Source organism: Propithecus coquereli, unplaced genomic scaffold, assembly GCF_000956105.1.
Source record: "Propithecus coquereli isolate 6110/MARCELLA unplaced genomic scaffold, Pcoq_1.0 Scaffold147, whole genome shotgun sequence".
Lineage (NCBI taxonomy): Eukaryota > Metazoa > Chordata > Mammalia > Primates > Indriidae > Propithecus > Propithecus coquereli.
Window position 1 is genome coordinate 6,754,442 of NW_012139080.1, and position 71,023 is coordinate 6,825,464.

The following is a 71,023-nucleotide window of genomic DNA, read 5'->3' on the forward strand; positions in this document are numbered from 1 at the left end:
AAAAATATATAGAAAAAGGTAGCCGGGCATGGTGGCACATGCCTATAGTCCCAGCTACTCGGGAGGCTGAGGCAGGAGGATTGCTTGAGCCCAGGAGTTTGAGGTTGCTGTGAGCTAGGCTGACGCCATGGCACTCTAGCCTGGACAACACAGCGAGACTCTGTCTCAAAAAAAAAAAAAAAAATACAGATGATTCTTAGGAGAAAGGTATAGTATACAAAATGTTATTCCAATTATTGGTTTCTCTTTTATAAATGGTTAATATTTGGGGAGAGTTAAAGTTTTAAGAAATTGTAAAATAGCCACTTTCTCAGAGAGCCTGTCTGATCCTGATTACTGAGAAGACAGTGAATCACATAGCACCATGACATTGATCTCATCTTCAGAACTTGATGGCAAGTATATTGTCTGTGCTAAAATGAATATAACTTGAGCCATGCCGCCTGTCCTTCTGTGTACTGATCATTTCTTCTAGATTTGTTCATGTTAAATGAAACATGAAGAGTAGAGTTGCATACCGATGGGAATAAGGTAAAAATGGAGACATAATTAGCCTGGAAAAATCCCTAAAGTCTCCCTTAATAGTGCAGTAGAAATGGGAGTATGTTTCAGCAATGGAAAATAATTCTTAGGCCATGAGCTAGTAAAGAGAAGCAAATAAAAATCTGTAATGCAGACACCTGGACATTCAGGCCATTCTGCCTTTAGGATAACAGTTGATTCAGTAACTGAAATGAAGGGTGGGATGCACAGGAAGGTTTTGTAGTGTTCCTAGGCCATTTATTCTATTCCATTTAAATATTAAGCCCCTGTAATCTTAATATTAGTAGATTTGGTATTTTTGTGGGAAGCTGGTGTGAGTATAACTTGTAGGATGAGGTTAGATTTTATCTCGAGTCTGCCCTTTTCCCACTGTATTGGGTGCCTGGCACATAGCTCTTAATTATGTTGATGATGAGGTCAACAATAAAAATGACGTAGTAAGCTAAGTCAGTGCTTGCCACCTTGTACAGTCCACAGAAAATGCTCAGTGGAGCCTTTCGTATTGGGTCACAGATGTACCCAGTTGACCATTTGGAAGTGCAGTAGTTGGAAGGAGTTACCACCCTTCCCAGTGTGAGGAGATTTCCTCCCTTCTGTGCTAGAACCCAGGCCCGTGGATTAGGAAACACCAAGCTGAAAGCCAAACTTGTATTGCTTGAGGGAAATGAATGAGGAAAACAACTGAGGAAAAATGCATAGTATGAGTACATAAGTGAAACTTTGCCCCTTTTGTGTTGCCTGGGGTTGGGTGTGTCACGTGCGCAATGCTTTAGGAATTTAGTTACAACTCCACTGAAATGTGATCACTTATGCTGTGCTATGTTCGTTTATAATTTTTATAATTGTGCCTCCTGTTATCTTGTTAATTAGTCTATGGCTTTTTTTTTTCTTTTGGTTGTTTGGATTTGCTTCCTTTTTACCTGTGGTTTGGTTTAGTTTTTTGTATGTGCATATCTTGTGCTTTTTGAAGAATTTCAATCATAGTCTATGACCCATTTCAGTATCATAAATTTAAATTAACATGGGGCAGTTACCTAGCTAGAGATTGAGGCCAACCTTTTATCCCAAATTATCAAACCTGTTTAAACTAAAGGCAGCATTTTTTGCCCCCAACACAAAATGGCAAAACTCCACCCTTGTTTCCCACCCCTGTGCATCCCAGTCGCTGTACTGGGCCTTCAGGTGTCTAAGATTCACATGTAGCTTTATTTGTTTATTTTGTATTGTGTTATTTATTTTGGCTTCCCAATTTGAACATCTGTTCTTTCCCCTTCACCCCTTTCCAGATGTCCCCTAGCTGTGCTGACCTCTGCACTGTGTAGTGTTGTCATCTGGTGGATTGTTTGTGACTACATTCTTCCCATCCTGCTATTCTGTTTCGATGGTTTCAGAGCACAGTAGCCGTCAGGACCCTTTGGCAGATAGCTGCTGTGTAAGTGTCCCACTCCACGTCTCCGCTGTCGCCTGCTTCCGGTGCCCAGCGCGATTCTCACCATGCATGCTTTTCTCCTTGTCAGCTCCTAGCTTTGTTGGTTTGCCTGTTTTCAAAGGTTCTTTTTCTGAATCTTGTCAATGAATGGATGGTGGTGGGGAGGGAGGGCTTCACCGCTTCTTTCGCAAGAGGGATGTTAAAAATAACATACCTTGTTTTTAAGTTGCTCTTGCTCTTAACAGATATTTTGAAATAGCATTTTATAAATAAAGACACTGAAATAGTTTCTCTTTCCTATCAATAGTATTTAGTTAGCTTGGGATAGTTGGGGTGGTTTTCTTTCACTTAATTGGCTCTACAGCCTCCCTCTGATTTTCTGTATCTTGAGAATGTCCTTTCTAATCTAGCAAAGAAGAATTTTTCCCACTGGTCTACGTTTAGTAAAGATTTGATGTTGTAGCCTTGAGGTCTAATGAAGATCACTTCCTGGGTTTCCCCTCCAATTCTGCCACTGTATAACAGCTTTCTCTTAAGTCTTCTATCTTTAGTATGCAGGATTTTCTACTCTATCTCATTTCATTTCCTCCCCTTTAGGGAACACAGTAAGTACAGTTTTCAAAACTTGATGTTCAGTGAAGGCAGAACAGAGGCTGCCTGTTTTGGTGTGTGTTTCCATGTGACAGTCACTGCTCCCACTTTTCTCTTTTTCCCCAAAATAACCAGAATGTCTTTATTCGATTAATATAGGCAAATTCGTATTCTCTTGAGATCTTTCCTCCTTGAAATGAAGACCTTAACAGTGAAGAGGCTACCCCCCCACCCCCACTCCCGGTGGAGCAGCATAGTGAAGACCCCAGGCACAGAGGGTGGGCATGTCCTTCCTGTGTGCTAGGTGTACCACCACCCTCTTACCTGGGCTGCATTCTTCCCTCTCTGAAACTTTTTCTTTAACTCATATTTTAAGAATTTTCTCTTATCTCCATTTGGACTTAGAAGTCATAAAAGAATGTTATAACTGTTCCTTCCAAGATTTCTTCCAAAGTGAAATTTCATTGCAGCCAACTCTGGTACTTTGTCTTTTCATTGAGTGTTTTCATATGGCTAAGAAAGATTTAAAAATCAAGCAGCTTTCACTCTTTTCAAAATTAAGGAAAACCTGCTTACCATCTTCCTGTTTGGCATTTTCTTGAATATCTTATTAAAACAAGCTTATTATCGCACATTCAGATGTGCTGTATTTCTGATATAGATTAACCTTCTCGGTGATTTTTCTTAGTAAGCTTCAGTTTCCATGTATTCTGTGTCAAGAGCATCTTGTGCTACATAGACGTTATTCTTCTCAAACTATTCCAAGTAACAAAGATGTTCTGAGTGGGTGGAGTTCTTATTGGGTGGAGTTGTCACTAATAATACTCCGGCACTTTGTGGTTGTATTATCATTCCCAGGGTAAGTTTGAAAATGGTCTCTATCAGGCTCTTTTTAATATTCTATGTAAGCTGTAACCTTTTGTTGTTGTTGTGACTGATGTGTGCCATTGCATTTCTAGAACCAAGCAGAGTATTCAATTTAGCCTGCCTAATTAATTTGGAATTTACAGAAGCAGAAAGCTTTTAACAGTTACAATAATGTTAATAAGTACTTGCTCTCTAAAGGACGTTATTTGTAAGGTGACTACTCATGGACACTGTCGTTGTCATTCGCCTCTGTTGGCAGATGATGTGGATGATGTAGCATCTCCTGATAGGTTGTTACTAGTGAAAAGCACCTGTTCCCTGCCATCCCTAGAGAAGCAGGCCACTTCAGGTTGCTGTATCAGACTCTGAGACAGTGGGAAAGACACAAACGGAGGGCCCAGGACCATCATTTTGCAGCTCTGTGTGTATTAGTGGTAGACAACTAGCATACATAGTGCATAGTTCCCCTGATGGAGTCTTCTCTTGGAATTGGATTTTCTTGTTCAAGCATTTTGTGACTTGATAGGTGAGAAACCTGGCTTTTCAGGTTTTTTGCTTTGTCGTGTGCCTTGAGTTGCAGATATGACTATATCCAAAAATCTGAGAGTACTGAGGCTCCAAAGATACTGCATAGAAGAAAGTGAACTGCAGTATAGGCACGAGGTAAGTAAGACAGAGGATTTTTTCAGGAGAGAGGGGAAGGAGAGTATCTGCTGAATATTGCTCTGAAACAGCCAGGTGATTGGCTTGGTTTGGAAGGTGGAAGGCCGTGAGCACCCAGGTTCCCTGTGGCAGAGGGAACACTTCACTCCCTTTTGCTAGGTTGGCCCACCTTATCAAGGTTCTTCTTGTAGGACATCACTGATAATATCTCAGTGGAGTTGTTGGGTTTTTCCCCCCCACTTTACTGATATATAACCTACAGATATGATAACTGCTTTGTCGTCAGTGCAAATAACTGGACTTGAGTCTTCCCTGGCGTAATTAATGCATTCTAAATTTCTATCATTTTCTTAAAGTTCCACAAAAATTATTAGCTATTAAATATTATTATATTAGTTCACATTAATTTACACTAATTTTATAGAGAAATAAATACTTTTTAAAATATGTTTCCTATCAGCCTCAGAATTACCAATTGATTTAGCAGTAATTTTTTGTTTTGAATAGTATTTAAACATTTCAATAATAGTTCATTTGTGAAATCAGGACTCAAATTTCCTAAGCAGGCAATGCATTGGCTCTTATTTTTTTCCTCATATGAATGATTTTGCAGTGCGGTAGTTGTCTATACTGTTGGCCATCCGTGGCCTCAAATAATTTGAGAAGTAGATGTTATATTTCCGAAAAAGCCAAAAGGGGTCTCATTTTCTCCACGTGTAAAGGAGCAGATGAGGGAGATTGATGAGAACACAGGTGGCACCAGCACCAGGCCTGGGTTTCAGAAGTACCAGTGAGTGAAGCACCAGCAGTTTGTCTCGTTTTGGTTTTATTAATACAGATTTCTAGATCCAGATCCTTAACAGGGATGAGTAAATATTTCCCCCTCACTTAATATAATCAGAAAGAATTTCTAAATTATTTCTTGTTTTCAGGGTAGAATTCATAAGCCAGAGTACTGGGCACCTTTGATGCTACAACTAAATCTGCATATACTTTTTCTGTTTTGTTAGAATAGTCAACATTTCAGATGACAAAACTCTAGTAGAAATGCTGAACCAAGCATTGGCCAATTTATCTAGGATTTGTGTTCCTCCGTGAGATTGAAGGCTGGTTTTGTAGGGCTTTCAGAGATCCTCCATGGACGAAGTGAAACAGCCGTGATAGCTGCCCCTCCTTTCTCCTCCCCAAACAGCTTGAAACCACTGGCCCAGGCAAGCTCCACACTGTGCTCTGGCACAAGAAAACCCATGGGCTTTTTTCGTGATGAGAAGTTTAGCATTTCACTACATGTTGAATATGCTTTGCTTTGGGTCATACTAAGATTATAGGAATTTACTGATCTTTACTACATTTTAAGGCCCTGGCTTTGGTTATTAACCAACATGCTGCAACACAGGCATGTGAGGCAGGATGCTCATTAGTTGTAACGGTTTCTTTTTACTCTTGTGAGCTAGGTTCTTAGAAGTGTTTATTGGCTACTTCATCTTTATGATTGATTACGAAAGAAGAAAGCTTTGTAAGTCAGTGTAAGTCAGTTTTCTCTTTCAGATAAATACAAGTTGATATATTTAAATGTGTATATATGTGGTTTGGTTTTTCAGTGATTATCTCTTGAAGAAAAGAATTACATATAAAATCTTTTGATGTTTTCTGCTGGTTTCCCTGTGCCGGTTTAAGGAGGAAAAAAGAGAATGACTGTCTACTTATGAACAGGCTATTGTGGGCGGCCTTTATCTGAGGGTGTTCTTTTCTGATTCATGTATTTGCCTCCTGGGCAATGCCTACTCGTAGGCAGCAATTCTCTAAGATTTTTAGAGTTTAATGAAGGAAAGTTTCACAAAATTTAAGTGGTTTCACTTTCATTTTAATGGTTCTTGGAGATTTAGTAAGTAGTTATAATCCAGACAAAACTCATATTTTGCTTGAACATATTTTCAAATTTTGAAATGTTATATAAAATTAGTATTGATTTAGTGTTTATTACCCATATTTTCAGCTCCGAAGAGTGAATATTTTGTAGCTGTTTCCTAAATTCATATTTATATTCTTTAGAATTTTGGGTTTCCTTAATGATGTCTCGTTTTTATGACTAGAAATCTGAGAATCTATTTTTACCTTTGGGCACAAAAATTTGTTTGGCTGATGGATTTCTTTGGTATGGGAATTGCTTAAAATGCCAGGTCATTCATTTTCCAAAAGCAAAGCACTCTGATTATCTTTATGTAACCTTCAAAGGGAAATGAGATGCTTCATTTCAAAAGGCTTTGATGTAAAAATGTGTTTCAGGTTTTTTTGGCAGATGTGTTTATAGAAAATCCTATCAATTCTCAATAAAATAATTTGCTGCTCTAAAGTACAAAAATGCCTTCCTCTGTCACATATTTGAAAATTGTTTCAGTGAATATAATCTTATTTTTTTCCAACTATTTTCAGAGTAATTCTTCAGTCCAGTGTTCAGAGCTGTAAAACATCTGAACCTAACATTTCTGGCAGTGCAGGCATTTCTAAAAGAACCACCAGATCTGCTTCAAGGAAAGGCAGTTTTAAAAGGTGAGAAAAGAATCCTACTTTTCTGAAAAGTTGTAAGCATTGGTTTTCCAGTTTAATCTTGTGGATCCTACTTCTGGAGAGTGACATGAAGTTAGGAGAAAATAGAGTTCCTGTGATGGGAAAGTCATCAAAAGTGTTTTACTTGTTCATCAACACTGGAAGTGTGGTCTATGGGTCATGATATGGGAAACCTTTTAAATTAAGAATATTCAAAGCTGTCAGAACTTGGAGGAAATCTTTCTATGAGTATATCAGATCCAGCATGATGTTGGAAAATTAGCTGCAAATTAACATGAGGGTAGAAACATGATAACTCTAGTGGGTTTGGGGACCCCCCTCTCCCTAAAGACTCTCTGTCCTCTTGGCTACAGTCCACACCAAAGGGTGCTGGTTCTTCCATGTTTATCCCAGCTTTCTTCACTGCCTTCATGATATTATACAGGCTTTGACAAGAAAACGGACATGTTTTGTCACCAAACCAATGACTCACTGTCGTCTTTGGATACTTCTTACAAAGTGAAGGTGGACATTTCATTCTTAAAGTATTCCAAAGACAAATCCCTAGTGAAGAAAGAGTAGACACCCCACTCACTGCTATCTCGGGAGTGCGAGGTGGGCACCCTTTCCACGTTCTCTGCATCTCTGCCTGCTGTCGGCAACCCGGGCAGTCCTGTTTTTGTGCTCGTGGTAACACAGATCTCTTACAATAGACCATAGCGGCCTGAAGATTATCAGATCCAGACGTTACAATGTCCTCTACAACTTCCCTCGCTTCTTTTTAACTTCCCTACCCCGTATCTTTGAGGCTTCGGGCCCATGTGCCTCATCGTCAGTGTTGGGTTTGTCCCCGCTGTCCTGAGAGGCCCTTGACACACCGAGAGCTCCGTGTGCTTTGCCCTCTGAGGAATCATTCAGCTCTGTCATATTTCCTGTTCGTGGCTCTTTTGTACAACTTGACAACATGCACATAATTATGAGAATGTGATGGTGCCTGGTATGAACATTTGAGAATTGTTTGGGCACTGACTCAATGATGTTAGGATTTTAAATTTTTTCATTAGAAATGTATCAAATATTCATATTCTTTTTACTCTCTGATTCCACTTGAGAATACATACAAAAGGTCAAAGATTTAGATACATATCAGAGTGTTGTTTGTAACAGCGAGAAATAGGAAAATGGGCTAAAGATTGTTAAATTATGCCAAATGAATTGGGAGTCATGTTTTTAAAGAAAATTTAATACCTGAATAAATGCTCATGAAGCCCTGAGTGGAAACAGCCGCACGTAAAATTTCTGCAGCATGAGTCTATTTTTGTAAATGGATAATATATATGTATAGAAATGTGTAGATGTATAAATGTTTATAGGTACAAAAATATATTCTACATATGTACAGAAATAAGATAAAGGAGAAATATGCTATAATACTAACAGTTCTTCTGGTTGGTGGGACAGCTGAGGATTTCTTTTTTTTCTTTTTTTTTATCCTTTTCTTATTTTCTAACTTTCCTACAATCATGAGGGGAAAAGGGAGTATTTGAACTTTAACACTTTGAGTCAGACTATTCAAAATGGAAATAAAAAGCCTGCTGCTGCTCATAGTCAATGTGGACGTGTTCTTTTTAGGTGTGAGTACTCAGGCTTCCCTTACGGTCTAGTATGTCTTGCACATTTAATTCTGCTTTTTGCTTTTTTGGATTGTGCTTTTTAGGTTACAGAGGAATAGAACCCAGGAGCCCTGGGGGAGCTTGCCACGTCACACCATCTTCCTTTGAGGAGGATTGGCCATGGGTCAGTTTTTCCACCTAGGCCTTTGTTTTTTCATGTCACTCTAGTGACCTAAACGTGTACCACTCAGGAGAGATGGTTCTTGATTGCAGTGAGCACCTAGTGAGCATCTGCCTGAGGTCCCTGCAAGGACGCTCTGAAAATTCTAAAGGAGATTTCAGGCTGAATAGTGTGGACTGAATGTTGAAATGATCCGAAGTTTCCGGGAAATTTAGATAGTGCTGAAAACCAAAAAGGCTTCTTTTAAATTCCAAAATGGACTTTTCAGAGATGATTTGGAGAGCCAGAGGAGTAAAGCAGTGAGAGTTAATTGGATTTCACAGTTCATTTAACCACCTTTCTCTACACGGGTGTTTTTGTTTTGCCTCTTTTGGGACTTTGGCCTATGTTCGCATCACCTTAACTGTTACCCACTCATAGTTTACAAAAGAAAGGCAAATAAATTACGTGCAGTTTCTGTACAGTTTCCAGGAATCAGAGGCAGCCAAGCTGTAGCCTGGAGCTTTAGCCTGCTGAATGCTATTTGGTTTTGGTTGGAGGGTAATGAGGGAATTAATATATTGGTGCATAATCTCATTCTGGGCACAATAGTGTGAGCTGACATTGTTGAGTAATTTTATAGTATTGAATTGAAATCTTTTCTTTAAACAGAGGTGCAAGAAAACCAGGACAGCCTTTCAGTGTACTTTCATCCATGCTTTCAAGGTGCCAGGCTGCTGGTCCACTTTGTTATTCCAGTTCCTTCCTGAGCCTTCTTTCTTGCAGGTCGATTTTGTTCTCAGTAATCATCGTCGTCTGTGGTGCACAGGACCTTGGCCTTTCATTTGCACATTCCGTTCTATTCTTAGAGGCTTCCTGGATGAAGACCCCAGCTAAACCCACTTTGCACTGAATGGGCTCCTTTGAGTTTTGGCAGTTTACTGAGAGGCTCTTCAGCTTTGGAGAATTCTTTTTGTTTTTTTTTTTTTAAGAGAAGGGGTCCCGCCACAGGCTGCAGTGCAGTGGTGTCATCATAGCTCACTGCAGCCTCGAGCTCCAGGCCTCAAGCCATCCTCCTGCCTCAGCCTCCCAAGTCACTGGGACTACAGGTGGGCCACCACGCCCGCCTAGAGAACTTTTTCACAAACACGTCAAAAGCGCAATTACTTAGGGGGCTCAAGAAATATGAGTGACGTCCTGAGTATTTGTTGTTGGGAAAAATGCCGCTGTGTTTCTCATAGCAGGTGATCGTTCCCTGGTGTGTCCATTTGAACTAAGCCACGTCGAAACCGCAGTCCGTGGCAGCGGCTGCAGCACAGCGACTGTGTGGCGTGTCTGCACTGCGGCCCTCCGCCCGGGACGGTTGGCCTGGGTGCTGCTGGGCTGTGTGTGGCACTTCTCAGTCCCTGCCTCAGGGCTGATGAGGGACATGAACGGGCTTCTCCACCCACCGCCACCCCCACCCACGCTTCCTGTTAGAGCTACACATCCATTCTAACGTTTCTCCTTCAGGAGTTAATAAATGCGGTGACTAACCGGCTCCATCACACTGGCCTGGTTTTCAGTGTTCTCACATTAACTCTCTGAAGAGCTCTTAGGATGAGTCTCAAAAACTTCATCACGCCTCCAACTGAGAACTCACGGCCACCTCGTTTGCTGACATTCTCTTCACTTCATGTCGTTCCGGGGCTTTTCCACCAAGTGCATGTTTCTGTGAGCTCGTGCTGTTTCTTTTGGGCAGTCTTTTTCTTTTTTAATTATAACTTCATCCATTTTCTATGGAAACTTTCATGTGCAAGTGACTTTTTTATTCTGAGTTGCATCATTGGGAACCATCACTTTCTGCTGCAGTTGCTAAACCAACTTCACCCATGGCTTTGGAGTGTTTTGTCCCTCATTGTTCATATCGTGGGGGGAGATAAATGGTCAGGTTCTTTCCTTAGCCTCTAAAATCGTGAGTGTGTATGTTCATGAGCCCTTCAGCTGGGAGTGGCTGCATTCAGGGCTTCTTTTAAGTCGCCCTCTCATACCTGTCCCTGCTTCTTGACCCTCAGAGTCTCCGATCTCGGTGCCTGTTCCATGGCCTCTGGGCTTTAGGTTTTTGTTACTGCCCTTACCTCCAAAAAGTACATCAGCCTAGGAGTCCCAGAAGGCTGTCTCTCTAACTTAATCTTTATTTAAATGCTCGTTCCCTCTGATCTTTAAAAATATTAATGTCCTTTTGAAATTCCAGATGTTTTCCCACTTGGCTTCACCACCTCACCTAAACCTTTTTACTCAGTACTCTATTGGGGTCTCCGAAAACCGAACCATCAATTCATACACACCTTCTCTGGTAGAGCAGCTACATGATCTGAGCGAGGGTCACTTCTAGATTGGTTTTTCTGACTCTTTTCTTTTGCGTTCGTTTTTCTCTGGGAATTGCTACTGAACTGAAAGTGTCACATAATAAATCGGGGAAGGGAAGAAGAGAGGCAGGGTGAGAACCGTGGTCAGTCATTTACGAGCAGAGCAGGGTCCTGGGGTGCCACGCTGGGGCAGGTGGGGGCGCCTCCTGCACTTGGCCAGACTGGAAACCGCTTAAGGTGCCAGAGCTTTTTCTGTGACCAAATCCTGGCTTTGGAAATAATCCAGTAACACTTGTTTGTCTTCTCGTTCTGTCCGCTTCTCCCACAGCCCGGTTCCTCAGCGGGAAGGAAGGAAAAGGAGTGCTTTGCAGCAAATGCCCTTTGTGGCGTTATGGTACTTTCCTTGCTCTGCTGCTTTTGCCCACCGTCTTTCTTAATTTTTATTTATTTTATTTTTGTTCTTGTTTTTTGCAGAACTGAACTTTTTTCTGCTCTGCCTTTCTCTCCTGTTTGTCTTTACTTTATGGTTGATACTGTGCTGTCTTCTCCAAAGTCTTTGTCATTAAAAAAATTATACCACGTGTATACTCTTCAGCATGTCAGTATTTTTATTCTGTTGCCTTCCTTGTCTTTGATAACTGCCTGTGGGATGCTTTACAACCTTTATGGTAAAATCCTTTTTTTTTTCCCCCCGTAGTCCCTCCATTTCAAGGACTAAAACAGTCTTGCGTTAAAAAAAACCCGTGACCAGAGCTGAAGGAAGACTCTAGGAACAGAAAACTGCGACAGGACTTAGCACAATTTGAGAACAAAACAAAATTGCAAAAGCCTTAGTTGCTTTCCACCTAAGAAGTTGATTCAATGAAGAAAATGTCCACTGGAGTTGAAATAACTAATTGAGTTTGGGTACAAGTGAATGACTCGAAGAAGGACCCAACTCTCCTTTTGTAGAACCGTCTCAAGCTTAACAACAAAAATGCTGTTGTAAATTTAGTCTCAGGTGTAAATACCCAAGCCCTCCGTGACCCGGGGAGCTGGCTAGCCCACGCGGCGTGTGTGTCCCTGTGATGGCAATCATTTTAGCTGCTGGCCTCCAGAACAATTGATTGAGGATCTCATGGAGGTTTTTTATGTATTTATTTTCTGTTCGCCCTGTGACCCTATGTCAAAATTTATATAGATAAAAGAGGCATTACTGAAATGGTACTTTCTATAATTTGATACTATTTGGCTTAATCATCTTCACTTTACTATTTGTAATACTGTTGTAGTGTTAACTCTGGTAAGTACCCAAGCTGCTTGTCTTCCACCAAAGAGTGCTTTACTGACAGGAATCTGTGAAATCCACATTTAAACACTGTTGCATGTTGTAATACTGAAGTGGTACTTTGGTAACCGAAAACTTGCAAGAGAATATTCATGGTAGCTTTAGAAGACTCAGGAGGAGAAACTGGCCTCAGAGTTGGAAGACTGTGGCAAGTCATTCCTTTTTATGTCACTTAGAGACTGAAGAATTGCAACGCTGCCCGTTGTTTGGTTGCCCAGTCACGCAAATTAAAATCATATTTCCTTCCGTGCATGGAAAAAATACACTGTTGGTTTTCCCCTTGGAAACGGCAATCCCAAATAATGGTGGCTTTAAAAATAATGCTGTTGCTCCTTTAGAGTCTTTCTCTGTAAGTTGGATTTTTTCCTTATGTGATTAGCCTAAGGCCATTTGCACATCCTTTGATTTCAGCGACAGTTATTTGCTTCTGGATTTCAGTTGTTTGTGGTAAGAAAACTCACTGTTGCCTTTGGTTAGGGAATACAACCAGTAACTCTTTGCAGAGTGCCTTCTCCCCGCGCCCCTATGAAACACAGCGGAGTCTGTGATATAAAGCAATCACAAAGAATTCATTTGCTGCTAAAAACAACAAAAATGGGACCCCAAATAAAAGAATATTTTGCACTCACCTTGGTTCCTCCCATTGTAAGAAGTGGATGGTTTAGTTATTGTTAAGCAGATTTTGCCTGTGCTGGTTTGGAGAATGGAGGGATGCCATATTTGGCACTGGGGACAAATGCCCTCCCAAGTCAAGAGGAATGTATCAGGTCAGCAGGCAGCTCCGTTTGAAGGAGCTGCCTTTTCCACAGAATTATTAGGGATAAAATGTGGCTGGAATAAGCAGGTTAAAGTCTTTAATGCACAAAGTAACTGAAAGCAGTGACTCCATTTGGTGTTTACTGTCTTGGAGTAAAGTGTAAAACTGACATCCATGGGAGACGAAGATGCCCTTGTCTCAGCCACACAGCTCCTTCCCCCCCAGGCACTCTGGGAGTGCGAGCATGCCGGCTTTGAAACGCTGGCGACCAGATCACAGAAAAAGAGTGGTTTTCTATCCCTGGAAGTGAATGGGCACAAAAACCCACTTCCCTATGGGAAGACCACTCTTCAAGAAGATTCGGGTAGAGGAGAAGCGTTCCATTTGCTGTCTTGTGCTGAGACAATACGAAGTATTCAAACTGTGCCAGTGCACGAAGCATCGAATTCTCAGGGCATCTCTCCTTCCGCTTACACTTCTTAAGGCTCCCTCCTCCATAAATAATCCAGGTAGTTGCAAAAGTCAAACTTCCGTCTGAACCATTGTTGGTTTGGCTTTTTATTGTGTCAGAACAAGTAAATGTGCTGCCTGCCGTGGCTCTCGGTGGGCACTGCTCCCTCACAGTGAATAAGCCACTTGGTATTTTGGCCTAGAGTAAAAAGGGTGTCAGTGCGAACCACTGCTTTTTTGTTTTGTAGATTGCCTCTTCACATTGGCTGCTCAAGTTTCCAGCTAGAATTGTTATCACTGTGGCTCTTTGTAAAAAATCCCTGTATTTAACTGGCTCATTGAAATTAGTCATAGGAAACTTCTGTTTGGTAAAGAAGCATTCCTTGGAATCCCAGATGCCTTGGGATAGTGCTTCACGTGGAGCACATAGCAACAATATTGAAGGCGTAGGGAATCCAGAAAGCCTCTGGGTCTAACTGATGGAAAGTTCTTTCTGCTATGAATGCTAGTGGACTCACCGCACCCCTCCAGCCACCACGACCAACTGAAACCACAAAACACCCAGAATCTCCTGGGGTTCTAACTTAGAGTCCTTGTTATAGAAGACCTTGTTGCTATGGAATATGAAACAGTACATGTCAGATGGAAGAAATTCCTTTAAGAGCCTTAAATAACTCAGAAAATATACCAAGAGAGTTTCCAATAGGATTAAAATTAGAAATGAATATTTTTAGGTGCCCTTGAAGCTTTCTGGGGACTCACATCATAAGAGGCAGGGACAGTCCAAAGGAAGGGTGTCTGCAAAACTAGGTTCTTGGAAGTACAGACTTGTATTTGGCAGCGCTGAAGAGGAACTCAAAGGCGCTTGCCTGTCAGTGCGGAGGGAGCTGTGAGTGGCGCCTCCTGAGAGGTGCGGCGGCTCCTCTGCAGAACTTCCCCGTTCTTGGCTTCATGCCCTTAGCCTGTCACCCACCCACGCCCTCCCCTGCCCTCGTAGCCCTTTCACGGGGTGATCGCTACCTCTTTTGGTGGGCCCAGACAGGTTCTAGAGGAGTTCCTAAGTGCTCTCACGAGGCCAGCGTGTTGGCTGTTGGAGCAGGATGCCTTCTGCATGTGTGTGGCCCGAGGGCTTCCCCTCGCCTGAACCACCGTCCATGACACGCGAGCAGTGCGCTCGGGTGTCCGTTCTTAATGTAGCTTAACTCCTCCTGTGCGCCTGCATTTGCAGATATAATCATTGCATTTGGGGAAGCAGTACTCATCAGAAACAACTTTAAAAACGTACTCCATTATTTCTTTAATAGTTTTCTCCCACTATTAAACAGTCCTGGGGAGGCCAGCTGCTGCTCTTCCAAATCTCCACATCTGAGTGTGCTCCGTGTCACTGAGCGGAAATACGGCAGATGTGCTTAAAAGACTGGACAACTGGCCTATACTGTGTAGGAAATTACCTCCTAATTACCCGGTAGAATTAACTGTCAGCACATTGTTCATCTGATGATAGTACTGAAGTTTTATACTAATAATTTGCAGACTTTTATCCAACCTGCATTCATGTAAAGATTATTAAAAGTTTTAAAATGTAACTGATTAATCAGTATTTGATCATTGTCTTGATTTTTTTATTACAATGTATATTTCTAATCATATTTTTTAAAGCCTAGAGAACTGGTTGAATGAATGTTTATTTTCCTGAAGGTATTTTTAAGGTAAAGCTTCATAACGGCCTGTAAACTTTGCATATATATGTAGTTTGATACGCATTTGTCACATTTGAAAATCTTGTGTATTGTAACTGGTTTTTATACAAAATATTGAATAGTGGAAATTGTATAATTATATTCATGTAATTAAAACTATTAACCAAACAGCCTTTTGGTTTATTGTACTGACTCACTGAGCATCCTCAGTTACGGTGGGCAGTAGTTAAAATATACAGCAGACATAACCCAGAATCTTTTAGTCTGCTAGGGCTGCACACACCCAGTGGCTTAAACAACAGAAATTTATTTTCTCACAGTTCTGGAAGCTGGAAATGCAAGAACAGGGTGTCAGCAGGTTTGGCTTCTCCTGAAGCCTCTCCCCGCGGCTTCCACACAGCCGCCTTCTCGCCGTTCCTTCCTGTGACTTCTCTTCTGCGCCGGCACATCCCTGGAGTCTCTCTGCACGTCCTGATCTCCTCTCATAAGGACACTGGTCAGATGGGACTGGGGCCCACCCTAACAGCCTCCTTTTACCTTAACCACCTCTTTAAAGGCCCTGTCTCCAAATACAGTCATGTCCTGAGGGGCTGGGGTTAGGGCTCCAGCATTTCATTTTGGGGGGATCCGAGTCAGCCCATCCCACCTTCTTTAGTGACAGTGGGGCTCCCGCTGTGAGGTCGTCCCACCCACACCTCACCACCAGCTCACGCCATGCAGGGGTTTTTGACTCTCTGGAGGCCACTGGGATGAGACTCACATTTATCAGGCAGTTGGGGGCCTGGAGGTGGTAGACTGCGGCCCTTTCTCTTCCCCGGCCGTGGCCGGCCAGGACCCGTAGTGAGGCTGTTCACGTCCTGACATCTGTACGGGACGCCAGCCCCAGTGCGCACTTTACTTGCCCTCCCTGCTGACAGTCTCTCTTGCTCGGGCAGGGTCCTTAAGGCACGATGTCCACACCTCACACAGAGCTCATGGCTGGTACTTAGGGCCTTGTTCTGCTGAGGGGTTCATCCAGTTCCCCCAGGGAGCTGGGCCTTGATGCACACTGGGGTAGGAGCTTTCAGAGTAAAAACCAGAGGGACCTGTCTCCTCATCTCTCTCCAAACTCCTCCCACACATGGCCCCCCCAGGTGTGACATTTGCAGGCTCTGCCCTCTGGGAAGCGGCGGCCTCTGCCCGTCCCTCTGTGGTTTCCCTTGAGGACAGGGCCGGGTGCTGTGTTGTCCTCCTGACCTGCAGGAGCTCGAGCGGTTGCCGTGAGCCAAGCAGTTCCATGAAGTCCCTGTGTGCTGGGAGGGGCCGGCTTGGCCGCAAGGCCCCGAAGCTTGCAGGGCTTTAGATGAAACCACAGGCATGCGTACACCTGTGCCCCACTGGAGGGCCGGTGTCTTCCGGGACGTGCAGTGGGAGCGGTGGGCGTGGAGGCCTCTGGCCTGTAGATGTGTCTCCTTCTCTGTGGTCCGCAGCCACACTGCCCCAGTGCCAGTCCACTCCGAAGACGGTTTGCGGAAGCCCTCTGCTTCCGTTTCTTAAATAAAATGGTCATAAGAATTCTTGCCTTAGCAGTATAGAGTTAAATGAGATAATACATACAAAGCGCTTAAAACAGTATTGGACACGTAGCTTTCAATAAATTATTTTGTCATACTTTTTAGGTAATTTTCTCTAGATAACTGGGTAAAGACTGATTATAGTCCCTCACTGATATTTTTGGTACCTGCAGCATAGTTTTATGCACGTGTAATGGTGTGAGCGTTTTAAAAGAGGTCAAATAAACTATTTTGCCGTGAAGGGGGACGCTGAAGGTAAGTCTCTTGAGAGTGGTTTGTTCAGGGCAAGGAATCGCACCGGTAAGTGCATAGTGTTTGGATCAAAAGAATCATGTGTCCCTGCCTTAGCACTGGTTCCGGTGCCACTGCGGTGCAACATCGACTCTGCTTTCTCTCCCTCCTTCCGTGTGGCCAAGTGCACTTGTGGGTGCCCTGGAAAGCAGCATCTTGGGAGGAATTCTCCAAAAACATAATTTTTACTTCCTCTGTAGTACGCCGTGACTTACGTAACCGTCTTCTCCCCACTGTTGGCCCTGTGGGCGGTTTCCAGCTGTTTGCTGTTAGGGCACTGCATGAATGTGCTTGCATGTAAATTCTTCCTGGGCAGTGCTGGTCATTTCCTCAGGATAAATTCTTGCAGAAGGGATTCCTGGGTCAAGAGATAGGCAGATTTTTTAAGCTTTTGCTGCACACTGCATCGGAAAGCGGCCTAATGTGATTGTTCAGAGCGTGGGTTCTGGACCCAGATACAAACCTTCGCTCTGCCACTTACTAGCCGTGTGATTCGGGCCAAGTTACTTAGATTCCCTCAACCTGCTCCTTCTCTAAAATGGGGGTGGCAATATCTATCGTACAGGACTAGGTGTGAGGAGTAAATAAGTTAGTATTTGTTAATCACTTAGAACAAGTGCCTGGCACATACTAAGAGCCACACGTATTGTTTAATAAAATAAAATTGTTCCCTTAATGCTCTGCAAAAGGACTGTGACAATGTACAATCCCCCACACCCCCTTCCTCCCCCACTAGCAGTTATCGTGACACTGGTGAGCGGGTTAATCAATAGCAGGACATTGACCCCAGTGTCATGGGTCATGGGTCACCACACTCGCCTGCTGTATACAGTCCTGTCCTTAGCTGGCCCAGTATTCAGATTTGGGGCATTTTGTCTTCCGAGGGGTCGGCGCAGTGCCCATATGTTACATAGCCTCAGCATTCCTGTCAGCTTGCGGGGGAAGGAAACAATAAACCCTTCTGAGCAGACCTTTCCGGGCCCCTCCCCCAGGCCCTCTCCAGCTCCCTCTTAGGGGACACCGCCCAGGTGGAGACGGAGATCCTTCCATGAGTAGCACACCTGGCCACCTTGCCTGGCCTCTAACTGTGTCTCATCTCTTTGCCAGCAAGTCCGCATGGCTTTGACACGCTTCTGGACGACGCGTGCTCTGTGCACACCCACATCCCCAGGTAAGGAGGGCCCTGGCCCCGGCCCCTCGGCCAAGTTATTGTTAAACAGGGAGACTCTTTGGGTGGAAAAGCAAGCGTGGAGGAGGTAGTGTGGCTTGTGCCTTGTTTCACTTGGAGAAGGACAATGGTTTTCCTCACCCCGTGTGTGTTCCTCTGTGTAAAACAAGGCGGCTTTTCAGGCAGGACCGTTCTCCCCTGCGTAGGACTCTCCAGAGAATGCCGCGCGTCTGGTGTCCCTGGCACCGCACACCCACTCGGTGCCGGCGGACGGTCCGCACACCCCGCACGCGTTCAGCCGAGCCCAGGGCCAGTGCTGCCCCCAGCTGGGAGCTGCCCACCGGTGTCAGCACAGCTTTTCCCAGCGGTGGCGTGACAACAGCCGCAGGCGCTCACTCTTGGGACCCTGCTGAAGCAAATGCTATTCTCCTGCCCGTCCCCTGGCCCAGCTCGAGGGGGCAGAGGAAGGCGCTAGAGGAAAGTTTTCATTTTGGGGGGGGCGCTGCAGGAGTGGGGCTCACCCCTGGGATTAGGGCCCCCGAGACTGCAGGGTGGGCCTCGTGCTAGTGAGGAAAGTGCCTTCCTCCCTGGCCCCCGCTTATCCCACCGTGCCCGCAGCAAGGGGTCTGTTACGACACAGCGGAGGGCACGCGGGAGCTCCCCGGGCGGGGCTGTGATGGGCATGTCCCTAAGCAGCAGGTGAGTTCATGCCTCACTGTTGGGCAGGCCAGGACGGGGGGAGATGGCTTGCGGCCCCCCTGGACCGCTTATGTTGTTCAGAGTGGCTCTGCCCTGGCTCGCCCCTGACACCCCCTGACCCGCCTTGCGGTTACCCGGGGCTTTAGAGCACAGCCGGCGGCCGGGACTAGGCCTCGCGGTGTGCGCAGAGCTCCGAGACAGGCTCCGCCGTGGTGCTAAACACAGCTCTGCCCGTCTCCTCCCTTTTCCAGTGATGACTGGCTGTCCCGGGCTGTGACTTCTCTAGACTGGCTTTTAACCTGGCTCGGGGTCCACGGGGACTAGGCCTCCAGGGCAGGTCTGTCCCGGACGCACAGCACTCGCCATCGGGAATTCTCTCCAGGTGCAGTTTCAGCCTCTTTCCCCAGGCCCGTGCCGCAGCCTTGTAGCGAAAGAGTGTTCTTGCCTCGTCCTCCACTGGGTATTGAGATTTCAGCCAAGCGCCATCCTGTTAGGTGGCCTGGGGTGTGACTGGGCCCCAGGTGGTGAAGGGACAGAGCTGACACCCTCTCTGGTCAATCCTAAGCCCAGTATGTTAGGAGCCCTGTGACTATCTGACGGAGGCCGAAGCCCCTCCATCTCCCAGGAAAGCTCATGCCAGTTTTGAGGAGCGCACGGACAGGCCCACTTACGGCCGTGCTGGCCGTGCTGTGCAGTGAGGGTGCCTGTTTCAGTCCTCCTGACCCCCTACTCCCCCCACCCCGGCCTTCCAGGATCCTCAGTAGAAGTTCCTGAGCACTGTCTTTCCACCTTGGTCACAACTTCCCACCTCCCATGACCACTTCCCTCACGGGCCACCTGGCGTTCCCATTTCTGTCCACCGTTCCCTCTTTCTGAAAACTTCTGCAGCATCTCTGCTCACTCCCACTCTCCCACCTGAACCTGCAAGTTCTGATCAGTTTGCTTGGGACTTGACTCAGATGCCTTAAAAGCTTTCCTCACTGATGCTCTAATGCAAGGCCAGTGGCCAGTATCTGAGTGGGACGCCAGTACAGTTGTGCAGGTTGTTCATCACACAACTCCAGGGAACATCCCCACACTGAAGTCAATGTGAATCCAGTCCCCAGGGTTAGGCAGTGCACAACATGGGTGCCCAGCTAGAGCAGCCCTGCTGCCTCCAGGTCCTCAAGTGCTTTGGCGGGTGGCTGTTTTTGAGGAGAGATATTTTACCCTGCCTCAGTGTCTGAGAACACTTGAGAACTCTAAGAAGCCTCTCTGGGGCTCATGTGTCAGTTGACGCCACTCCATTCTCACATGACAGGCATCCCCAACTTACAAATGGCTTTGTGCTGCCAAGGTTATATAAGTCAGACCTCTGGAATTGGGCACATGTTTGCAAAAAAACATGCTTAGAAGGCAGTCGGTTCTCCGCTCCATTGACTGGACCTACTCTCCCCACAGGGGCCGGCTTTGCTCACGGCGAAGCCGTGAGGGGTGCGAGCGCCTTTGTGGTTTGGTCAGAGAAATTCCTATCATCTGGAGTCCCGGAAGCCTTGCGGCCTAGGTAAAGCCTTTCCTGGAGCAACGGGAGACGGGCAGAGACCAGGCAGAGGAAGCAGGAGCTGCTAGGCCCGTAGGGCTGAGGCACCTCCCTGAGGCCTGGGGAGAGCCAAGCTCTGATCCTGCCCCCCTCAGTGCCTTGCTGGTGACCTGGAACCTAATCTCTTGGCCTCTCAGGTCTTGCTCCCTCTGCCCGTGCAAGAGCCCAATAAGCTTCCAGTAACACTAGTCCCGCCCCGTGCTCCTGGTGGAGAGCCGTGCAGGTGGCCATGCGTGCTGCTGCTGCGTCCAGCACGTCCAGCACGTGCTCTGCCGCGCGCCTCTCACGTCGCTTGGGGGGGTTGGGGGGGCGGTGAGCACCGTCTCCTGTCCTCGCTCCTGCTTTGCCCAAGGGACTAATCATTTAACATACTGACTTCCACACTAAAAAAGATTTTTTTTCCTTAAGGCCTCAGTGTTTTATTAGCAACACTATTTTATTAGAAAATAGAATAAACTTCGAAAATAAAATGATCCTTTCTAATTAAAAATTTATTTTTTATTGTTTTCTGTGAGTTGTATGCAATTAAATTGTTAATATTAATTGCAACAGTAAGAACATCAACAACTGCAGGGTTTTGCCCATGCATGCTACAGCGTGGCAGCGTGAACTGCCTGCACGCCACGCAGCTCCCAAGGTAAAGAGACGTGTGAGTTACATATGCATCACAAGGCCCCTGGGCTCAAAACTAGCGTGAGTTAAATACAACTCACATGACAGTTAATGTGTTAACTGGAAATTTCAGGAGTGTGTAGAAAGAACATCGGTTTGGGGATTGAGTCTGGTTTCTGCCCGTCCCCCTCATCCATCCCTGCCCAAATACTAGCTAGGAGCTAGGAAGTTCAGCGCCCTTGCCTGCTGCCTGCCCTGGGCTGTGACGAGGCAGACAAGACAGCACTCACAGGCACTCGAGGACTGCCAGCTGCCCCAGTCACCGGGCTCTGCCACGGGTGCAAAGGGGGAGCAGTCGGGTGGAGGGAGCATCCCTCAGACTTAAAAGATGTACAAACCAAGGGCAAAACTATAGTGACGAGGGGTGCCCCTGTGGGCAGAGGTTCCTGTAAGTCAGGACAGTGGCTCCTTCTAGAGTGGGGAGGCTTCAGAGGAAAACGTAGTTACAAGTAAGTTTTGCCCTTTTGTCTGTACCTTGTTTAACAATAAACAGGTCTGTGAATATTCCTGCTTTCTTCCTTCCTCATTCCCTTCACCACACACATGGCCCCTGTGAGACAGAGCCAGGCGAGGCACATCCCAGGTTGCCTGCTACCAGCGAGCACCGGGGAGGGCTCAGGGAAGGCTGTTCACACCAGCGTGATCTGTGCAGAAGGCTGCAAGGAGACGCAGCAGCAAAAGAAACATGGGCAAATCTCTCAAAGTGAAACTGCTGCCACAGCAGTGGAGAGGGTGGACGGGCCCACGCCGCCGGCAGGATGGCTGGGGAGCAGGCCGCTCTGTAGGCCTCGACAGTGCCACAGGGTACAGCTTCAAAGCAATGACGATGTCCGCACCTCTGCAATCCCCATGCACCAGAACGGCGTGTTGTTGCTGGATGAACAAAAGGATCTGAAGCGTGACCAACACCAAGGAAGATGGGACCTGGTTTGGAGCGGCCGCCTTATGCCCGTGAAAACGCCAAAGGCTTATCATTAGGCTAAAGGTGAACTTTTCAAAGCAGCCCGGCAGACGTTCAAAGCATCCACCTCCGCGCCCGCAGAGGCGCTCCCAGCCAGCGGCATCCCTCGTGAGGCCGCCTCTTTCTGGACCTTGTGAGTCAGACGTGCAACTTCAGTTTCCATCCAAAGTGGGGTACCAAGCCGCCCCCGCCCTACGCAGCTGCGTGCGCACGTGCTCGTGAGCTTGCCCCCAGCTCGCTCGCTGCAGGGCGGCTTCCCCCAGTTGCCAGGCTGTTCCGCAGGCCCCGGGGACGTCACTATCTTCAGCGGCTGCCCTGGTGGCACAACTCGGATACCTGCAAGACCCAGCAGGGAACCCCAGGTTCAGAAATGATCCAGTCAGTCCTGGGGGTGGCTGACCCGCCCTCGCAGATCAAACTGCTTGACCTCTACTTTCTGAGCCCGCTTGGGGCCTGACCACGTAGTGCTTTTGTAGGTTAACGTGGCACCCAGCGCGCCCTGCCTCCTGACCTGTGTACACCCAAGCACCTCAAAGGAGTCTGGCACGGGACTCTATTCTGGAAGGTCCTGCCTTGTGTTAGGTGCAAGTACACACTCCTACTGCGCCCCCCGCCCCAGCCAATTCTCCCTGCAGCGCCTGAAGACTTCCACTGCCCTCTCTTTCTGCTCTGTCTTCTCGGGGCGCCTGGGCTGTGGGCAACCTCGAACAGCCACAAACAAAAACCCACATCCATTTGCTCCACCAAACCGCGAGAGGTGGCCCTGGTAGGCAAACGAAGCCCAGCACAGGCTCAGAAACTATACGATGTCCCCCAAAACTTTCTGACCACATGACTCAAGACAGCTCCATGGTCTAGGAACTGTCAATGTGTCTGAAAAGGATGCAGTGTTTTGCAATTATAACATTAGATCAAGTGCTATGGGCTTTTCAAGTGTTATTCACAACACTAAATTGGAATTTTCTGAAAAGGGGTCTCTGGCTAATAATCTTCAAAGCTAACGTTGAGGCAAAGTGACTTAACACGACAGCTTCAAACCTGCTGAGTAATGACACAGCCCTCACGTTGCCTCAGCTGACTAGGACTAAACCTGACGTTCACTCTCACAAGATTTCTTAACTTAGACCGGGGGGCGTGGGGAGAAAGGAAATAAAACAATCAGTTAACATACTTTAGTACTCAGATGTTAATTTAATAACAAGAGACCAAAAGTAGGCTGTCACCCAAAGCCAACGTCCGCAACTGACCAGAACACGTCAAGGGGTTCAGCTTTGATTATTCAACAAAATCACGACTCTGCCGTGGCCTGGGTGTGACCAAAAGCACACCAAGTTAGGAGGGAATACCAACCTTTATTTACACTTGGGTTCCAGTCCAGAGCCATCTGAGACAGTGTAGCAAAGTGGGAAAAAGCACAGATCCTGAGACCATGGTCCAAATTCCATGACAAGCATATGAACTGTGTGACAATAGGCAAACACCACCCACGGTTTCTTCAGGAAACTGGGGACAGCATCACCCCAGCTTCGAGCAGCGGTTACAGCTGCCTCTGGCCCCACCCCCTCCCTGCCAATTCCTCTCAGGCGCCTGGTGGGCCCCGTTGGTGGATGCGCTTGGCACATCCGTAGGGTGTGACTCCGGTGAGTTACTGAACCTCTGAGGTAGCCCCTAACCCCAAGCTTTCACCAAGGGAACAGGGAGGAGATCTAGAACTGGGGCAAGGACCAGGTGAGAAAAATGCAGGTGTTCAATAAATATTAGCTATTTACAGCTCTCAGCCAGGACAAGGGCAGAGAGAGGGCCTTAGCGCACAGCGACTGAATTCTGATAGCAGTTGTGAGGGAGAAAAGGATGTGGTGTTGTCTTGCCAGGGCCCCTTTTCACTGAGAGAGTTAAACATGATTTTAAATATCATATACTTAATACTCATCCTAAAAACCACCCAAACACTAAATACATGTGTGTGTGTACCTACACACTGAAACCACGAGGTAGTTTAGATCACCATTAAAAACACTTTCTCTGATTCTCTGTCACAGAATGGTGACCTGTGGCTGCACAATAGCTCCTTAAAATTATTGGTTAAATGAAAACCAGAACTCAAAATATTGTAGGAGAGTATATAACATTTACAAGTAAGCAGTAAATACAATTATAATTTCTTGATCTCTGAAAACTAGGCTGTGACTGCTCTAAATGAACAGCTCATTTCTATGTATCTCCTCTAATACTAAAAGACACGACCTTCCGACATCTGTACAACTTGCTACATAATCTCAATAGAGTCTATTTTACAAGTTACTTCACCCTCCACGCTTGTGTGGAGGATTCAACACAATCTCTATGTACACATTTCAAACATTATTCCTGAACTTCATTTGAGTTCCTCAAATAAGAAAACAGCCACCATTCCGCACCTTCCTGGGAAAGGGCTGACCTGACCCCCTGGCAGGAAGTGCCTGCGCGAGCCTCTGGAGAAGCTCCTCTAGCCCACTCCCCTCAGACCAAAAAAGTGCAACAAATTCACACGACAGGGAAAAGCAACATCTATTGTTCTTAGAGTCTGACTCTCTTCCCACAGCAAGAAAAGTCTCTTCACAGGTACGCGGACCCTGCTCGGTCGCCAGGGAAACAGGGCTCGGCCCTCTCATGCCAGAGCAGGAAAGTGGTCAGGGTCATCTGGGTTGGGAGCAACGTCTTGTATCTGAAAAGGAAAAGAAACGTTTTGAAACCCATGGCCGTTTCACCCATTCCCAGTGTGGCCAGCACTGGGCACCCACACTGCGGGAGAGGAGGGCCCACGGTGGGAAGAGTCGCAGGGTCACCACAAACCCAGGGAAAGGTGCCGCTCCCCTCTCACACGTGCTCCTGCCACCTCTGCACTAGGGCTGGAGCTGTCTCCTCGCTCCTTCCCAGAAATGTTTATCGGGGACCCTTTTGTATCTGGCGCTTCCTTCGTCCAGTAAGGTTTACCACATGCCGTGCACTGGAGATACTGAGATGAATACAGACAGCTCCTGTCTTGGGGAGCTCACGAGCTAGGGAGAGAAACGCTGAGAAAGTCAAGTCGGGAACTTCGGTAACAAGTATCCTGGGAATTAGGGGCCCACAGTAAGGACGTCCGGCACAATTTGGTGGCAAGCAGACATTACGGTCGGGCAAGGTTCTCCCTGAGATAAGCCGCAGCACATGAGCAAAGAGAACACAGACCGGGAAACTGTGACCTAACCGTGAGGAGGACAGGCCCCAAGGCAGCTCTGCGCTGGAGGAGCACAGGTAGGCGGCGGGGGGCGCGGACGCGGGTGCAGAGGCAGGTGGTGCCAGATCCCTGGGTGCTCTCCATATGGTCCACACTGACACTGCAGGTGGCCAGAGCTCTGCTACTGGAAAGGAGTGAGTGTGTATTTTCTATTCCCAGAACAGATCCTTTTTCCAACCTAGCCTCAAACGTACCCAGGAAAAAAAACTGTTTTTGCTCTTGGTTAAGTAAAAACAAACTATAAGTACTTCTTCCAGCAGCTGCTCCCTAGAGTGAGGGAATCAGGTAACAAAAGGAACACTGCCGAGACCAGCCACAGAGAAGGGGTTCTGTGCCGGCTCCAATGTCAAAAGGACCACATGGTGGCCCACGCTGGCCACAGGGCCTCGTGTCCGAATCCTGCTAAATTGGTGCTCATACGTTTATCATACAATACACCTACTACATCATACAAGACACCATACTACACGCTAAGCACTGTGCTTGGCACTGGGAAATGCATGAGGAGCAAAGGCAGACATGCTTTCTGTGTGCTGGAAGGTGAGCAGATCAATCAATAATCACACCAGTGAGAATACAACTGCAAATGGAGACAACGCTTCAAAGAAAAGAAATAAAACCGTTTGCTCACAAACCCTGACGAGTCCAGAAGGAGATGTGATCAGAGAAAGGTTCTCTGAGGAAGTGAGGCAGGAAGGATCTACTCCAGGTAAGAGGCATGGGGGTGGTGGGAGGACCTGCAGGGGCAGAGGCCCATGGGGTGAGAAGTGTGCAGTGTGAGCAGCTGGGAGCAGAGCAGCGTTGGCTGAGGATGCGGCAAGGATGGTGGGGGCAGGCAAGCCAGGGAGGGGGTAAGGGGGGCGATTACAAAGGGTCTTAAAGCCTTAGGAAGGATTCTGTCTACCCGGAAAGCATAGCCTGGGCATAAGGCGACACTCAGACCACAGGAAGCAACTGTCAGGCGGTCGGATTCCATCCTGAGCCCAGGGACCTTGTCTGACACAGATCAGGAGAGAGTTTTCTCCGGTGCTGGGAGTGCATCATGGCACACGGCAGACCTCCCTGCAGACCCTGGGAAGCCAGAGCTACGGAATGGTCTGTATCCGACCGATGCCTGTGACGCTCCGCCACCATTCCAAATGCCCCAGCGTCAGACCCACACTGGCCAGAGGAGGAAGCAATTGCAGAACTTTCCAAATGACCCTCCAAAATTAGACCACCGGGCCCAGGGCATCCTCATCCTCACTTCCTTCAGCAAACCACCCAGGATTTATAATACAAACACCTACCACCACTTCTGCTCTGGGTCCATAGTTCTCTGCCCTTCTGATCCTTCCCCGGCCTCCCCGGGTGCCACCTCTGGCTCCACGCCCGGGACGAGGGAGGTTACCAAAATTAATCTCCAACTGGGATGTGATGTCATTGGTGGCTTTCCGGAAGACGTGGGAATCATCTTCATAGTCATCCTTTACCATCTGAAACACAGTAACAGCATCAGACACGGACACATACACAGCCATCTCCACGAACACTCGCTCAGCTTAGTATCCTAGGGATGGGCCTTTCCGACATGGCGCACAGGGGCCGACCACCATGAGAGGCTGAACAGAGCCGCTCCCTGGACAAAGGAAGACAGCACTGCTGTCCTGGTTCTACCGCAAGTGAGTTCTGTGCATTTCACAGTCACACATTCTCGTAATTACAGTCTAATCCGAACATTTTTGAACTTACTATGATTCCATGTAACACCAAAGTTCCGCCAGTTGAGCAGGTTAAGATGTAAGATGTGGCAAGATTAACAGCAATCAACATAAATGTTTTATATCTACTTTTGAGATTAAAAAGTTTTAATTTATGCTTCCTTTCTTTTTTCTTAAGAGACAGGTATTGCTCTGTCGCCCAGGCTGGAGTGCAATGAATGGCACAATCATGGCTTACTGTAACCTTGAACTGGGCTCAGGTGAGCCTCCTGCCTCTGCCCCCAGAGTAGCTGGGACTACAGGCACATGCCACCATGCCTAGCTAATTTTTAAACTTTTTTTGTAGAGACACGGTCTTGCGATGTTGCCCAGGCTGGTCTCGAACTCCTGGCTTCAAGTGACCCTCCTGCCTTGGCCTCCCATAGTGCTGGGATTACAGGTGTGAGGCACTGCACCTGGCCAATTTCTGCTTATTTTCTATCTCATTTGTTTACAAATGCTACTTTGACAAAGAAGGAAATATCACCTTCCTAGAACTTGACAGAGAAATTCCTTTCAATGTTAAGTGCCGACTGTCCAAATACCACATGTTAAAAACCACATGATTACCCCCCACTGCTAAATTTGACTGGCTTTAAAAAAATTAAAAAATAAAATAAAAACTGCATGATTTACAATAAACAATTCTCAGTCAAAATATGTAGAAATTTTGTAAAACAACAGAGTATGGGTATTTGGGTGTCACTATCAATGCTACATAAAGTCAAGCTGCTCTTTAAGAACTGCTTTAAGTAAAATTCTGAGAAACTGTTTTATTTATTTTTTTTTTTTATTTCAGCATATTATGGGGGTACAGATGTTTAGGTTACGTATGTTGTCCTTGCCCCTCCCTCCCCTCCTAAGTCCGAGTTTGAAATATGTCCATCCTTCGGGTGGTGCGCATTGCACTCTTTGTGTATGCAAATACCCGTCCCCTCCTCCCTCCTCCCTCTCCCTCCTCCCTCCTGCCCAACATCCAATTGATGTTATTCTTATATGTGCATTTATGTGTTGATCAGTTAATACCAGAAACTGTTTTATTTTAAGAGGTCAAATAAGTTGTATCTCTTGTAAAAAGAAAACTATATTATTAGGCCAGGCACGGTGGCTCACGCCTATAATCCTAGCACTTAGGGAGGCCGAGGCGGGCAGATCGTTGAGCTCAGGAGTTCGAGACCAGCCTGAGCAAGAGCGAGACCCCGTCTCTACTAAAAAAATAGAAAGAAATTAGCTGGACAACTAAAAATATATAGAAAAAATTAGCTGGGCATGGTGGCATGTGCTCATAGTCCCAGCTACTCGGGAGGCTGAGGCAGTAGGATCACTTGAGCCCAGGAGTTTGAGGTTGCTGTGAGCTAGGCTGACGCCATAGCACTCTAGCCTGGGCAACAGAGCGAGACTCTGTCTCAAAAAAGCAAACTATATTAAATAAATCTAATCCATAATTGATTTGGCTTCATCTTATAATAAGGATAAAACAACAAAAACCTTCACTTTAAGTAAAATATAAACCTACAGAAAACATGCCAATGATCTTGCATGAGAATCTCAAAAGTAGTAGTTTTTTCCCCCAAAGTAGTGTGTAAACATTCCTACAACTTGTTCGGGAAATGGTATAAAATTTCCATGAACATATAGACCCCTTTGGGCCATATATTCACTACAGGTTTCATGTTTAACATTTGTGTCCCTTTAAAGTTTCAGATTAAAATAAAGCTGAGGCTTTAGACAGATGGATTCTTGAAGCCAAAAGGTGAAGGAAAGTAACCCAGGAGCACCGCACTCTGGTAAAAAGATAAACAGGCGAGAAATAGTAAGAGGCAAAATAATAAATTACTGCCTTGCTGAGAAAACTGGCTCTCAGCGTGTCGCGGCAGGGAAGCAGCTGGCAAAGCTGGCCTGCTGAGCCATGCTGTGCACCCCATCGCAAGATGGGCACAGTGCAGTGGAATGAGGAGCGAATTCACAGTCTAGCCCAGTGGTACCCAACTTTTTTGGCACCAGGGGCTGGTTTCATGGAAGACAATTTTTCCACAGAGCGGGAGTGTGGAGCTCAGGTGGGGAGGGGAGTGGCTGTAAACACAGATGAAGCTTGGCTCACCCACCACTCACCTCCTGCTGTGTGCCCCCCCTTCCTAAGTTTCATGGAAGACAATTATTCCACTGATGGGGATGGGGTGGGGGGTAGGAGGGTACCTCGAAGGAGCTCTGCGGCCCGGTCACTAACAGGCCATGGGCAGGTACCGGTCTGCGGCACAGGGGTTGGGACCACAGGTCTAAGGCCTGGGTTCCACTCCCAGTCCTGTCTGGCCCTGGCCAAAGTGCTCTAACTGCCCAGCTCATTTCATAGGTTTGCTGTTAGGAGACCTAACTTTTCAGACAAAGTTCCAGGCAAACAAGAGGTATTATTCTAGTGCTTTTGTCTCTTAGGGTGTCCAGAACAAAGTTAACTAATGACTCCAAGATTTGGTTTATGTTGCTTTAAGAACAGTTCCTGGCTAAAAGCTTCAATGCTCTAAGATTAACAAGGACCAAAGATATGTGCTTTACCGAGACCAAGCTCGATGACTCAGCTAACCCAGTTGCTTCAAATATTCCAGGAGACCTCTGGAGCCGGGGAGGATGAATCTGATGTGGATTAAGGAAGAGCAGCTTCTATTTTTACCTAACATGTCAGCTGCATATTTCACATTCTGACAGCACATTTATTTTGGAGAAAGCTTTATTTACAAAGCCCGGAACGAAAAAGAACAAAGAACCCAGCTAGCTAATGGACTTGTAAAACAACCTCATAGATTTCCAACGGAATAAGGCTCTGGCCTCCTATGTCTGCAAAAAGCCATTTCTAGTGGAGCAGCTCAAAACTTAGCAGTAAGGCCTCCAGGAGCTTGGACTGACCGAAACAAGAGGGTGGGAGGGGATCATAAATAACCCTCTCATCAAAGCATTCACTCAGAGAATATTAGTAACCAAAGTGTAAATGCGAACATAGACAAATCTACATAGTATGAAATTCCTGAGCTTCAAACTGGAAATCAGCGAATAACATCCAGCAGAGAAGAGTGTGCTCATCACCACAGCCACACACGGATGGCTTCAAGCTGTGACTGAATGATGCGAATTCTAAATTCCATAATTAGGGTACGCACGTGGTCAGCATACCCTTAAGTTCAATAACGTAAACAGAATATGATTAAATGACAATTAGCAATAGATGCTGGTAGATATTTTCACTGAAACATCTTCCTTCAAAACTAAGGCATCTGAAAAAGAGCTAAATGTAAACCATGAAAAACGAGGCCTTCACAACACAGGGCGTGGCGGCTGTTGCGGCAGTGCCTAAACAGTCAGGCAACTCAGGAGCTATCTCCTGCCATTCCTGCAGTTAGGCGGAGGGCGCAAAACCGCGGAAAAAACAGGGGAAAGGCATCACAGAACACAGAACCCCAACCATAGTTTAACATATTGACTGCCACAGTAGGAAAAAAAAATTGTTTTCCTTGGAGCCACAGTGTTTTATTAAGAAAATAGAATAAAAACTTTGAAAACAAAATGATCCTTTCTAACTCAATGAAAAAAAAATTTTTTTTAGTTGTTTTCTATGTGTGAGTTATATGCAATTCAATTGTCAATATTAATTGTAACCATAAGAACATCAACAAGTAAGATTTTCACGAACAAACTGCAGTTACATATGCTTCACAAAGCCCAGGGCTCAAAACTAGCGTGAGTTAAATACAACTCACATGACAGTTAATGTGTTAAAATGATCAACTACTCCCAATGAAATGCTCTTAGTAAGAATTAGAGCTGAAGGTAATCTAATCAGGAAAATACAGAGTAGGTATCCTCTGAAATGGCATCATCCTGTACCTTTCACTTAACAGATAAAAATGAAATACAATTAATATGCAGTATTTGTACAGTCTCAGCACAGTTCCAGGGTCAGCAGAAAATGCACTGTCACTCTAACTGCTTTATACTTAAGTGTCAATACATCAAGTTTCAATTCCTCTTCTTGCGAACAATAAAGATATAGTAAAATTAGGCATACATCATCTATGATTAGAAACAAGAATGTCAGCTATTAATGTTCCATTTTCAAAACAGAAGTGGAAAAGTCCATTTCATTTCCAATAAGGCAAAAGTAAAGATTACCTCTAGATACAAAATGTAATGCTTACGTCATCTCTGTATTTTGACTTGTGAATCACCACTGCTTTGGAAGGAACAGTAGATTCTGGTTTCCGGATGTTAAACTCAGGCTTTGGTCTGGTCTGTTCTTGAAGATTTTTCCACTCATCTAAGGTCATCTCTTGAACTTGAGTTTCTTCTTCTACCTCCAAGTCAGGAACTCTATAAAGACGTATAATTATTAAGAATAATTTTTGATGGGACTGAAATATCTACTTTATCAAAGAAAAGTTATAACCATTAGTTTAACATACTTTTATGGTACTATGTCGCAAATGAAAATAAGGTAAGAAAATCTTTGAATCATAACCTTCTGTATTTTATTTCCATCATTTTATGCTATCATTGCCAACAGAAGATACTTCCTATCCGTGTTCACAGAAGTGTCTGAAAAATGGGAACCTCACTATCCCCACAACATTAACATTACTCTTCCCCACCAGCACTCCCTTCCAAATGGCATTGTAGAAAAAATGAGATACTTGTGGAAGAAAATGAGAGATGCTATTGAAATAAAATATAGGAAACCATGAACAGAAGTTTTAAAACAGTGTGTCACAAATTCATACTTTTGTAAATATCCCCTTTAAATTAGTGAGTTTAAAAAAGAAAACAGAAGATAGACACATAGATCGATAGAATAAAATTCAGAGTCCAAAAATAAATCCTCATATATGGTCAACCGACTTTTTTTCAACGAGGGTGCCAAAGATAATTCAGTGGAGAATGAAAAGTCTTCTCAACAAATGGTGCTGGGACAACTGGATATCTACATGCAAAAGAATGAAGTTGAACCCCTACCTCGCACCATAAATATAAGAACTGAAAGTATAAAATTCTTAGCAGAAAACAGGCATAAACCTTCATGATCTTGGATTATGCAATGGTTTCTTCTGTATGACACCAAAAGCACAAACAGCCAAAGAAAAAGTAGATAAATTGGACATCCATCATCTAAAACTTCTGTGCTGCAAAGAACACCATGAAAAAGTGAAAAGATAACTCATAAAAATTGAGAAAATATTTACAAATTATATATCTGATAAGGGACTTGTATCTAGAATACATAAAGGACTCGTATGTATTAGCAGGGACAAATGACCCAACTAAAAAACTGCCAAGGATCTTCTTTTCCGAAGAAGATATACAAATAGCCAATAAGATGTGCAACATCATTAGCCATCAAAGAAACATAAATCAAAACCACAGTGAGTTGGGCAACTCCATATCCACTAGGATGGCTAGCATCAACAAGACATTTAACAAGTGCTGGGGAGGATGTGGACAAATTGGAACACATATACATTGCTGGTGGGAATGTATTAATAAAACGGTGTGACCACTTGGAAAAAGCCTGGCAGTTCCTCAAAAATGTAAACACAGAGTTAGCCTATAACCCAGCAGTTTCACTCCTGGGGAAATATCTAAGAGAAATAAAAACGTATGTCCACATGAAAACTTCTACATGAATGTTCATTGCAGCATTATTTACAATAGCCAAAAAGGGAAACAACCTAAATGTCCATCAACTAATGAATGGATAAACAACATATGGTAAAGTTTTTAGAATATTTGGCAATAAAAAGAAACAAAGTACTAATATACATTACAACATGAATAAACCTTGAAAACATAATGTCAAGTGAAATAAGCCAGGCAAAAAAGACTTATGTATGATTCCATTCATATGAAATATTCAGAAGAGGCAAATTCATAGAGACAGAAAGCAGACTGGTAGTAGCCAGAGGCTGGGGAGGGAGAATGGGGAATGACTGTTAATGGGTATGAAGTTTCCTTTTGGGATGAGGAAAGTGTTCTGGAACTAGATAATGGTGATGGTGGCATAACACTGTGCACATACTAAATGCCACTGAATTGTACACTTTAAAAGGATTACAATTGTAAATATTATATTAATATGTATTTTATCACTACAAAAAATAATATGCAGAAAAGGAAGTACTGACACTTGCCACAACATGGATGAACCTGAAAACATTACGCTAAGTGAAATAAGCCAGGTACAAAAGGATAAATATTGAATGATTCTACTTCTATGAGGTACCCAGAATAGGGAAATTCATCAAAACAAAGTAGAATAGAGGTTACCAGGGGCTGAGAGAAGGGGGCAATGCAGAGTTAGTGTTTAATGGATACAGAGTTCTGAGTTATTGTCCAATGCATACAGAGTTTCTGTTTGGGATGATAAAAATTTTTGGAGATGGATAGTGGTGATGGTTATACACAATATGAATGTAATTGATGCCACTAAATTGTATATTTTTAAATGGTGATAATGGCAACTTCTATGTTAGCTACATTTTTATGATTTCAAAAAATTAATAATGTAATATACCCCAAACTATTGACTTGTGCACTTTAAATGTCTGAGGTGTACATTATGAGAATTATGGCTCAATAAAGATATTTAAAAGAAATAAAACAGTAGGAGGGGAGTGGGGACAGGATCAAATCTACACCTTGACTGAAGGGCTAATGTAATTTAAGGTTCTAGAAACATACAGGTTAACGTCATGAAAAATATAAGTAAAATCAGGAGACACACCTAATCACAGTGCATCCAAAACAGATACATTTGCAGTCACTTTACAATACCAAGCCGATGGTAGAAGAAAACATCAAAGCAGTGGTTGCCTCTGAAGGAACACGAAGGAATTTTCTGGGGTGACTGGTAATATTCTACATACTGACAGGAGTTTAGATTCCACAAGGATATGCATTTGTCAAAACACTGAATATACACTGAAGATTTGTACATTTCACAGTATATACATTTTATATCAGAAGAAAAAACTGTAAACAAACACTGAGTTCTATTTAACGATGTCGAACTACTTGGGGGAAGTGAAGTGTATAGATGCTTATAATTTACTATGAAATGTATTCAAAAACATGATAAATTAATAATGGATGGATATGTGATAAAACAAATATGGTAAAATATAAATGGCAGAGTTTAGATGGTGGGTATAGATGTTTAAACTCTTTAAACTTTGCTGTTTGAAATTTTTCATAATAAAATGCTGGAAAAATACCAAGATTTAAGCATAGATCTTAAACATATGTTGGCAAAAATATGAAAAGATACTAAGAAAAGACTTTGTAATAACGAAATACTGGAAACCCAAATCCATCTAAAGAGGAATTTGGTAGAAAAATTATAACCACACATGGATATTAACTAGCTAAAAAGGAATGAACAGTACCTTTATATACCACTATGGAGCACCTTCCAGACAGAGTGAGAAAAGAGCAAAGTGAGGTTGTATAGGATGTTACCATTCACCAAAGAAATGGGGACACATACAAAGATATATTCACATCATATGTTTTTTAAAAATTGGAATATAATCAAGAAAGAACAAAGATAGGAGCTACTTGAAAATACTATTTTTCAGACTGAACTTTAGAAACATGTAAATATTTTACATAATTATAAAATGGATTTTTTTAAAATTCAGTCTCTAAAATTTGAAAGTAAAATATTCATTTTTCCTAAATGTTTATGAAACTGGTGATATAAACATCAAGAGAAACGATTTCAACTGACTTTAAAATACAAATTTGATTACTCATCTCCTGGTACATAACTTTTCAGTAATCATATCATTGAGGGTAGTGTTGGTAATGTTATTTGTGACCATTATATGTGTAGCAAATGATTAATAGTGTAATGTCACTGAGAACTGATTTTCAGTATGCAAGAAAGGGAGAAACGATTGTAAGAACATCTAGTTAAAAATTCTGTATCCTAAATTCATCTTGGAAATATTGAATAAACTCATTTTATAATATTTATGTTATGTGTGTATCTATTGCCCAGCTCTGTCCACTAAAATGCCCTAGAAACAATCAAGAATCTAGCAGTAGTGGTTCTTTATTAAAGTAGCTTTCCTACAGATGATATACAGATATACAGATGGCAAATACCACATGAAAAGATGCTCAACATTATGAGTCAGTAAGGAAATGAATCTTAAAACCACAATGAGATATGCACTTATTATTATGACTAAAAATTATAAAAAATGACCAAGTACTAACAAGGATGCAGAAGAACTAAACTTTCATTTACTGCCGGTGAAAAAATAATAATGGTACAACCACTTTAGAATAGAATTTGACAGTTTCTTACAAAATCAAATATACACATACCATATAGTCCAGCCATTCCACTCCTAGATGTTTACTCAGGAGAAATGAAAGCATATATCCATATAAACACGTGTATACAAAAATGTCTGTAGCAGCTTTACAGCAAAAACTGGAAATAACCCAATGACCACCAACAGGTAAATGGAGAAACTATGATCCACCTGTACAGGGAACACTGCTCAGCAATGAGAAGGAATGAACCACGGATACACACAACAACATGAATGAATCTCACAGTAACATGCTCAGCAAAAGAACTGAGACCAAAAAGAGCACAAGCTGCCTGATTTCATTTATATAAAATCATAGCAACTGCAAACTAATCTGTAGGGACAGAAAGTAGGTCACTGGTTGCCTGAGGGACATGGGACAAGAGAGAGGGACTACAAAGACACACAAGGAAACTCTGTATGGTGATGGATATGCTCATGATTTTGATTGTGGTAATGGTTTCAAAAGTGTATAAGTATGTCGAAGCTTGTAAAACTGTACACACTAAATATGTGCCATCTATTGATGTGAATTATGTCTCAAGCTGTTTTAAAAGAAGAGACCTAATCAACTGAGATGTACATTTCAATATTGTTCTCAACAAGTAAGTTATTTTTTTAAAAAATTTTTGAGACAATTAGGGAAACTGACAAACTGCCTAGGTATTAATGATATTAAGGAATTGTCAAAGTTTTTAAATGGAGTAATGGTATTCCCTTTATGTTACTTAAAAAAATGGTCTTTTGGATATAACATTGTGAAACATTTAAGAATGATGAATGATAGCGTAGGGGAGGAGGAAGTTGGCAGAGATACATGAAACAAAAATGGCCATGATTCGATAACAGTTTAAGCTGGAGGTTCCTTACACTATTCTTATTTTATATATTTTCCACAATATAATTTTTTAATACAGAGCTAAAACTAAAGAAATATTAAGGAATCATAAAGATTTCTTAGCCTACTTGTGAGAGAATTAAGAAATCAACAGAACTGCATGTTATAGATTTGATGATTCTTTTGTAACTAAGACAATCTAATAAGTTAATAAATTTCAAAAAGGAACAGATTTTATATTAAGACCACAAAAGAGGTGCTTGTCATTGACAGGTTTTTTATTTATTTGTGTATTTTAAAAACATTATATCGAAACAAAGAACTAGATCAAAAAAAGGACAAGGTATGTAAGAAATGCAACCTTGAAATGATATCTAGACATCAAAAGTAGAATTGAGATTAGTTGTAAGTGATAACTCTCCTTGAAAAGTATCAGCCTGATACTGTTTACTGGAATGCACCTCATGCAAGAGTACAGGTACAGATGCCCCTTACGCCTTCTTCTTTACTAACTGCAGTTTCAACAAGCCCTGTTGAGAGCAGTATAAAATCACCAAGGAAGGCTACTTAACCTCATTCCCTACTGACCAAAAGTTACTACCAAAACCACATGTTATAACAATCCTGACACATATTCCATTCCCACTTGAATTGGCACTGGATGAAGTTTTACTGGCAATTTTAGGAAAGACTGAATATTTGGGCAGGAAGAGATAATATCCTTTGATTCCAGGAAGGACTCATGCAAGTATATTTCTAACAGCTATAACAGCATCGTAACTGTTATCACTTTAAATTTAATAGCCCCCCTGTTGAGTAATTCAAAGACCCTCATAGACCTTGGTTTATTATCAAAAACCTTGGCAAAGAATTTTCTATCAAAACTGCTTATGGAAATAAGGTTGTCAAATCTATGGTAATATGAATAATGCTGTATGTAAATTTGATAGTTATATATTTGTTTCTAAATAGGTGAAATTATAAATCAAACTGCTTTAACTACAGTTCCCTTTATTTAGAAATAAACGGGATAATCGCTAACATTTACTGTGTGCTTACTGTGTCCCAGATGCTATTCAAAATGCTTTGTATTCAATTATCTTATGATAACTGATCCCATGAGTTAGATATAATTAATAGCTCCCATTTTACAGGTAAGAAAATCGAGGTGCAGAGAGTCGCATAGCAAGCAATTAAATGGAAGAGCCAAGTTTCAAATCCAGTCATCACATCTCCAAAGCCCACACTCAACCTCTGTGCTCCTTGAGATTTAGGGACTAAGAGAGCAGAGAAATATGCTTAGGCGGTAGATGTCATGATATGCACAGAGGAAACAAACAAAACATGGATTCGAATGTCCACAGTTCCATCAGGCAATGTCTTTTCACTTGAATATATCAAAGAGTATATCAAAGAAAGTGGGTTCTACATAAAGCTTTACTAACTAGATACTTGACTGGGGCACGTGAACTTAACCTAACATTAAAGAAAATCTTCATTGTTTAAGCAAATGTACTTGGAAACAAATTACAATAAAAAATAATTCATTGCAAATCAGCCGGGCATGATGACACATGCTTGTAGTCCCAGCTACTCAGGAGGCTGAGGCAGGAGGATCACTTGAGCTCAGGAGTTTGAGGTTGCAGTGAGCTATGATGACACCACTGAACTCCAGCCTGGGTGACAGAGTGAGACCCTGTCATTCATTCATTCATACATACATATATAAATAAACCATTGCAGATATTTTGTACCACTGCTTCTTCCACATTTTCTTATAATAAAGTATTTTTTATTTTTCAGGAAGGGAGGGAGTTCTCGCATCATACTCCTAAATAGGGAAATTCTCAGTGATCCTGGCAGCTCTTCATTGGACTTACAGCACCAACATCTCCCCTTTTTGGTTCTTACAAGCAATGTAGTCTAAATGGCACTTTTGCCATTCCTACCAGTCACTACAGTTAGGAACAAGAATGTCTGTGCATAGTGCCTGGTTCGAATTCTGGCTCTGCACTTAATAGCTAGGTGATCTTAGGGAAGTTATTGAACCTCTATGTCTCAGTGTGAGAATGACAACAGTATCCTCTCCTTACATATTCAGTAGTAAAGAGTTGAATGCGTTAAGACATGGAACTAACTAGAGCAGTTCTTGGCACACAGTAAATGTTCTATAAATGTTAGATTTATTCTTTCTTTTTTTGAGACAGAATCTCACTCTGCTGCCCCGGCTAGACTACACTGGCATCAGCCTAGCTCACAGCAACCTCAAACACCTGGGTTCAAGCAATCCTCCTGCCTCAGCCTCCTGAGTAGCTGGGACTACAGGCGCATGCCACCATGTCCGGCTAATTTTTTCCATTTTCAGTACAGACCAGGTCTCACTTTTGCTCAGGCTGGTCTTGAATTCCTGACCTCAAGTGATCCTCCCACTTCGGCCTCCTAGAGTGCTAGGATTACATATGTGAGCACCGCACTGGCCAAGATTTATTGTTAAAATGCTCACAAGGGGTTATCACAGGTATCTTTGGACATTAGAATACTATGTGACAAGGAACACTTAATACCTCTATAATGAAAGGAGAAAGGAAGAAAAAATACATCCACAAAATGGGTCAAATTCAAAGAAAATGTATGTGCTTTGGGTTGTACATGTGCACATAAGTGAGAGCACATTAAGTTCATCTGCCAAGAAGTTCTAAAACTGAGAGGTACCCTGAAAGTACGTTTTGGCTAAATGCCAAAAGCTTCAGTGTTAAATCAATGTTCAGACAAAATCAAGACCAGAGAGCATCACTATCATTGAATGTATTCCTTGGATACCAGCCTAATTTTGAAATTATCAAAAAATTATAATTGTATTATTAGAAATTTTAGTAATAATTTTAAAGTTTGACAAGGCAGTGCAGAAACAATTTCTCAGCATGGTTGGCCAACACAGCCACTCCACTGTGCAGGACCTGTCATGCTAAGAGATGTGCGCTTTATCTACAGTCAGTGGAAGAGAGAGATTTGTTGGCTAACTCTGCCAGGATATTGTAGACAGTGAGATTGCCAACAAGTCATTAAGCATTATTTTGTCTTTCAGCATGACTAATTTGAAGAATTATTTTGTCTAATATTATGAATCCCAGATTATCTCAGTCAATTCTATAGATTAGAACAATGCTATAATTTACTCTCTAGTATTCTGCCTTATATTAACCCGAATTTGTATAAATGTTTATTGGCTCAAAAGGGATATAATGTTTTCCTGAAGGTACCTAGTTGACTCACTTTCTCAATATTCATATACTGTTAATCTATTTCCTTAGTTAACTCATTGTCTAAATATTCATATTAACCGTTAATCCTATTTCTTTTAATTAAATATATGTCTTAGGTTTCTTTCTTTTTTTTTTTATGAGACGAGGTCTCGCTCTGTCACCCAGGCTGGAGTGCAGTGGTGTGATTACAGCTCACGGCAGCCTCAAACTCCCAGGCTCAAGTGATCCTCCTGCCTCAGCCTCCTGAGTAGCTAGGACCACAGGTGCACACCACCATGCCTGGCTAATTTTTCTTATTTTTTTGTAAAGACAGGGAGGGGTCTTGCTATGTTGCCCAGGCTGGTCTTGAACTCCTGGGCTCAAGCAATCCTCCCCGCTTGGTTTCCCAAAGCGCCGGGATGATAGGTGTGAGCTACCACACCTAGCCAGTTGTTTTGAAGAATAAATTAACAGCTTTCACAATTATCAATCACCAAGGCCTTTCACTCTTGCAATGAGTAACAATAGCAGATACTGACATAGCACTAACTATTAAATATATGCCAGGAACCACTCTAAGTCACATACACACACACCCAATCCTTACAACACACTCTAAGATGTAGGCACCTTATTATTCCTACTTTGCAAATGAAGAAAACTGAGCCACTAAAAAAGAGAAATAACTTGCCCAACTAGTAAGTGGCAGAGTTGGAATTTGAACTCAGCACACTGGTTCGTCTTCTGTGTTCTTAACCACTAGACACCCTGCCTTTCGGATGAGTCAGAGTTAGATAGCTGAGGGATGAAGGGGGGTTGAGGAGGAAGCACAGAGAAACACAGAAGCAACACTTGTAAAAGCTGTATGGCACATGTGAGGGCAGGGAAGAGGTATGTTTGAGAATGTGAAACAAGACACAGCAGTGTCCACATTTGAAGGTTCTGCAGGGGCCAGACCATGCAGGCCCGTGCAGGTCAGAATAAGGGACAGAAAAAGGACAGGAAGCCACTAGAGGGTCTTAAGCAAGGGGTGGAGACATGACAATCAGAATTCCAGTGTGAAAGCCACTTTGGCATAGGTGAGAATGCACGGAGCTGTTAGTAGCTACAGCAACAGTCCAGATGACAACAGCGTAGACTATGCTGGTGAGTGGAGAAGGTGGATATTTAAGGAGTACAAATCGCCAGGGCACAGGGAAGGACTGGATTTCGGGGAGGCAGGGGCCATGAAGAAAGAAGTTCCAAGGACAACTCCTGAGTTTCTGGTTTGTGCAAAGGGATGAACAGTGATGCTGCTGCACAGGACGGAGACACCTAGTGAGGACCAGAGGTTTGTGGGGAAAGGAATCAGCTCAGTCCTGGACATGCCGAGCATGGGGAGCATTTGCGATGTCCAAGGGGAGGTGTCCAGTAAGCAGATGGAGCCCACGCAACTGGAGCCAGAGATCTATATTCTGGAGTCGGCGTGTAAATGACAATTTAAGTTACAGGGGTGTATTAGATCCTATAAAGAGACTCTAGAGAAAGAGAAGAGGGAGAATCCTGAAGAACTTGACATCTTAAGAGACCAGAAAGACAAGGATGTGCCTGCAAAGAAAATGCTAAGAGGCTGAAGAAAAACCAGAAGAGAGTAGTTATCACAGAAACTAACGGGGGAGTGCGTTTAAGAAGAAATCAATAAAGTCAAATGCTTCTGAGAGGTCAAGAAACACGCAGACTGAAACATCTATTAGATCTGGAGACGTGGTGACTGTTTCAGAAGGGCAATGAGGACAGAAACCAGACCTGGGGTGAAGCGAGGAGTAAGCGAGAGGGGAGGAAATGAAGAAATACACACAACTCTGAAAAAGGTAGCTAAAAGAGGATGTGGGGTTGGGAGGAGAAGGTATTTAAAATAAAAGCAATTGAGCATGTTTAAAATGTCGATCAAAAGACCAGAGTTGGGAGGGAGGAGATGAACATACCGACTATACCAAAAATGAGTGAAGCTAACTGATAGTGTGAGGTTTCTATGAAGTCAGAAGGAGAGAGGATCCAAGCATTGAGAGGGAGGAGAGATGGTGCTTCTGTTTTACCATAAGGGAAGGAGACCGAGAGGTGTGCAGGTGTAGGCAGGTTTGCACTTTTCGGGGTGGGCAAATGAAGTTCCTGCCTGATGGTCCTACTTTCTCTGTGACTTAGGAGGCAAAGTTGTATCTGGAAAATGAAAGAGGTGTGGGTGTGGGGATGATGGGGGAGGGATAAAGTGGTGGCAGAGTCAGGGTTTTGAGGAAACAAGAAGGATTCAAACAGTCATTGTAGGAGGTGGGAAAAAGAGTGAATCCAAGAAACAGGACTTGCTGGGGGATGCTAAGGGCCCATTTCAGAACATTGGAGATCAAGAATTTATTGGCTACACCAGTGCAATAGAAAGGAACTTAAAAAAAAAAAAAAAGGAAAGAATTTACTGGGGTTCCAACTGGCCTCGCTCAGCAATGGGTACACGCAGAGAGAAGACAGATGGCAGTCATCCAGGAAGGGGTTTGCTAGCAAGGTACGACAAGAATCCAAAGAACAAGGGAGTTGAAGGGGCAAGGGTATTTAAGAATGTGGCAAGGGTGCTACAGATGGACCAGGGATCTATGCTACTTGAAGAAAAGAGAGAGGTTGGACCAAGAGAGAATAAAGGGAAAAGAGTCTGGAGGTCCAGTGAGACTGAGGCTCGTCACGGTAAAGGAGTTTAGCAAGCTGCTGGTGGAAAAGAGGGTATGGGCAGAGGACAATGTACTTCAATTTAATCCATTAATTACAGTTAATAATCACTCCTCAGATTACTTGAATTATTAGTCTGATCATTAATCAAATACATTAAGAAGATCAGCCCTCTGTGATATGACAAGGGACTCAGATTTCTACTCTGTGAAGAGCTCTTGGAAATCATTAAAAAAAGACCAACAAACCAAAAGGGAAAATGAATGAAACACCCTACTTGGCTGGAGATTCCTCTTCCAGGGTGCCCTGGGACTCCTCCATCGCTGTGGACTCCTCCATGGGTGCAGTCTGCTCCATGTCACTGAAAAACAGCAAAAACCTCTCTAATCATACAAATATGTTCACATCAGTGCCTCCATTAAAATATATTATCAAAGTAAAATAAAACATCTTAAACATATTAAGATGGAGAAAGCACATTTTAATGTCCTTCCTAAGGACATGCTCTTCAGGAATTACACACATATACAGGGACCTACATCAAAATGAAAATGAGAAAATGGTCTGAATTGCTTATCCATATAAATTATTCCCAAAAATGTGGACAATTCTTTGAGACATAGAAGTTTCCATAAATGATCTAAAATTAAGAACAGATTTTAAATGATCAGAAAAATTATTCAAAACTTATTATCCTAGAGAAGTGTAAGTATTAAAAAGAGCCACAAAAATTCTTAAATTGTAAGTGTTAAAAGATCTATTAAAAATACAAATATGCCATATCGAACTTTTAAAAAACAGTAAGAAAATGGAAATAGATTCCACAAAAAATGATTAGGTATGTTATAAACAACCTGGTGATAACTATTACAAAAAAATGAGGCTTTAAAACATTGATTTATATGCCATCACATCTAAGTAACAATCTACAGATTAGAAATGACAGCATAATGAAAATTAATTTGTATTTTAATACACATGATTTTAATTCTGCCTTTTTATGTTAACATTAATCCCACTTGAATATTACTTAAAAAAAAAGTCCCAGCAAAAGAAATCTCATTTTCAGTAAACTGATAAAATTAGTCAATATAAATATGCCCATTAGAAATATTTTATCATCTACATACAGAATCTAGCAATTTTTCATCCCTGTTTAGGAAAAAGCTTCAATAAGAGCTTTAAAAATAAGTTATTTTTTAAAGTAAACATAAATTGAACTGCAATAACACAATATATTTTTTTTCAATTTAAATAATGTTTTTATTCTCAACTCCAAGCTATTGTAATCAATTTTTAAAAAGAACTGTTTCCAGGCCGGGCGCGGTGGCTCACGCCTGTAATCCTAGCACTCTGGGAGGCCGAGGTGGGCGGATTGTTTGAGCTCAGGAGTTCGAGACCAGCCTGAGCAAGAGTGAGATCCTGTCTGTATTAAAAATACAAAGAAATTAATCGGACAACTAAAAATATATAGAAAAAATTAGCCGGGCATGGTGGCGCATGCCTGTAGTCCCAGCTACTCAGGAGGCTGAGGCAGAAGGATCGCTTGAGCCAGGAGTTTGAGGTTGCTGTGAGCTAGGCTGACGCCACGGCACTTTAGCCCAGGCAACAGAGTGAGACTCTGTCTCAAAAAAAAAAAAAAAAAAAAAAAAGAACTGTTTCCGAACACAAAATTTGAATTAATTTTTATTTTTTAAAAACAGGGTCCTAAATCAAATATGCTCGGTGTACGGGAAGAGCATGGCTGCTGGTCTGCCCACTGGAAGCCCCTTCATAAATGGTCACATCAGACTCGTCCCAGCAGGGATCTTAAACATCCAGAAGCCCCAAGTCTAGCAGCAGGAGCAGTGCTAAATTACTTCACCTTTTTCTTTATTCCCTTCATCATGGAATAAATCAAGGGGATAAAAACCAGGTTTACTGACAGTGTACACCTTTTGACAATTAAAAATCACAAAAGGGTTACAAAGATATGGGAGGGAGCAGAATACAGAAAAACAAAGAGACTGTAAAAATCAGCATTCCTTAAACTTGAGTAATTAATTGATTTTGCAGAAAAGAAAAATCACGGATCTCCCCTGAAGCTGACCTAAATTATCTTATGAATGAACATAAAACTAATGCCATGCTTACAGCTCTTATGTAATATGACCAAAACTACAAAGCAATTACATTTCAAAATTAGCAACAATTATTTTAGCAGATTATATTATTTTCTTGAAAGTAAATCATCAATGTTGGATTAGAAGCCAGATATAGCCCCAGTGCCTGTGTTTATATTTTGAAATCAATTACATTAGTACAGATAATGCCTATTTGTGTAAGCATGTTTCACAAAATGATGTTAAATGCTTCAAGGCTTTGTCATTGAAGTTCAAATTTAATCAGACTTCACACTTAACCGAATCTTTGACAGCTAACAAATTTTCACCAAATGCTGCCTGATAATGGCATAAAACTGTCCTGCTCTTTACAATAAAAGTTGTAAGGCAGCATTATTGAAAACTGCATTTGTAAGAATCTATTCCAATTGTTAACAAGAAAATAATATCTAACATACTTTATAATTACTGCAGATGGAAAAAAAATCTATTGTTAGCATAGACACTATCAAACTACTGAAGAAAACCAATATTGGAATGGCTCAGTCATACCAGTTTGAAAGCATCTTGTCCTTAAATCCAGTTATTGCTGCCGACACCTTCAAAGAAGAATACTAACTACAGGAAAACTCTCGCACCTACTACACACTGCGAAGCATTGGCCTTTGCCAGCCATGAACACATCACTTACAGTGTTAGATTCACCTCCACTTTTTTTGTCTCACTAATCAACGGTACAGCACGTAACTCCACTGCACTACATTGTTTTCACAATGTGATATTATTTTTTACTTTTGTCTTTAAGGACCACAACTTAAGAAAAATAAGTTCATGTACAAAGCTCATATTCTTCCAAAGAAGAAAAGTGGCAGTCTGGGTCCCCTCAAGCCTTCGGACTAGTGGAAGGCTGCTCTGCGACACTGCTCATGCTGCACTGCCCTGCAGCTTGTCTGCCTTTCTCTGCAGACACCAGAAAGGCATCATCCCTGCAGCTGTGAAAAGACAGAAATAGCAGACCAAGCACCTATTCTAACCAGCAAAATGAATGGCACAGATCTGAGGCACCGTGAGACCTCAGAGAAATGTCCAATTTGTGCCTCAGGTGAAACTTGTCAGTAAGCTTTGATCTGCAAATGATTTCATAAAACTGAGATGCAACATCAAGGATCTACAAGAACTCTGGAAGGTCACAGAAAAATATAGAATACCCAGGAATTTAAAAAGCATTCCAAGGCATGTGCAAGTGTACTGTGCCATATACTTGGGACATCAGCAAATACACTGTTATAAACCGGTTTGGCTAAAATAAGATAAAATAATAGAATTTTAGAAAGAGTTTTAAATCTAATTGTAATATAGCAAAACTGTTTTAAAAACTTATCTCATTAAACAAAGCCCAAAATCAATCTCCACTTAGAGGCACACGAACAGAGTACACACAAGTATAAAGCACAACACAGAGACATTATTTTCAAGAAAAGCAAACAAAGATCCAGAGATTTCCACCTACGTGAAGGCTCTCAGAGGGCTCACAATTGCACCATACCTGGTATCTTTACCTGATCCCCAGGTACGAACTCCACATCCACCCATGTTGTCTTCGGTTCTGATTGCTCTAGAGAAAGAAAGAATATTCCCTTTAACTGGAAGCTGTTCTCCAGCCAATCTCCAAAACAGAAAAAGTTGATCATAAAAGTTGTCTCAGGATCAGCTTCAAACAAGAGTAACAGCATACTAATATATAGTTCACTAAATATTGGCACATAATAAACAGATTTATATCATGTCTTATAAAAATCTTAAAGTGAAAATAGCATTTACAAAGAAACTTACATTTTATCAGTCCCACCATATCTTTCAAAGTCTCGTTTTCCTCTGTAGTCAAAAGTGTCAAAAGCTCTGTTCCCTGGACCACCTCTGCCTCTGCTTCGCATCCCCCCTCTGGGGCCTCCACGTCCTCTCAGTGGCCTGTCTCGATCGAACCTATCGACTGGCCTAGGAAGAGATGGGTAGAATAAAAAGTGATGAATTAAAGTTTGAATGTTTTGAGAAAAAAATTCTAAAAGGAAATTGCTATAGTCTATTGGAAAAAATGGTAGCTTGAACAATAAACTAATAGTTAACCTTTACTGAGCACATACAATAGCTGGCATTGTTCTGAGCACTTTACGTACAGTAATTTAATTCTCACACACAAATCTATAATATACAACTATTGCCCACAAATGAGGAAACTGAAGCACAGAGCAGGAAGGTATTTTGCCAGGGTCACACAGCTGCCAAGTGGAGGAGCCAGCCCAGGAGAGCAGGTCCCAGACAGGCCCTTGTACTAATCTGCGTGGCCGCATCCTTTCTCTCTCTGGATCTAATTTCTTTATTTAAAAGATGAGGATGTTAGATAAAGAAACTCTAAGGTTCATTCCCATTCTAATACTAAATCCTTAAGTTAAATTTTTAATGTTTTAACTTAAACTTCAAATCTCTCCCAAATCTCTCCCTCCTAAACACACAACCAGCTAGTGATGTTTGGGACTGAAAATCTTAACCTGCTGCAACCTGACTTCTACCCCATTACACCACATAAACGCCCAAGGACAGCTGAAGACTTCTCTGTTATTTCCTCTGACCTTTCGGGCTTCTCTCTCCCTGCCTGTCCTTAAAAAATATTTTTGGAATAGGTAATACCCAAACATGGTACAAAATTCATGGTGTTCCTCAGCCACTCAATTCCACTTCTCAGAGGCAGCCACTCCCAGATCCGCACAAAGGGGAAAGCTCTGCAGCTTGCCTTTCGCACCCAACCATACGTCTTGGCACTCTACACAGAGCTGCCTCCCTCACCCTTCTGCACTCGGTCTTGGCCAAAAGGCCGAGAAGCAATCCTCGCCCTTCTGGATAGCCGTCTGTCCTTACGTGTGTCAGCACTCCCACCTCCCTTTCCCTATGCACTGCCTCCTTGTCTCTAATGCTCCTTGACCCTGGGTCTCCCATTTGGGTCTCTCTCTGATCGTGGGACACCAAGCCAGATGCTTCCTGGACACCTCCACCTGTACGCGGGGGGCCCAGCATACACATACCCAGCGCTGGGCGCTTGCTCCTCCTGTGGTCCCTAACTCACAACCCAAGAGAGAACCAGCCACTCCTCCCTCTTCTTTCCCTCTGCCACATCAGGCCCCAGCGCCAGGGTATGATCACCCACCCACTTCTCCTCACACCCATCCTTCTGCCATGTCTCTGGCCACGATCACTCTTTCTGAGGACTTGTCTCCCCTCCACTAAGACTCTAAGCTCCTGTGGGAAACGACCGTACCTTTTTCACCACTATAATCCTAGTTTAATAACTGGCCCCAATAAGATTAATATTTTTTAATTTGTCAAAGCTTTTAAAGCAACAACAAATTACTTAATAGAGGTCCTGGCATCAAAAAATCTAGTGGCCTTAGTGGCTCAAATACTCACACTAGAAGTATCTTCCAGTCTTCTGTTTTTGTTTTTTTTTAAGGGACAGGGTCTTACCATGTTGCCCAGGCTGACCTCACACTCTCAGGGTGCAGCAACCCTCCCTCAGTCTTCTGTCTCCCAAGTAGTTGGGACTACAGGTGCGCACTACAGCATCTGGTTTATTCTAATCTACTTTTATGGCTAAAAATGTTACATTAAAAAACTGGCATATAATAGTGGGTACAAAGATACAAAACTCACAATTTTCCTTACTCAAAAAGATGAAGAAATATAGAAGTACTGATTATTAACTTTTTTTTTTTTTTGAGACTGAGTCTCACTCTGTTGCCCCGGCTAGAGTGCACTGGCATCATCATAGCTCCCTGCAACCTCAAACTCCTGGGTTCAAACCATCTTCCTGCTTCAGCCTCCCGAGTAGCTGGGACTACAGGCACTCATCACCATGCCCAGCAGCTAATTTTTTCTATTTTTAGTAGAGAAAGGGTCTCTCACTCTTGCTCAGGCTGGTCACCAACTCCTAAGCTCAAGTGATCTTCCCACCTCAGCCTCCCAAAGTGCTAGGATTACAAGGCACAAGCCACCACACCTGGCCCATCATTAACTTTATGCCAGTCTCTTAAAGAAACAACATCCTAAATAAATTCTCCAAGTTGGCTTTTCTGTCTCCCACTTCCCCTGACCAAAACCAAATTTTTAAACAGAAACCTGATTCTAAACTATGGTAAATATCTAAAGCAGGGTTCTAAAACAGTAACAAAAGTAACAACAAACTCTTAACCAGGAGCTGAACAGGGTAATAAAAGAAAAAAAGTCTACCTAAAAATGAAGAGGAAATGATGAGCAAAAACATATGGAAAATGTCACAGTCAAAACCAGGTCTAAATTTACAGAAGTCTGGATCAGATACCAACAAAATATCAAACTCTTTTAAAACACAATAGTATATAAAAACTAACCCTAAAGATAAGATAGCCCAGGGCAGTCTGATACATTTTAATCCCTTTAAACCTGCGGTTCCCCAACCCCACCCAGTACCAGTCTGTGACCTATTAGGAACCTGCTTCGCATCACTGCCTGAGCTCCACGTACCCCTCGTCCCGCCCCACCCCCCGTCCATGGAAAAACTGTCTTCCATGAAACCAGTCCCTGGTGCCAAAAAGGTTGGGGACCACTGCCTTAAACCATTTCTTCTTTACTCCACACATTTTCCCCAACCCTCAATATAATGCATTCTCAAATGCTTCTTTATAATCTCTTTTTTTAAAGGTTGGTGAGGGCGGAGGAATCCCATACTCCACTTAGGAAGTCTTACTTGTGACAAACTCTCAAGTAAACAGAAAGAAAATAACATGTGAGCCAAGCACTCTGCTTTACAAAACTGTAATTCACTCTCTCCCAGCGATCCTAGTAAGTACACATGAGTAGCTGCCTTATAGGTAAAAAGACTGACGCTCACGGAGGTGGTGCTGTTTAATGGGTACAGACTTTCAGTTTGGGAAGACAAAAACTTCTGGAGATGGACAGTGGTGATGGTTACACAACAGTGTGAATGTGCATAATGCCACACTTAAAAATGATTAAAATGGTAAATTTTATGGCATATATATTTTACCATAAATTTTTTAAAAAGCTTCTTTATGGGGGATGAAGGGGTAAACACCTGAGTAATTCTTTCAGAATAGGAAGTAATTTTAAATGGCCAGCAGTAGACTACAGAAAGGAAGAGCCAAAATGTATTCAGACAGAGGCAGACTAATTTCCTAACAGTCTATGTTCCAAGAGTTCAATTAAGTTCATTTAGAGCCTAAGGAAAAATTCCTACTGCATTAAAACAGTAGTTGCATTCCCAGAATATGTACCACATGATGCAGCTGATCTCTGGAGCAAAGACACGGAGAGTTAATCCCAGCACCATTTATGACACTGTTTCTATGGGAAAACATGGGCTCTGCCTGAGCAGAGTAAAATTCCATGTCAGTTGGCTGTGACCAGAGCACTATACACATCATTGAAACTCTAGGTCTGTTACCTCATTTATAAATCCAGAGCGTTGAATTTAGATAATCTTTCAAGATTATCCAGATTCTATAATTCTGTCCAATAACATGTACAGGTATCAAAGAAATTCACGATAACATACTTTTTCACTATCAAATGAGCAGAGATCAAACTTTATTGTATTCAAGTTTGGAGAAAGTGCTATGAGAAATGCTCTCATAGATTACCAGTGACAAAGCAAACTGACAGGTTACTCGAATAATGATTTGTCACTATGTATCAACAGCTCCCCAATCCCCCAATATTGTTTGTTTCCACGCTACATGCAACCACCCAACTTTGCACTAAAGCACAAGATGGGTCCCAGTTGTAGACACAACATCCACCTGAGAACCACTGCTTTATGACCTAACTGGGACTCAACTGCTAGGACTCCATCTCAGAAACTCCCTACATATATAGAAAGCTGCTCACTGGGTATTATTTATAAAGCAAAAAAACAGAAGCTGAGCAAAGGTCCAACACTAAGGGAATCATTATGATACATCCAAACAAGAGATCATAATAGAGTCGTTAAAAGTGCTTACTAGGGGGAGGAGGGAGGAGGGGACGGGTATATGCATACACACAGAGTGCGATGCGCACCATCCGAGGGATGGACACGCTTGAAGCTCGGACTTGGCAGGGCGGGGTAAGGGCAACATAAGTAACCTAAACATCTGTACCCCCATAATATGCTGAAATAAAAAAAAAAGTGCTTACTAAACATTATTAATGACATGAAAAAACCTTCTGCATGTCAAGTGGAAAAGAAAGAATATGAAGTACTCAGCGTATATGCATTAATTATCATCTTAACATCTACCATGAATAAAAAAGAAAGGATGAAAATAGGCCAAAGTGTTAAAAGTAATCTCAAATGGTAAGATAGGTGGTTTTAAATTTTTTATAATTTTATGCATTTTCTAAATTCTCTAAAGTGACTATAAATTATTTTTATTAAAGATTTTATGAACCTTTATTATCAGGAGTTATCAAAAGAGCATTTCTTAAGTAACTAAGGAAAATATCTTTTCTGATATCACATGACATAAAAAAATTCAAATTTCCTTGAAAGTAAAAATTCCCTACATATTTCTAATGTGAAGTACTAAGAACACAACATTAATTCTGTGATGTTCCTGCCAAAAGTGCATGACCTCATTCTATGAGGCAACATCAGAAAAACTCAAAGTCTGGGATGTGCTACAAAATAACTGGCCCATACTGGTAAAAAATGTCAAATTTGGCCAGGCAAGGTGGCTCACACCTGTAATCCCAGCACTTTGGGAGGCTGAGGCAGGTGGATCACTTGAAGCCACGAGTTTGAGACCAGCCTGAGCAACATAGTGAGACTCAGTCTCTACAAAAAATAAAAATAAAAAAATTAGCCAGGCATGGTGGTACACGCCTAAAGTCTCAGCTACTTGGTAGATTGAGGTGGGAGAATCCTTGAGTCCAGGAGGTCGTGAGCTATGATTGCACCACTGCACTCCAGCCTGGGCAAATAAGCGAGACCCTGCCTTTAAAAAAAAAAGACGAATTCATAAAGATAAAGTAGGACTAAGGAGCTATTCCAAATTAGAGACTAAATACAATGCATATTCCTGGATTGAATCTTTTTTTTTTTTTTTGAGACAGAGTCTCGCTCTGTTGCCCTGGCTAGAGTGAGTGCCGTGGCGTTAGCCTAGCTCACAGCAACCTCAAACTCCTGGGCTCAAGTGATCCTTCTGCCTCAGCCTCCCGAGTAGCTGGGACTACAGGCACGCGCCACCATGCCCGGCTAATTTTTTCTATTTTTAGTTGTTTGGCTAATTTCTTTCTATTTACAGTAGAGACGGGGTCTCACTCTTGCTCAGGCTGGTCTCGAACTCCTGAGCTCAAGCAATCCTCCCGCCTCGGCTTCCCAGAGTGCTAGGATTACAGGCGTGAGCCACCTACCACACCCGGCCCTGGATTGAATCTTGAACAAGAAAACATTTCTGTTTTTGCTAAAAGAGTATCATTAGGACCACTGGTGAAATCTGAGTAAAATCTGCAGATTACATAATTTGGAGAATTGCATAACAGTACTGTATCAATGTTAATGAGTTTGATAATTGTGTCATGTTTTTAGAAAATGCATTTCGAGTATTTGGGGATAAATACACCTTACTCTCAAAGGACAAGGAAACAACATTGTGGGTAGAATGACAAAGCAAATATAAGAAAAATTTAATATTTGGGGAATCTGGATGAAGGGCATATGGGAATTCTTTGTATAATTCTTGCAGCTTTTCTGTAATTCTGAAATTATTTTTAAAGAAAAAAAATCCTTCCAACAATCCCATATCCTACCCTACCTCTACCCTTACATATGTGTATTATTTCACTTAATAGACCTCTTTTCATGTCACATATGAAGATTTTATCCTTTTTAAAAACTACGTAGTCTTGCTACTAAAAAAAGGTGGCAACACAGATTTGCGCTTTTTTTTTTTTTTTTCTGAGACAGAGTCTCACTTTGTTGCCCAGGCTACAGTGCACTGGTATCATCATAGCTCACTGCAACCTCAAACTCCTGGGCTCACATGATCCTCCTGCCTCAGCGTCCTGAGTAGCAAGCCACCATGCCTGGCTAATTTTTTTCCATTTTCAGTAGAGACAGTTCTCACTCTTGTTCATGCTGGTCTTAAACTCCTAACCTCAATCAATCCTCCTACCTCAGCCTCCCAGGATGCTAGGATTACAGGTGTGAGCCACCACGCCTGGCTGGGTTTATGCCTATGAATTACAATTTCCTTATTTCCACAGAATAAATCCTTGAAGTGAGAAAAAAAATACCTAAATGCTTCCAAAAATAAGTAGCTCTGATCCAAGAGGCTTTGAATAAGTAGACTGTGGCCATTACACAGGAAATTTGAAGCAATCAGCACCCCCCATCCCACCCAAAAAAGAATTAAGCCTTTCCATTCCATAACCCTCTTGTATCAACATGGTTGCAGATACACCATCTCGATGTTTTCAATGTGAAACTTCTAGGTGAATAGATCTGCAGATCTGCTTAGCCCTCTCAGACTGAGCTCTGGACTTTTTTTTTTTGGTTTGTTTTTAATAGACTCTACAAAATCATGTTCTTTGGTTAAAACTTATAGCCAGGATCCTAAATGGAATTAGTAGTCAAGAAGCTGAAAGACTCTGGGAATAATGGCTCCCCTGACATTTAAACTGTACACTATTTTAGTTTTCTCTTAGCCTTTCTTTATCTTCCTTGAAATGTGATTCACTAGTTCTTTCTGTTTAACCTGAAGTCTGTGCTATATAGGTATATAGATCAAACAAAAGCTTTAGGCAACAAGCACCATCTTGCTAGTGCCAAGCATAAGACACATATACTACCTTTGTGTTGCTACATCGCTCAGGAGTGATGTAAGACTGCACCTGCCCAAGGCCATCTTTCATATCAGAGTACTTTCTAGAGAAGGTATGCAAGCCAGAAATTGGCATTACACATCATATCAGGTTTCTCTTCAAATTTTATCATGATAGCCTACTGACCTGACCATGGAGCTAGGAATTTGTTTCAATCCAGTTAGTAGTTTAAATTAGTTATGCTAAATCAAAACTATAATTATGTCCTTAGCCCCAAATTATATCCCCGGTCTAGAACCTCAAAAGAAAATTTAACCAGTTCAACACACTCTTGTGTAGTCTTTTTTTTTTTTTTTTTTTTTTACAAGAGTGCTTTGCATAGTTACCAATAAACAATTCATTTTTAATTGTACAATCATTTCCTGAACCAAGACATAAGGTCACCTATGAGATAAATGGAAGATCTTTCACGTGTCACCTAAGGTAATACAATCTGCTACTTAAATTGGCAAAACATTCCTAGGGATGGCACCATGAAAAGGTCAAAAAGGCTATTAGTTTTCTGAAAACCCTTCTGGTTCTCCCGCTCTCGCAGTGCAGCACATACTTTTCATCTGTGAACTTCTCAGCTGTAAAGTCTGCCTGCCTCTCAGTCTCATAGGGTCGATATTCCCTGTAGGATCTCCGCTCGGCTCTATCAAGTGTCACCTCTGTGCCCCGGGTATCATTCCATCCTTGCTGCTCCCCTCTTCTGGGAGTTCGCTTCTGGCCTGCCAGTGGAAAATCAAAGCAGAGAGCTGGAACACAATGTCTGGAACAGCATGGTGTTAAACTTTACAGGTACTTTTAAATTTCACTCTTCTAGAAATCAGTGTCACAGCAAAATTTGGGAAGTTTGAAAAACTGCAGAGAAGAAAAAACTTGCTGATACTACTACTACCCAGAGTTTTTAAATAAAACTTTATTATTAAATCATGCTTCCCCTATGTCCTAGAAAGTATGGTAAGACAAACTATTAACATACAAGCTCACCTATAATTACAGGCATCTCCCAGTCACTGTGACAGCCACAGATATATTTTACTAAACTATATTTCATAAAAGTAGCTGTACCAAAACATGATATATATAGAAAATTAAAGAATACATACCCTGCATTTCAGATTATACTTTCAGAAACTCAACTGCACACAAAATGAGGGCACTTATGGCTTTATCTTCAGCTACCAACATGTTTTTTTTAAACAGTTTGTAGTGCATGTTGTTTTATTTTGAAAACAGATTTTCCTGCTCTTTGATGGGATTTATTCATTTGCAATCATACATTTCACATATGAGCCCAAATTGCTATTTGCCAACTCACCCAAGGGCCAGTCAGTACTTTAAGAGGGAATCTCTTTTGTCCATTGACAGTTCAGCACGCAGGTGGGGCAGGAACAAGGTGCTGGGACCACTACAGTTTCTTCCTCTTTCTCCTCTCACTTTACTTTATTCCCCTCTAGTTTTATTTGATGTTTGAAAAATTTTAAGCAATGTCTGTTTGAAACCATCTAATATTTGGTAAATATGTTGTGGAGAACTTTGTCACTTCTTAAATAACCTTCCAAAAATGTCTACATTTTTGGTATACATTTAAAAGATCTTCTCTCAAACATTATGTGCAATTTTTACTATAGTAGCTTCAATTTTTCTTAGCATAAATTCCCCTCCACATTAGTTGTACAGCTATAAAATTTTAAATTCATTCAAATTAGTGGGTATATTTTTTAACTGCTAGATTCCTCTCCCACTTAGACAGACACACATAACTCTTAAGGAATATATGTACATATGCATTTTTCTATTTTCCCACTTAATATTTCCTACCTGAACTTTATAATCTGGGTACAGGTAAATGTTAACTGGTACTTTAAAGCAAAAATCATGTTTAGGACATCACTAACATAAATTGTGCAATTTATTCCTTGCTAACATAAAGTATTTTTTTCAAGTTTGAAAAGTTGCACGACAGAACTAAGTTCAATCGACCATAATTTTAATGTCCCATAACCTAGAGATATTTAAATCCAATTTGTATCCTGTAGTGAGGTCACAATCTGAGTTTGTAACATGTTTAGGATATGGGAAAGATGTTATCATAAATAGAGCGTCAAGACAGTGACTGATACTTGTGCCCAGTTGCCTAGGAATATGCAGTGTCAGATGTGTGGGCACATACAATACTAAGAGACAAAAATTGGAAGAGGTATTCAAAATATAAGGTAGAAAAAACTATTATGAAAATTAATTATCTAACAAGTTGAAAATTATAATAGATGACGTAACAGTCATCAGGAAATTTATCAACAGTAACAACTTTTCCATACTTTTACCTCAGTGTAAAAAGAATTCGTTAATACAGCTTCAGATTTCCTGTTTGCAACCTGTAGTTTTAAAAAAATGTTTTAAAATAAATAAATAAATCTTTTACTGTCTTCATGCAACTACAGAATTACTCAGGTGCTTATCCCACCTTTCTGCTTCCTCCGAGTTATTTTTTAATTATATCAATTAAATTTGGAATTTGCCATTCAAAACTTAAAATATGATATTTATTGTACTTCATATTAAGGCCTCTTCCAAAGTTTCTATGTATAAATTGAAAACTGTTAAATAAGACTGCCTACTTATTAGAGTTAGAAATACCCTACGAACATTTCATTCTCCCCTCCAAACTCCCCTAAAGATAATCAGTGACCAATTTTTTTCCCATAATTTAGTACTAGGATATCAAGACTGCAGCTGAACCTAGCTTGTTTTTCTGTGCTGGTTCAGCAGCTCCAAGTGGGTAATGCAAACACTGCATTTCACTAGCCCTTTCCAATAAAAGGCTGGCACATGCAGTGTGGTCACTGATCTAAACCAAGCCCGTGTGAAGAAACAGAATACAGTCAAATTTACAGTAAGATTTCCTACAAAAATAAAGTTGAGCTTTGGCTAAAAGACCAAAGCTCTGAAAGGCTAGAAAAACAAAGCTGAAACAGCCCCTTATGACTTCAAGAATGAATTTATTATGCAAGGCTCACCACCCAAGGGTTACTGTTAGATTGTCAGACATTAAAAACCTGTTTCCATGGGAAAATCTTATAATTTCCACTTTCTTCTGAGATTAATAAATGTTTCTATTATATGCCAAACACATCTTTGTCTACACTAAGCATTCGTGTATAGAATTCTAACCAAATTAAAATTTTTGAGTGTTAGAAAAGTACAGTCCTTCATATCAATTAGGACTACAAAACCTTAAGAGAGCAGCTAACACCCATTACAGATAAATTTAGTACGTAACTACACAAATGGAAAATAATGAGCTGTCTGCTCCTGAAATAACACATACTTGAAGAACTAGAATGACAAAATTTCCATTCTAACTAGAAAATCAACTAAGTATCTTTAATACAGATTTAAAAAGCCACATCACCTGGAACTGACCAAAAAAAAAAAAAAAAGTTGCATGCATACTAGACCACAATGTCAAGTGCAAAAAGCAGGTTGCAGCCCAGTTTTTACCATTTAAGTTTAGAAAAAAAAAATAGCTCTGGACATTCATGTGTATAAACACAAAGTGTTAACAGCAGGAAAAATAAAGGATCTTCAATTTACCTCATACAAGAATTGTTTAAAATTTCATAGCAAAAATACATGACATTTTTAATTTTTTAAAAGGCTAAAAATCAATATATTAACAGCACTAACTGCAGTTTCACACTCTTCTAAAGGATAGAATACATATTTTCATTTGTTAAAAAATAAAGGGAGAAGAAAAGCTTAGTCTTCCCCAATTCTTTTGTTAGCATATTTATCTAAAAAAATTTAAGAGAAAAACAAGGAAAATAATATAAAATTTACAGTATCTCAAGTCTCACTGTTTAGACAGGCTCATAAATGTACTGCTTGCCAGGGGTCTTGAGATAGCCAATAGCATTTTTTATAATTTTCAACATCTTTTTGTTGTGACTTGATTTTTTGATTCTCAAGTAATGACTCTGGATTTAATTTTTCACAAATAAAGGTAAACCTTACCTAGCTGCACACGTCAGAGGCCCAATAGTTAAACCAGGTGTTTTCTCTGTGTTGGGATGCACAATTTCTACCAGGCAAGGAACAAGCCAATAAAGCCGAGTTGAATACACTGCCAAACGTTGGCTGGAGTGGTCAAACTATACATGCTAATCATCTAATACTCTGCAAACCTTAAGACCACTGCTTTATTTCAGGAAAACAGAGGAAACACTGGTGGGGTGTTGCTGACTATGCAACTGACGCACTTCAGGTGAGACAAATGCACTCTGAAGCACGTTCCCTGTATGCAGAGAGCAGTGCACCGCGCGGTGCATGGGCCGTTCTAGCTAAACAGGGAGTGGGGAATTTTGAATATTCTCGTTGCAAAGGTTAAAAACGCTTTTCTTAAAAGCAGCCTTGAGTTAATTACAAATGACACATGCCATCATCACTACCCGGTGTACTGAAACACGACGCCGGCTGACTACTGGAAGCTCCGGTACGGGGAAGGGGAGAAGGCTCCCCGCTCGGGCCCTGACGTCACGAGCCGCCCGCGCTCGCCCAGGCCTTCCCTCCGTCACAGAGGCCCCGAGCCCGGACCCCCGCGCGATTCTCTACGCTGCCCGGGCTCTCGCCACCACCCCCGGAGGCCGGCGGCGCCCTCCCTCCTTCCCATCACGCTTCTGCGTCCGCCCGCCGACCTGAATCTTGCAGAGGCTGGGCTGGAGGATGGAGAAGGTCCTGCTCCAGATCTGGGAGCCCCGGGGTAGCGACCTCGGTTTCCGCCCCCGCACGCCATCCCACCAGTGTCCCTCAACTTCGTCCAACTTGTCGTAAAGGCTCAGTTCCAGGGTTCTGAGACCCCCTCTAGCTCCAAGCCTGCACTCTCCCCCGGAACCCCAGGAAGGAATGGGAAAGGCCAGAAGGGGTGTGGGCCCCCGCCCCTCTTTTCTACCTTCGCGGCCACAAGGACCCTCAACTCACCAACTCTTCCCAGAGCCCCCTCCCCTTTCTGGAACTGGTTCCAGTGACCCCGGCCTCACAAGGAGATTCGGGGGGCGTCTGGGGAGGGGTGACCTCCGTGACCTCATTCTCCTCCCTCTCCCACCCTGGGCGCCCGGGTGCTGGCGGGACGTGCGTACCGGGCGGCTGCGGGCCGCCCCCGGGGCTGTCCGGCTGCTGCGCGCCGGGAGCCGGGAGGCTCTTGCGCTCCTTCTGGGACTCCCTCCGGCAGCCGCCCGCGCCGGGTCTGTAGCCTGAGGCCCCGGCCGGGCTTCTGCCGCCGCGGCTGCTGGCCCCAGCCGCCGCCGCCGCCGCCTCGTCGCGCCTCTTGCGCTGCAGCTGCTGCTGGCGCCGGCGCTCGGCCTCGCGCAGGATGTCGAACGGGTCCGACTCGTCGTCCAGCAGCTGGTGGAAGCGGTTGGCCACTACGCAGCCGAAACTCTCCTGCATCGCGGAGCCGGCGGCGGCCGCGGCCACGGGACTCCCCAGAGCGCCCTTCATGCCGCCGCGGCCACTGCGGGCCCGCCGCGGGCAGCCCACGCGAGCGAGTCTTAGCAAAGCCTGCGGCTACGACCCATCCTGCCTGCCTCCGCCGCCGCCCTCCCTGCCAGACTGGGTCGGGTCCCTCCCGGCACCCGCCCCCGCGCCGCCGCCGCCGCCGCCGTCCTCCCAGCCACGCCAGACAGCCAATCAGCGCGCGTGGGTACGCCCCTTTCCTAGCCGGCACGCCTGCAGGGCCAATCACCGGCCGGCTGCTGCTACGTCACGCGACCTCTGTGGCGCTCCCCCTCCGACTCAGCGAGCAGGGGCAGGGCCCACGGGGCGGAGCTACTGGCTGGAGAAACTAGTCTTGTGGTCGAGGCAGCTCGGACTTGCGGGTGGGTCACGGCCATTATGTGGGTTCTTCGGCTGGGTCCATATTCGTTGTCGACCACTCTTCTTTGAAGCTTATATATATTTAATAAAATTAGCCATTCAGCAGCTATGTGACGAGCACTTACTGTGTGCCAGGCGTTATGTTGTAGGAGGTGCTACCTCCGTGTTTTTATGGACCTTATTCTGCAGCCTGAGAAAAAGTGTCCTGAAGAAAAAGCAGAGTTCTCTAGGAGCCTATAGCTGAGGGACCTGACCTAATTAGGAAGTGACAGTTAAGCTGAGAAAGAAGGGTGAAAAGGGGCAGGAGGAAGGAAAGCGCAGAAGTCTTGAGGTGGGATGAAACACAACACATTGGAGCTAGAGGAAAAGCAGTGTAATTGGAATGCAAAGAGTTGGGCAGGGCCCTATTTGGTCTTTATCCTCGAAGCAGTGGGAAACAAGTTTTAAGCATGAGCAGATTTGTGTTTGAAAAGGGCACTTTACCTGCATTGTCAAGGAACAGTCTGGAGGAAGGTCAAAATGGATGCAGAGATGCTAAGCGAAAGACAGTTGCAAAACTCCAAGGAAGAGTTGATAGTGACTTGGATTAGGATGGTGGCAGTGGAGGTGAAGAGAGTGAATAGATTCGAGGAGTTGGTGATACACTAGGTGTGGGTGATGAGGAAGAAGAAGGTATAATGACGCCTGATTTTCTGGCTCAGGCATCTGAATGGCAGTGCTTAGTCACAAAGAAATAGAGCACTGGAAGAGACCACGTTTAAGAGAATTATGAGTTCAGTCTTGAACATGTTGAGGTTTGAGTTGCGTTTTTGTTTTGTTTTGTTTTTTTCTTTTGAGATATTCAATTGAGGCCTGGAGGTCAGAGGAAACCGCTGGACTGGATTTCCTCCAGGAAATCTTGCTTGGGCACCGATGCAGACAGTCTTGGCAGCCTATCCTACAGCCATTCTCTCTCTTACATTTTTCCAGAACCTGTGTTTTGTTCAGGCGTGAGGTGGCTGTATGCCCCAGGGGAAGCCTCAGACTTGATTAATCTTAAATCATTCATTGTACCTAATTCCATTCCCTTGCCAGTGACTGGTGTAGGAATAGGCTGTGGAGCAAATCAGGCAGAACTGATCTCAGCAAAAGTATTCTGGGAATATTTTTCATGCACCTAAAAAGGGATTGAGAAGGGTCTCCTCACTTCTGTTCTTTGGTCCTTGTTGTGTGAGGAGGACATGATGCCTGGAGTTGTTGCTCCTTATTTCGGCCATGAGAATGACAGAGCAGAAGGATGGAAAAAACCTAGAACTTTGATGTTGTTGAGCTGCCAAATTAACCCACTTGGGAACCTCCCTACCTCAGACTTCTTATCATGTGAGATGATAAATGCCGTTATTGTTTAAGCTACTCTGTGTATGTTTCTTGCATCCAAACGCATTCTGTTAGAGCATCTTGCTCAGGTGCTTCATGACCAGCTTTCACTTTCCTTTAATAGCAAATGGAAAAGGAATTCTTAATCTTCAATGCCACAGGTCTGTGTTTTATTCACTTACTTAATTTTCTGTCATTCCTGAGGAGGACAGGAATGATGCCTGTCTTATCTATTGCAATTTGTATTCCCAGTGCTTGGCATGCTAGGCTGATGTACAGTAGGTTTTCGGTAAATATTTGTTGAATGACTGAAGAATTTAAGATATTTGAGTCTGCAAAAATTAATGCCTGTATTTTCTACCCAAAAGAATTAAAAGCAGGTGTTCAAACAAAAAAGTGTACATAAGTGTTCATAGCAGCACTATTCACAATAGCCAGAAGGCAGAAACAACTCAAATGATCAATGGATAAACAAAATGTGGTACAATGGATTATTATTTGGCCATAAAAAGGAATGAAGTACGTGTTATAACATGAGTAAACCTTGAAAACATTGTTCTAAGTGAAAGAAGCCAGACAGAAAAGGCTACATATCGTACGATTCCATGTATGTGAAATGTCCAGTATCCAAAGAGACAGAAAGCGGGTTAGTGGTTGCCAGGGGTGGGGGTAGGGAGAACTTAATAAGCATGGGGGTTTTCTTTGAGGGCAATAAAAATGTTCTGGAACTAGATACCAGTGATGGTTGCACAAAATGTGGAATTTACTAAACGCCACTCAATTGTACAATTTAAAATTGTAAAAATGTAAATTTTATGTGTGTTTTACAACAATTTAAAAAAACAGAAACAAAAGCAGGCACTTTGGAGTCAGACCAAGGTTTGAGTCCTGACTCTGCCATTCAGTAACTTTGTGACCTTGGACACGCTCCTTATTTCTGTGCCTCAGTTTTCTTATCTGTAAAATGGAGAAAATAATGGTCCCTACCTCAGAGAGTTATGGTGAGGACTGGATGAGATAATGCATAAGAGGTGTTCAGCATAGTGCCAGGCACAGAGTAAATCCTCAGTAAAAGTCATTGTTATTATCAGTGTTATCAGTATTATCATCATCATTTTGAATCAGGTTTAAGAGTAGGTAGAGTCATAAAGGGTCCTTGTCATCATGAAGTAAAGAAATTTCCAAAGATTCTTTGCACACCAGAATTACCACGTGCAGCAGAGACCACACTTCGAGAAGCACTGCTCTGAACAGAGTTGTCTCTGGCATCTTTAAGCTGCTCATCACCAAACCACAATCCCAAGTAACCATTACCACTTGAGAGAATGGCCTATCATCTTCCTACTGGCCATCTGGAGTCAGCCCACTCGCCTGTTTTCTTCCTATTTTTCTTCCAGGATAGCCAACTACTGCAAGTCCTTAAAGCCTACCCTGTGAGCACTGCATCCTAATTTCCAAATCACAAATACCCAAAGCAGTTGTAAGTGAACCAATTCTGGTTGTTTCAGGATTAAGAACACCTTTAGAACCACTGAATCAGAGATGAGTAATCTCTAGCTGGTATTAGCTAGCCATGAGTTTTTTATGGGGCTGTTGATTACTGTAGAATTTACTGATGGCAACTTATTAAGCAACCTCATATTTTTTACTGACCATTTTTTTGCTGGGAGATTGCATCCTTAAATGCATTCCTAAAATACAATTCTACCACATTAGCATGAGTTATTCACAACATTATGTTTAATGTGGTCAGTTTAATAGACTGATCTTTCTAATAATCTGAGATATGAAAACAATCTTTGGTAATTATAATACCAAGCAGAAACACACACACACATCCATATGGCATAGGAAAATAAAGCACATCAAAAAAGCAGGGAAGTGCTCGCTTCGGCAGCACATATACTAAAATTGGAACGATACAGAGAAGATTAGCATGGCCCTTGCGCAAGGATGACACGCAAATTCATGAAGTGTTCCATTAAAAAAAAAAAAAAAAAGCAGGGAAGTGTGGATGCTGAATAATACCATCAACCCTTCTGTCGTTATTATATATATTCCAGTGGTTACTTATTACCAACAATGGAAATTCAGTGAAGCTTACTGTATACGAAATGTAAATTACCTTGAGTTACTTAATAGAGGAGTTCCATTAGGAATAATAAAATACACTAAAGTGTTCCATATTGACTTGAAATTCACAGAACAGTCAATTGCGAGTTTGAAAACATGTAGCTTCATTGCTTTCAATTACATGCAGAGAACATCACCTGGGTGAAGACCAAGGCAGAGGGGCCAAGCCAGGCTGTAAAGGATGTGAGTTCTTGTTAATTGCCAAAGAGCTGCATTCCATCTCCTCTGTTTGCCACTGGATTACTGCTCTTTGCTTACCTTTTCTCCCCTCTAAAATTAGGATGATTATAATCTGTCTGGTGTTCCTCATATGGTTGCAGGGAAAACAAAATCAAGTCAATTGAGAAAGGTAAAAAATATCACACTATTTTATAATTGTTTCTACTTGCATAATATATGTAAGAACAGAACTATTTTTCGTAACTCTAAGAGTATCTGATCTTCTAAGCCAGTTGAATCAATTATGATAAGATCAATGAAGATATCATTCCAGTTTAGCTATTCCAAGGTTGATAAGTGCATTCAAATTCAGCTTCCCACAACAAATGAATGAAGCAAGTACATAGTCTCAAAGTTAATAAGTTAACTCCTCACTTCCCTAAGGATGGTCTGTGGACCAGCAACTTCCACATCACCTGAAAGCTTTTTAGAAATGCAGAATTTTAGGCCCCCCCAAAAGCTACTGATCAGAATCTACACTTCGCAGTATTCCTAGGAGATGCCTGTACATAGTAAAATTTGAGAAGCACTGAGCTAAAGTAAAAATACAAAGTCAGCAGTTGGATCTGTCAGTATCAACTGATGAAGCCTGTTCATCATTTGCAGCTGAACAGTTTACCTTTTCCTAGCAGCTGGTATGTTTGGGGTGGTCAGCCTAGAACCTAGGCACATGATTGGAAAAAATAGCCTGACCACCAAAGAGGGACAGAGATTCCTTGGATAGAGCATAGGCCCATGCATTCTGGGGTTCTTGGCCATCCTGCCACTGCCCAAGTTGAGAGCTGGAAAAGCAGAAGCCCAGCAGGCAGCAGAAAGAAAAACCAGTTGGGGCCAGGCAGTGGAGAAAAAAGTGTGCTCTGCAGGAGCCTGGTGAGCAAGTCACCCCAGAATAGAAAGAGAAAAGCTCCCTCTACTGACAGGACTTAACATCCCTGCTGCTGGCAAAGGAAAACTACTTAAAAGGGCCAGATCCATTTTCACAGAGCAGGCAATGAAGGGTGAATTTGGAGCTGCCACGCAACACCTTAATAACTTGTACACTATAATGCATTTAACCGGTTTCCTATAAGTGGACATTTTGGTGTTTCCCATTTTTCATCATCCTCCACAATGTTGCTGTGAGTGACCCTAGGCATATATATTCTCACACTTGAATGATTTTCAATATTGAAGAGAGGGACATGAGGAGATTTGCATCCCATTCTTGTGTTAATCAAATTAAGTCCTGGGCTAAAGTTGGCTGGGGAAAATGTAGAAATCAACAGCTGCCTGGGTTGCTTAGAGATGGCCAAGGGCCTTGTCTGGAGTTGGCCACAATTACTTTCTTAAGAATAACCATAGCTACCAGGAAGAATATCTATTTAAGAAGTCTTCATAGGCCCCAGACTTCATCTCCCATCTCTGGATGGTCATCAAAGCCTGAGCTCACAGCCATCTGGGCCTCTCCCAGGGTAACACACCCCCACCCTGCCACCCCCAGGACCATCATAGCTCTTTCAATTCCTTCTTTATCTGGTACCTGAGGAGCCTATTTTTCACCCTTGGGAATATTTTTAAATTTGTATTGTCATATTAGAAACATTTATAGATGATTGTAAACAGAAGCAAAAGCTCTAGAAGGCCCCATTTTCTGCATGAAAGGCTTGTCTTACCCTTCTTTGCCCCCTTTACCCCCACTCCAGCTCCTACCCAGAAATCCCTCAAATTCAGCCTACTGGGGCTCACTTCTTGAAGACATACCTCAATCCACGTATCAGCTAAGCACCCACAGCGTGCCAGGCTCTCCTTACAAGGATCTTCTAAGATAGATGTTATTGCCACCATTTTGTACACGAGGAAACCATGGTTAAAAACCTAAATGATTTGTCTGAGGTCATAGAGGTAGCAAGTAGTAAAGCCATAATATGACACCAGATTCCCCAAGCCTAAACCCAAAGCACAGCCATGTTTTAGAAAAAAATAGAATTAGTCTAAGGGGGAAAGACCCAGTAGGCTTGCTATCTTCTATATTGGCTCGAAAGACCTCACCATGCCCTGTGGTTTCTGACGGCCCCTAAAGAAGTCCTTCCCTGTTTGTTCTGGCCCTGGTGGCTGGCCTTCCTCCGTTGACCCTTCCCATGAGCATCTGAACACCTCTTCACACATACAGAGTCTCTCTCGTAAGTCTTTGTCCTCAAAGGCACTGTTCTCTTTGTGGAGTTCTTTGTCCCAGCTAGGCATTACTAGCGAGGCAGCAGCGGTTGCTGTTGAGGGGATGGGCCCTTCCCTCGTGGAGCATCTCTTAGAGACATTACCCTGGCTGAGGCTATTACAGGCAGTGAAGATTTCACCCACCTTCATTGGGCATCAGCTGTGTGTTAGGCCCAGTATCAGGCAGAAGGACAGGATGTGGACCACCCACCTTTGTCTTTGATTATTGGTTCCCGGAGGAGCCGGGCATCCTTTACTTTTGTTTTCTTTATATTTTTCCTGATTACAAATTTACACACACACACACACACACACACACACACACACACACACAAAGACCCTCAGACATCATCAAAATATGTGACAAAAAATCCTCATAATGTGCCCCTCTCCCCCAAAATCATTATTAACAGTTTGGCATGTTATTTGTTTTGTATTTTTACAAATTTTAATAGACTATTTTTTAGAGCAATTCTGGGTACACAGCAATACTGAGCAGAAAGTACAGAGGGTTCCATGTGCTCCCTGCCTCCACAGACTCAGTCTCCCCACTGTCAACATCCCCCACCAGAGTGGCCTGTTTGGTACAATCAACAAACATACACTGATATATCATTATTACCCAAAGTGCATACTTTACGTTAACTCAACAACTTGGTGTTGTGCATTCTATAGGTTCGGGCAAATGTATAATGACATGTGTCCATCATTACAGTATCATACAGAGTAGTTTCGCTGCCTAAAAATCCTCTGTGCCCTTCTTGTTTGTCCCTCCCTTCCCCCCAAACCTGGCAAATACTGATCTTTTTACTCTCTCTAGTTTTACTTTTTCCAGACTGTCATATACTTGGGCTAGTACAGTATGTAACCCTTTCAGATTGGCATATTGTCATTTTTAGAATGCTTTGTCCCTAAGCATACATGATTATTTGTTTATTATTTATTAATTTGCTAGGGATAATATCAAACATATTGTTTATCTACTTTCTTCAGGTAAAATTATATCTAGGCTCTATTTTCTTGACAGTATATATAAAAGATTATGATAGTAATAATAATAATAGCTAACCTTATTGAACATGTACTATGTGCCATGTACTGTTCTACTATAAATGTTTTCCACGTGTATTATGGGCTGAATTGTGTCCCCATAAACTTCATATGTTGACATCCTAACCCCCAGTATGTCAGAATGCAACTGTGTATAGACATAGGGCCTTTAAAGAGGTAATTAAGTTAAACTGAGGTCATTAGGGGGAACCCTAATCCAATATGACCGGTATCCTTATAAAAAGTGGAGATCAGGACACAAACACACAGACACACACAAAGGGAAGATTATGTGAAAACGGAGGGAGAAGACAGCCATCTGCAAGCCAAGGAGAGAGGCCTCAGAAGAAACCAACCCTGCCGACACCTTGATCTTGGACTCCCAGCCTCCAGGATTGTAAGAAAATAAATTGTTTAAGCCACCAAGTCTGTAGTACTTTGTTATGACATCTCTAGCAAACTAATACAATGTGTAATGCTTATTCTTGCTCTAGCTTCAAGAGGTAGGTACTATTGTCTCCATTTTACAGGTAAGAAAACTGAGGCAGGGGGAAGCTAAATAACTTGCCCAAGATCACCATTGGTATAATATCAGGATAGACCAAGATATGCTGTGGTAACATAAAGATCCCCAAATCTCAGCAGCTTAACACAATAAAGGATTATTCCTCACTCACTCGGCAAGTCCAGCAAGGGTTGGGGTGGGACACTTGTTCGTAGTTACTCAGGGACCCAGGCTGATGGAGCCTTCCTCTCAACATGTTTCCACAGGCCCTGAGGTAGGGAAAGGGTACACGGTGAATCCCGCATTGACTTCTGAAGCTTCTGCCCTCTCATCACTTCCTCTTACGTTTCTTCAACTCAGCAAGTCATCAGGCCACACTTGTCTTCAAAGGGTATCAGGAAGCACAATCCCAGCATGTGCCCAGAAGGAGAGCAAAACCGGGATATTTATAGAAGGCCTCATGGCCACTACACAGAGCAAGCAAGCTCAGGCCAACCCCAAGGCCTGACCTCCTACCATGCGTTCCGTAGTGCAGGTGTGTGGCAAAGAATTAACTGCGCCTGAAGAGATGTCTGGTCTTTGCCTTCAGCTACTGGGAGGGAATCTCAGGGTCCTTGGACTTTCCTGCCTTATAAGACTATCCTTACCTGCCTGGGGGGCTTTGGCCATCAGACAGTCTAATAATTATGTTGGGGACTTTGGGACATGCCATATCAGTTCTACCTCCAGAGGGGCTGAAGACTAATGGTCAGCAAAAAATCATCTGATTCTTTGTGTTCTTGTGTTTCCATCAGCTGTTTTTCTGTCTATGACACTAGCTGCTAGCACAAAGATGCTCTGCCGACGAACTGCTTACGCCACGCAGGTTTATGTGTGGAAGAAACTATTTCCTGAATCATTAATTATTTAATTATAAATTATCCTTATGGGGAGCCTTGGGAGCCCATTCGTAAGTACGGAATGCCGTTAAGTCGGGTTGTCTGTAACCCGGGGTTTGCCTGTATTTTTTTAAAAAATATATTTGACATTGTTTAGGCAACAGAGGCATAGTATGTTTTACTATATATTAGAAATGTTATTTTAAATAAAAGTAATCATGTAAATACAGGACACTCTTCTCACTAACTCCAATCTTGGGGAAAAAAGTTGAGATCTATTGGCCCTCCTGTGGATTATTTGAGATTGAAAGAATTTGTTCTCCCTTCTACACTTTTAAGAATGACAGAGAGAGTTTCCTGTCCTGCCCCAGGGCCTTTCTATCTGCTGTTTCCTCTGCTGGGAGCCATGTTTCCCCAGTATGGCTCACTCCCTAGATTCTTTTAAGTCCTTGCTCAGATGTCTCCTAATCAGATAGACCTTCCCTGATCAGCCTATTCAAAGCAGCCTCTCTGCCCCATTTCCCACTTCTCCTTCCTCCATAACACTGTTACTGTGTATATTCACTCGTTGGTGCTCCGGCCCCTCCACCAGAGTGTGAGCTCCTGAGGGCAGGGGCTGTTTTCCTCACTGCTATATTCCCAGTGCAGGGAACAGTGGCTGGTATCGAATTGGCACTTAACAAATATTTGTTGAATGAATGGGGGATGGAATATCTAAAAACTCTTGCTTTCAGCTAAATAGAAATGCTGAACAATGCAGTGTACTTGTTTTGCTCAGCATCAAAGATCATTTCTGCCATTATACTAAGTCTTTGAAAGTGGCTGGGTTTCCCAAATTCATTATATAATTACCCTCATAAGGCTGAGTGAGCATTTAAAAATGTAATCTCTAAATTGTTTTTGCCTACATAACATCTCTGCTATTGATGTTATCATTTATCAAACACTGCGATGGGACATACCATTAAAGCACGTCTCGGGAGAAGTTCAGGCTCTAGTGAGCACAAAGGCATAAAGCGAAGTGCAGTGGACTTGGTGCCAGTCCTAGCCCCACCCCATGTGAGGTATATAGTCTAAGTAAAGCCACTTAATCTCTTTGAGATTTTTTCTTTAGCTATAAATGCATATACCCTGCCAACTCTATCTGACAGAGATGTTGTGAGGGTCAAATAACAAATACATAGAAGTGCTCTGAATGCCTGAAAAGCATCATGAAACCATAAGGGGTTATGATTACATCAAAATAATAATCAGTCATCAACTTTTGAGCTCCGAATATAACTAGGGGACTCTGCCAGGGTTCTGGGAGAAGTCTTTGTCTAAGCTCCCAGAGAAGTTTTCCATGTAGTTGGGGGGATGAAGGTAGCATGCACATTAAAAATTTTCTCATCTAACTAATGATGCATAATTTCCAAAATGTGCTTCAGATACAAATTTAATTTTTAAAAGAACTGACTGACTCAAATTGTATCTTGATACGCTAATTCAAAGAGAACTGACTAAGCCATAGGCCCCGTTTAGTAGACATCTACCAATTAGAGACCACCCCTTTGTGCAGGTGTGTGTGTCTGTGTGTGCATTGTGTGTGTGTCCTCTTCAGGGCCTTACTCTTTTGTCCATATTGTTTTTTTTTTTAAATTATATAATAAATGCATGTTTATACTGCAAAAGATTCAAATAATGTAGAATCTCTATACCAAGAAAAAGAAGAAAGTCTTCTTTCTTCTTTACCTATCATATTAGGTTTCTCTTAAAACACACTTTAAATGAGTATTGACAAGGGGGAAATAACTGTTGAGACAAGACATTTTTAAAAAACCGTAAGAGACTGCTTTGCAGACTTCTATGAAAATAAATTTGAAAAACTAGAGCAAATTGATAATTTCCTAGGGAAATTCAGATTAACAAAATTGAACCCATTAGACTTAGAAAACTTAAAGAGATCAATTTCCATAGAAGAACGAGAGGAAGTTAAGTAACTACTCCAAAGAAAAGCACCGTGGTCCAGATGATTTCACAAGGGAATTCTACCAGTCCAGAGCACTAAAAAGGAAGAGGAACTTCATAATTCTTTTTATGAAGCAAGTATGACACTGATATCTAAAATAGATACAGTACAAAGAAAGAAAACTATTGGTCAGTATCACTCATAAAGATTGATGCAAAAATTCTCAACAAAATATTAGCAAAAATAACTTGATATCCCATTAAGAAAATCCCACCACAACCAAGTGGGATTTATTCCAGAAATACATCACTGATTTAATATTCAGAAATCGATATCATATACCATATTAATAAATTTAATTAAAAAATATATTATCCATAGCTGAGAAAGACTATGAAAAAAATCAACACATATTTACAATAAAAACACTCAGAAATTGAAGAATATTTCTTAACATAATTGAATATGTATATATCTAGTTGCCTCCTTAGTGCGGTAGGCAGCGCGTTAGTCTCATAATATGTATATATCTTATTCCCAAAACTAGTTTCTTATTTAATGGGGAAACATTATAGACAATTCTTCTAGAATTGGCAATAAGACAAGGCTGCTCATCATTCACTATTATTCAACACTGTACTGGAGATATTAACCAATATGATTAGATGAGAGAAATCAATTATAGGTTGAGCATGCCTAATCTGAAAATCCAAAATCTGAAATGCTCCAAAATCTGAAACTTTATGAGCAGTGACATGATACCACACATGGAAAATTCTATACCTGACCTCATGTGATAGGTTGAAGTCAAAATGCAGGCACACAACATACAGTTTATTCAGCATCCCCAAGGGAAAGAAGACCCTCCCAGCCCCCTTGGGCTGTGATATATCTTTTCTGTCCTTGCCCAGGTTCCCGCACAGAAGAAGCACGCCCACAAGGGTAATAAAATGGCACTTGTGCGGGCCAGAAGCACCAATGGTAAATTCCCCACAATATCCCACAGGGGGCCAAGACCTACTTGCATTACTCTTTGTGCTTTTTTGTTTTTGCTTATTCTCTTCTCTTGTGTTGTAAAGATATTGTTGAAAATGTCAAAAAGACACCCCTATGGGTGACAGTGAGAAGAAAAAGAGGAAGCATTTATGTTTATCTATAGCAGAGAAAGTCAAGCTGTTGGAGAAATTGGACACTAAGTGAGAAACGTCTTATAGAAGAGTATGGTGTTGGAATGATCGCCATGTATGACCTGAAGAAGCAAAATGATAAACTGTTGAAGTTTTATGATGAAAGTGTGAACAGAAGTTAATTAAAAATAGGAAAATATTTTATAAAGCTAAAAGTGAAGATTTCAATCATGTACTGAAAGAGTGGATCTGTCACTATTGCAGTGAACACATGCCACTTAATGGTATGCTGACCATGAAACAAGCAAACACCTATCACAATGAACTGAAAATTGAAGGCAACTATGAATGTTCAACAGGCTGGTTGCAGAAATTTGCGATAAGACACAGCATTAAATTTTTAAAGATTTATGGTGGTACATCTGCTGATCATGAAGCAGCATAGCAGTTCATTGACCAGAGTGCCAAGGTCATTGCTGAAGAAAATCTGATATCAGAACAAATCTATGCTGATGAAACATCACTGTTTTGGCATTATTGCCCCAGAATGACATAGATTGCACCTGGAGAGACAGTCTCTGTAGGAATTACGGATGCCAAGGACAGAATAACTGTGCTGGGATGTGCAAATGCAACAGGCATACGTAAGTGTAAACTTGCTGTGATAGGCAAAAGTTTGCTGTTTTCAAGGAGTAATTT

At 42.5% G+C, this 71,023-nt stretch overlaps 2 protein-coding genes across 2 annotated transcripts in view; one reads left to right on the forward strand and one right to left on the reverse strand.

Annotated features, from left to right (window-relative positions):
* Positions 1–14,808, forward strand: part of CDC14B (cell division cycle 14B) — a 55,387-nt gene extending 40,579 nt beyond the window's left edge. Inside the window, exons 13-14 of the mRNA XM_012640053.1 lie at positions 6,527–6,643; positions 11,459–14,808. Coding sequence (XP_012495507.1) covers positions 6,527–6,643; positions 11,459–11,495 — 154 coding nt within the window. The 3' untranslated portion in view covers positions 11,496–14,808. The remainder of the gene's footprint in view (positions 1–6,526; positions 6,644–11,458) is intronic.
* A 9,509-nt stretch (positions 14,809–24,317) lies between these two features.
* Positions 24,318–58,619, reverse strand: HABP4 (hyaluronan binding protein 4). The gene is made up of 8 exons (XM_012640054.1): positions 58,183–58,619; positions 53,607–53,769; positions 45,983–46,144; positions 45,696–45,764; positions 42,325–42,408; positions 31,101–31,272; positions 26,467–26,652; positions 24,318–24,622 (listed from the first exon to the last, which is right to left on the reverse strand). Exons 1-8 carry the CDS (start codon positions 58,541–58,543, stop codon positions 24,566–24,568), a joined length of 1,254 nt encoding a protein of 417 aa, XP_012495508.1. The 5' UTR covers positions 58,544–58,619; the 3' UTR covers positions 24,318–24,565.
* Positions 58,620–71,023: the final 12,404 nt, after the last annotated feature.

Excerpts from the sequence above, each read along its gene's own strand:
- HABP4 (XM_012640054.1), bottom strand. The coding sequence starts at position 58,543 with ATGAAGGGCGCTCTGGGGAGTCCCGTGGCCGCGGCCGCCGCCGGCTCC. Across the intron at positions 53,770-58,182 it reads GGGCGGCCCGCAGCCGCCCG|GCCAGAAGCGAACTCCCAGA; the intron begins GTACGCACGTCC and ends TTCCACTGGCAG. Across the intron at positions 45,765-45,982 it reads TATGGTGGGACTGATAAAAT|AGCAATCAGAACCGAAGACA; the intron begins GTAAGTTTCTTT and ends TTCTTTCTCTAG.